Source organism: Amphibalanus amphitrite, unplaced genomic scaffold, assembly GCF_019059575.1.
Source record: "Amphibalanus amphitrite isolate SeventyFive unplaced genomic scaffold, NRLGWU_Aamphi_draft 001155F_arrow, whole genome shotgun sequence".
Classification (NCBI taxonomy): Eukaryota; Metazoa; Arthropoda; class Thecostraca; order Balanomorpha; family Balanidae; genus Amphibalanus; species Amphibalanus amphitrite.
The window spans coordinates 1-71,410 of NW_024882649.1; the positions used below are offsets into that span (position 1 = coordinate 1).

Here is a 71,410-nt window from a genome sequence, read left to right on the forward strand (position 1 = left end):
ATTGTCTCCGCTCAGTCACGCCATTAACTGCGCCACCAACGTCGAGAGGACTTCCCAGGGGAGACGCTTCAAGAGTTTTGAAATCACTATAACGTTCAAACTTCGTATACTTTAAAACGTAACGCCATAAAATCTGACTCCTGTTTTGTTCATGATAAATTCGCTTATCGGGCATGCAAGTGAAGCCTGCACTTGGTAGTCGGGAACAATCACAAAACACCCAACTGAGCCAGAGTTAGGCTAGCGTAAACATTACTAGCAGCATCTTAGCACCACATTTCGTAAACTGACAATGACCTTAGAGGTGCCAGTAAAAATAGCTTTTCACGCCATGGATATTCAACTGCGAACCTTCTTTACCACGACTTCCTCATTAGTCAGAGCTGTATTCCAGTTTCCCATCCCCTCCATTCGCTCACACTTTCTCCTGTTCCCACCACCTGATGTATGCTGCCTTCTTTCCAGAGCCGCAGGTGGAGATCGTGGGCGCTCCCGAACTGTACATCAATCGTGCAGTGACGCCACCCTCACCTGCATTATCCGTGGGGCCCACAAGGCCCCCGAGAACGTCCGGTGGACCCACGACAGCAAGGTATAATTGCATGTTCTAAATGCTGCTGCACTCAAAACAATTCTACTCTCCGTCGGCGGGTAAAACCCGTTTATTACGGGTACCCCTACTCGCAACCATATTTGACTATGCACCAGAGGGTAATTTTTACACTTCCCTCGCGGATCACCCTATCCTGTTCTGACGGATATACCCCAGCAAGCTGACCCCCCCCGTCGGGTTAACTCTTTACGTGTACCCGCAGAGAAGTGATTACTCTTCGCTCTGTTACCCACGCAGCCAATGTTTACTCTTCCCTGGGTGGTAGAATTTCAACCCGTTGCCGGCGTATAACCCGTTACTGGCGAATAACCTTACTCGCCATATATTTAAACCACCCCTGCCGAGGGTACTTTTACCCCCTTGTCGGATACTTTACCCCCGTGCGCAGTCTTTACTCGGTATACACGCGGTTCTTACCCGGTCAGTACGGATATATTTCCCCGAAATACAACACGAAATATAACACATAACAGAAGCATGCGCTTTCTATTTTTCTATTCACTGCACAGTCACAGTGCACAATCATTGACGCCTTCTCGTACCATTCGTTCCCTTACTTCAGGGATCCAGTTTTTTTTTCTAGTTTTAGCGCTGCAAAAACGTAACCCTCTTAAACACTTAAACAAAGTCCCCTGTCACATATACACCACCATCAAAGCAACGTCCGTGTCTAGGCTCCATGAAGGGCGAATAAGGGGCAGGCGATGTGGCAGTGGGCCCTGTCACATATACACCGCCATCAAAGCAACGTCCGTGGCTCCCATGAAGGGCGAATAATGGGCAGGCGATGTGGCAGTGGGGCGTGACAGGACCACGCCCTCGTCCAGTTCGACCGCAGTCAATGAAAAACCGGCGAATGAGTCGGAAACCAGGACCTCTCTCTCTCGCTCAGTGCTGCAGCTCGCCGGCTGGGAGAAGTTTAGTGAGCACGGCCTGGAGCGCCGTCGGAACATCCTTCTTAACGTCGGAATGTACTACGTATACCGCCAGGAAAGTGGCCGTGTTCTTGATGCCAAGGTAGTAGAGCGGCTGGCAGAACACGGAAAACGATACCGCCCACGTGAGGAGCTGGAGCTCCTCGCTCCCACTGAGGGCGGCGCAGTGCACCCCCTCCACGAAGAGGGCAGCACTACCACCCCGCCGCACGATCACGGGGTATGTATGATGTCCTTCCTCTTCTACAAAAACTGTTTCCAGTTCCTTCAGGGAGGCCACCAGACCTTCGGCGTCGTGGCCTATGCAGAGAACAGAACAATGCGCAATGTTATTCTCATCTATGCCAACACCTAGGCACAGATCACAGCATCAACTCTTACTCGTATGTTACATCGCTACTCAATCACGGGAACAGCTGTCATGTATTGTTTGCACTAAGTATAACTCACTAGATTTTGCACTGAACCAACCAAACACTATAGATGTCTCCTTTCCTGACCATGAAGTAACCGCAAAATCTGAGTCATTTCAATGTACCGAGTCTCACGAAGAGGGTATTTTTCGCCCCAGCACTTGTTTCGATACCGCAGTGAAAACTGATTGGATTGGAGGAAACTGAAGTCATTGGGGGAAGGGAAATGGAAAGCAATTCATTATTTAACCCGCGTCCCGTTGGGGGAGGGGCATTTTGCCCCCCGGTGTTTTTTTCGCAAATAGCAAGAAAGCGGCAGCGCGAAGCTCCGCCAAATTTTGGGTACCTTTCCGGACATCAATTTGACACCTTCATCAAAATTTCAGGTCATAGATCACCTTAGGTCAAGAGTTATTGAGGTCAAACTGAGGTCATGTCAAAAATAGTGTCATCTTTACACGCTCACCAAAGTCAGAGTTATTAATCAATCTTTAAGTTATTTGCATGATTTTGTAAAGAAAAGACGGGCCTACAAAACTGCCATCTCGGATTTTCAAAATTTTAGTTTTCTTAAAAAAAAATATTTCAAAAAATGATGTTTTTTTAAAATAATGAATATTTTTTATATTTCAAAATTTTCAAAAAAAAAAAAAACGGAACATATGTGTTAGAACCCTATCTAGTGCATGTACACTGAAAATTTCAGGCCGATATCACTTTTGGTTACGAACTTATAGCTCTTAGGTGTTGACCGCCTGGTTGATCAATAGTGCAGACCCATCCAAACTTCAAATTTGGCATTTAAATGACTTCTTAGAGTATCCATGGTACAAATAAGAGTGTTAAAGAGTGTTTTAGTGACTTACGCTTGGAAAAATAACCTAAAAACATGTATCGCACAACTATGCGTAGTCATGTTACACATTTGACCTTGCGTGACCTTGAACTCATTAGACCTTGACTTCTCCTACTGAGTTTTCGCTTCCAAGTCTCAGATACACTTTCTAGACCATTACAGGTGGATTCCTGTCTGAAAGTTGACCTAAAAACATGTGTCGCATGACCATGTTTTTCATGTTTGAAAGTTGACCTTGTGTGACCTGACCTTGACCTGACCTTTGATGTGCACCACCCCTTAGGCCCTTCAGTGAGGTCGTGTGTCTGTCTAAGGGCTTCCCTGATAAAAAGAAGCATCTGGAAAGCTTCATTTCAGCAGGCGTCATAGTAAAACATAGCAAAAATGCGATATTTCACGTTTCACCTCGGTTTGACCTGACCCGTGACCTCGATTTAAAATTTATATGCTTTTGAGAGTTCACCACCAGGTCTACCCAACGCCGTTTGTCGCTTGTCGCTACGTCGCGTGGTTCTCGAGATATCTTCGGGGGCCAAAATGCCCTCCCCCTCCCCCAACGGGGGAGGGTCGCCAGATCCCAACGGGGCGCGGGTTAACCTGGCAGTTACTAGGGTTGTTGTTGCGACGGGAGGGGGCGTTAAACGCCCACGGCCGATAACAGACTCCCGAAGCAATAGGTGCAAGGGGGGAGGCAGGCGGCAAAGGAAAGCTATCAACGAGACGAGTTTATAGCACAATAACAATTTTCTTGAAAGGTCTTAGGTCATGTCAAAGAGCATGATGCGAGATGAACACTGGCGTCTCCTTAGCCGTAGAAACCAGTCTATCGGCAGCACCAATGTAACCCAAACTAGCATAATACATTGACAAATGACAGGGAAAGGTGTGATAGGCACAATCAAATGCCAAGCTCAGGTCAAAACGGGTCATGTTAAGTGTGTAAAGGCCTGCGTCACATGCTATCCTACAATTTTGTAGAATTCGATGACGAATCGATGACATCTATTTAGGAAATTTTCCTCAAGATCAGACGAAAAAAAGTTAAAAAGCGTTAACGAGTTAAAAAGGTCAAACTTGAAAGAGTTAACTTTTGATTAAAAACAACTCCTTTGATGCAGCTTGGTGTCTTAATTTCCATCTTTTAACCCTTTGTGAAAGGGGAAGCTATGAATTAATGCGACCTGTCGAATTGGACGTGAGGCGAGGAAAAAAGATGCATGCAAATTACAAATCTATCGGGCAAATTGTTCCCCGACTGTTACTGTCCCTTACCGGGTACGTTGCGAAGAACTTTTTTGAGCTCCCGTAGTGCATCAGCCTGGACGGCCTTGCCGCCCCGAGCGTCCGACTTCAGTCGCGCATACTCTTCCCATATCTGCGGAACAGTGATGAACAATGGTGATAATTATTTTAATTACTAACAGAATATGATGTTGATTGGGGTGAGGAGCACTGACAGAAAGGTTACATAAACAAAACTACCGAAAACATTCCACGCGATTTGAGAATGGACGGATAACGAATATAAAACAGGACAGGACAGAACGAGACTGACGAACAGAGAGGAACTATATAACAATGACTAGGACAAGCTTCACAGACATAGCCAATACATTACTGGAAATTAAACACCAGGCCAACTAAACCCTATTACTGGTGGGCTTTCTGAACCTGGAGTTCGTTTACTGGTGTGTGTGTGTGGGGGGGGGGGGCGATTCGGCCCCCTTAAGGTCTCTGACTAACCGGCCGATTTCGATGGGACAAACGCCATTCAATTGCCCTCATCGTGAATTATTTGATGTGCTATAAAACAATTTAAAAGTCAAAAATTTGGGTTTACAGTGGCTTTCTCCCCTAATATTTCACGATTTTCACGTTGTCACTAAAAACTCTATGATGTTGTTTTTTATCCAATTAAGATAATGTTTTAGGAGCAGCTACTTGATGAATAGGGCTATGATATATACTCCGGTTTTTATAATATTCGAAAATCAGAAGCGGTCCCAGTATATCGAAATCGTCAAGACGGCCGAAAAGTGTCCAGGAGAAATTGGCCCTGGGGACGACAATGGGCTATACGAAAGGCAAAAAAATTGGCACACGGTGCTCAATAAAAAGTCATCAAATTTCAGGAAGCTGGCTCCAGACGTTTTCTGTCAGATTTGAAAAACTACCGGCGGGGGCCGATCCCCCCCCCCCCCCCCCCCCAGTAATAGGGTTAATGTGTATGTGCACGATTGTGCAGAAAATGGCATGCTAAAAAGGGCAAGCAGGTGCGAACAAAAACGTGACTTATGCCCATTTATGCTCAATCGTGAGGTTTCGTCGACAGAAATTCACAATGCTCTGCATTGTCTTGCAATTATTAGGTAAGATACAATATGTTCAAAGTGTCTTTCACACTTTGAACTCCCCGCTGGATAGGATGATGTTATCAAAATGCCATTTTCAGAAATTTTCAGGGCCAATCTCATTCAAACATTCAGGGGTAACGTCGAACTGGTGCAGAAGGAGGTTCTGTAAGTCACATGTCAATATCCGCTTATGAGCAATCGAGATGATTGAAGGGCCAGATTCACCCCCCCCCCCCCCGCTAGCCGAGCGTGGGCAGTCAGCCATTCGAATTACACATACCTCATTTTCGTTAAAAAGCAGTGGATACTTGGCTTTCACTCCTGCGATGCTTTTTCTTGCGCGTTTGACACCGGCCAGCATCCGACGCCGGTCTGGGAGAGTTATCTTCATCGCTTCCTGCACCTGCGGAGAATCACGCCTTGTCGATAACTTGCCTTACTACTGAATACATTTTAATTTCACTTGAACAAGGAAACACCGCTTTTTATTCTCTTGAGCGTTTTAAAAAGCAGTACTTAGCGCTATTTTACTTTCATCCATATATTGCATAGATATTTTACATTATTGGAGGCCGCAAGACAAGGCACTTGACATGGACACACAAACAGTTGCCAGCCATTATCGTTGTTGCGACGATCAATCACAGACAAAAACGCAGGCACAAAGACGTGACCACAATTATGTATATGTATCAATATCAGCTACAGAAATGACCTATCGAGCATTTAAATACTGAAAAGAAGATTCAAATACGTTTCACGAGTCCAAAGCACATATATGAAATTCGAGTGCAGTGGCCAGGGTCTGCTATTCGTACTTTATACATAATTATGCACAGTGAACAGCCCAGGTAACAATTTTACGTTGTTACAAGGTACTAAGAGGGTTGAAAAAGGGTTGTCACAACGTGCCAATTTTACGTTGTCACAACGTAAAAATGCAGACGCCAGAAAACGTCATTTGAACGTAAGCCGAGTATGCAATTGAATGCCGTCGCAACGTTTCGACAACATCGTATTTACGTCGAGTGAACACTTAAATGGCGTTTGTGCAACGCTTTTATAACTAGCGTATAACCTCTCGACGACCTCATTACGAGCGAGCGCGAAGCGCGAGCGAGTTCTTCGAGGAATACTGGAAAAATCTGAGTATGAGCGGCCCGACACGGCACGGCCCCATTACGCTTTTGACGAACTTATATCTCTGCAGCCGCAGGCCCGATTCACGCGCGGTCTTCCTTGGTGGGTAGCTTCATCCCTTCTGCCTTGAATGAGACTAACCCCGGACCATATACGAGTATGCGTGATGAATGTAGCACGTGGCACGTGCAGAATGAAGGATGTTATGAACATGTTTTGTGTTATATCTCCAAAATGGCTTGGCCGTTTGTGCTCAATTTTGATGTGTGGCTAGACATCACGTGCAATATGCATGGCCCATCTGTAAATTTCAGGATTCTTACCCCGTAATGCAGAAACGGTTGAATCTATCGAGTTCCAATTTGTAGGTATTTGTAGGTTGTTTAGAGCGGCAGCGAGGAGCATAATGTAAATTAAAAGTAGCATAAATATGATAATGACAGTCTCCTCGGAAACTATACATATTTGAGTTAATTTCGTTTTGCTATTTACATCAAACATCAAACATTTGGATATGCTGCAAAACGCTGATGGAAGATTCGGTCGTCACCACTACAGAAATTAACTCAGGTCTGAGCACCAAAAATGACAGAAATATTTGCGAAATGATTGTTGACGACGCTTCCAAGACTTTTTCCGCTTCTAATAAACGATGTATAGGAGTCGAATGACCTGGTGGGGGGGGGGGGGGGGGCATCCCCGATATTCCGAAGGTGGCGCCGATCACAGGATGACCAATGATGAATAATCAGGGACCAAACAACAAAGCAATTACAAAGCAATTCCTTGTTGGCTGTATGCCAGGAAATGGGGTTAAGGCTTTACACGTACCTGGCTTTCGTTGAGAGTGCCCTTCTTCATGTCGAGTACGCACTCGTGCACCTTCATCCCGTCCACACGGGAGATGTCTGGGAGGAAGTTGGGAAGCTTCTTCGGTGTCTTCTTGCGCTGCTGAACCTCGAGGTCGTCGCATGCTTTCCTCTTATTCTTGAACTTATTGATCAGTGACTCCTTCACAAGTTTCTGTAACATGCACACCATACCAATATTTTGTTAGTAAATATACCTACAAAAAGTTGCCAGCCATTAACGCTGTTGCGACGATCAATCACAGACAAAAAAAAAAAAAAAACGCAGGCACAAAGCCGTGACTACAATTATGTACATATATGTATCACTATCAATATCAGCTACAGAAATGACCTATCGGGAATTCAAATACTGAAAAGAATATTCAAATACGTTTCTCGAGTTCAAAGCACATATGCGAAATTCGACTGCAGTGGCCAGGGTCTGCCAGTGTCAGTCACGGTATGACAGCTGCTGTATGTGTTATGACAGGTCTGAAAGCGAGCTTACTCAGTACCTACATGCTTGGCCCGGCACCAAGCCAGACTTGGTGTCATATTCCATAGATATTTGAGTTTATTGCTGGGCTTACAGATCTACTGGGTTGATAGTGGTGGGGGGAGGGGGCAGGCCTGGCTTGATATTTTAAGGGGATCTCAACATCTTTTGTCAATTGACTTCGGCTTGTACTCGTTCATTATACAGCAAGCAAATGAACAGAACAAACAACGGAAATAAAAGAATCAGTAGATCATTACATGTCGGTGGCTAATATATTTGCTCAGTTCGCGCACTGGACAATGGAATCGGCGACAGGAGCGTGTAACATTGGAGATTGGTGGGGACGTTGACTATGGTGAACAGTGATAACACTGAGTTGACGATGAGAGAAAGACATTTTATCACATGATTTCCAGAACTCACCAGCCGGTCCGACAGCCGCAGTCCTTTCCCGAACCCAGGGAATTGTTCTGCGACGTCAGCTGCGATAGCGTCTACGTTGTTCAGGTACCTGTTACAGAAAATCATATCAGCGAATGCATTCCGACACAATGAATGGCACAGTGAATTCAGCGTCATGTCTCATAAAACGTACAGTTTAGAATAGAGATGCAAAATGAGAGTAAGTACAGGCACCGCGTTGTGAAAAATTTCAGGCACGGCGTGCCTGAAGCGATGTCTGGCCGCGGAAAGTGTTGGGCTCAAGCTGGTCTAAGCAAGTAAACAACTTCATGAAAGTCGCTTGCGATGAAGCAAATGTATCAGACTTCGTGCCTCTTTCACACTCTTCTGCATCGAAACAATTAGGCACATCCCCTTAACCTTCTACAATGGCTCACCATTAGTGGTCCTATGTTCCCCCCAAATTGAAATGTCTAGCTCATAAGGGATGCACGATTTCCACATGGTAGCATAATGTGCAATGTGCATGCACATTTTTAGGCTCATTGAAATACATTTAGGGGTCGCAGAAAACATGCAACATCCCTGGGATATTAAGTAAAAAGGCATTTACGATGGGTATATCACTGCTTGTAGCCCCACGTACAACTTTCGTAAATAACTTTTCTAGGCTTTTCCAATACAATAGCAGGTTCATGAAATGCCAAGGAGACTAGCTGCCAGGATGCTTCGTTGCTCTTTTGTTTGTTTGTTGGGAAGCAGCGGGACGGTTGCCCCATTCCGGCAGTCCATCCAATGACTGAGGTACGAGTTTACTGTTAAAAACTATGTTGGGCTTCACAGATTATCGTTTTCATACCTGCTGCGACACGTCTTCGTGTACTGTTCATACACAGCAGCCATTATGTCTCTTCGCTCTCCTTTGCTGTGGTCACCGCCGTTTTCCATAGTCTCGCGGACGGATGGTGGAAGCGCTTTCGTGTCCAGGACGAACACCTGCCGGCTAAGAAACAATTACGTCATATACCAATGGCAAGCCACAGCAAATGGTGGGTGAAGGCTGGCGGGTGAATAGGGGGGGGGGGGGGTATCACTTTATACAGGAAATCTGTCACCATGTTTATTGGATTGGATATTTATAGTGTTGCAACCCAAGAACACGAATTAATATTGCATTACAAACGATACAAATCAAAAGAGTAATGCACCTGTCTTCTTGTTTTCAAATTGTACTCTTAGTCTCTTAGAGCATGAGTATGAACAATATTGAAAGAAGTCGGCTTCCCAATTGTTGTTTCCATGTTACAGCACATACCAGATGATTAGCACATATATACCTCGCACTGGTCCCGGCGTCCTTGCTGGACTCGTTGTCACTGGTCCCGCCGTCGGTGAGAGCAAGCGGGTCCTGTGCCGTTTCGCCGACGGCAGAACTCACAGAGGAAGAGCATGGCACCAAAAGGTCACTGAAAGAAACGAATAGCAATGTTGAATCTTCAATTCATGGCTATGGAAGTATACCGACTTTGTAGCAGTGGCACACCGGGGACGGTATGGTGTTTGTAATGTAATGATACCATTAATTAAATAATATAGTCATTAATTAAACAATATAACAGACAACGAAAAAACTCTCAGAAGAGAATTTCAGCCTGTCGCCAAAATGTGTGTGATAATTAGAGATACACAAAGTCCCCATACCAAAGCCCCGCACCGGCTCCGCCCCCGCTCAGACCTTGGTGTGACCCGACCACGACCCGTAACGGTGACAGTCAGGCCTGTGCACCACCAAGGCCCTGCCACCCGGCGTCTAACAGTGTGACCACATGGGCAGGGAGCCCGACACAGCCCGGCAAACACTTCATGCGAGACCCACTCTGCCCCGCCGGGCCTAAGTCCATGCCCCGCGCCAGGCCTGCGGGCTTCAACTTTGCAACTCTAGTGATAATTAACATTTCCGGATGGTAATGAAAGACAAAGGTAAATCAAAAAGGAAAATGAATATGTTAGTAGGGTCGTACAAAGGACTTACTCGATCACTGCTGAATCCTTGGAACAGGAGGGAGTTCCCAAGGCGCCAGGAGAAGCTGTCATCGTCAGGACGGGGATGGTGTCGGCCGTGCTGAGACATCTTTGGATGAATGACACTGGTGGGCTGGAGACTTGGACGGGGACAAGGCGAATCCGTCCGCCACATGGTAGGTCGTCTACTGGGTTATCGATGCGAACATACAATTCGGACTCCTTGTGGTAAAGCTCTAAGCAATAACTGCCAGACAGAGAAAACGCCTCTTTTGCGGCCGCCAAAACATCACCCTTATTCTTCACAGTCACAAGTCGGTTGATGTCGTGTTGCTGCACCACGTAGGTCAGCATGGCGATCGTGGTCCTGTAAATATTCGAATTACACATTTAGCCACAAAGTCTGTCGCGGCCAGGGTTGGGCTGGAAGCCGTGCCGAAGCCAGGACGGTAATAGGAAGCCAAAACCGAAGCCGAAACCAATGGCTTCCAAAATTATAATTTGGAAGCAAAAACCGAGGCCAGTGACATTCAGACCTGAAACGTGGGAAGCCGAAACCACAGGCTAGACTTCGAAGCGTCTAGCTTCGGCACAGAAGGAGCACGTTACACACGCTCGTTTACAACACGCTCGTTCTCTAACTCATATTTTGGCAAAAACAGCGGATTTGAGCTATGACTTTGACTTTGCATCCCTGATTTACCGCATTTTGCGGTCGTATCCCGCGCAAGTGCACGTTGCAAAATGCAAGCATAATCACTGAAAGTGGATGCTCCCAATGTAAAGATATAAATGTTCATCACACTTACCTATCGTTCTACAGCATCCCGTAGCCGGGTATCAGCCTCCGAGGAACGGCATAGTGGTGGTCATTGATCCAGTACGTGCCGAGGGGCTGGGGATCAACGAGACTCGCACAGTCGAATACATCATATTGATCTGTTCCAGAAATGATAAAAGCTCCCAAGGATGTGTCATAAATGGCCACCTGGTGCTGCACCAGGAATTGTTTGTCCGACTCAACGCTGCTTGGATGTTTGCAAATGCAGATAATCACAGCGACACCAGTGTGCAGCAGCAGAGCTTCACCCGCGCAGTACTTCTCGCCGTTTATTAGCGCCTTTTTGAAAAGCTGTGCCCCTCTCGTCAATGCAGCAGCCGCTTCCGGAACCTCTCCCCTGAAAGGTTGCCCGCCGCTCATACGACCGCGTAGTTCCATTGCATCTGCGACACTCTTCAGCTGATAACGAGTTGCGATGCTCTTGCATATATTTTTACGATTGCGCGAGTTTGCCACAGACCGCTTCAAGGTTTGATGTTTGGCTTCGTATCTCATGCTCCATAGATACCTCAATGGGCCATGTCTCCTCGTTTGATCGGCATAGTGTAAGAGGAAATGATGCTTCGGCGTCAGTTTGAACTCCGGAAAGCATGCGAGAAGGTCTGTCAAAAACTTTTCCACCATCCCTTGCAGGATATCCAAGTCTTGCAGTGACACCGTGAAGACAGTGAGTAGGAGCATGATTTTGATTAACTGCACGAGCAGGGAGTACATCTTGCTCCCAGACACAGCCGATGAGAGAACACCTGCACTCAGGAGAATCAATGGCAAAAGCCTCAGAAGACACCAAGCCTCACTCGCCTGCTGCTTCACAGTTATACCCTTTCCATCACGGCGTAACGGGGCGGGATGATTTGTGTCCACCTGACTGTATGGGAATGACCTGATAGCTCTGTTCACATCGTTCAGAGACAAATCACCGCGAGAGCTCAAACCACCGCACACCAGAGCAATGGTGGACGGCACAACGCCCTCTAGAAGATCATGCATCACATCAGGGGGTATCGACGTCATCGGGTGAAAGCCCGTCAATGAGCTGAACGGACACGTGCTTCGGATGCCGTACGCTTTCGAGAGTGATTCACCGAAACCTTCTTCAAGCAAAAGCTTCACTTTGGAGTCATAATCTTCTTTGGAACGGAGGTCAAACTCTTCCAGCTTCGTCTTTGTTCGTATCTCATCTGCCGTTCCATGACAGTGTCGGCAAATCATTGCACCCCCACTGAAGCACTGTGAAAAGCCCGCCACACTGTGTACGCCCAGATTGTCACCGATCAACACTGCAACGTGTGCAGTAAAATGCGAGCCACCACGAATGTTTGCCACAAAACCGCTTGATTCAAGCTCTTTAAGTTCGGTGATGAGTGGGTCGAGCAGTGTTGCCCATGAATGTGTTGCCAGCAGTGCCTCTCGAAAGACTACCGAAAGGATGATTTTGTTGCGAAGTGCGCTGTTCTTAAGACTGTTCACTGAAAAATAAACAACGCCCACTTTCTGGTTCTTTGCTCTGCTGCCCAAGGGGTTGCCTACTTGAAAACTGTCATAGTAGACTGAAAGAAGCAAACGACCTTCGCTGTTATTATTGTTATGGACGTATCCATCCTGAAGGCCACCAAGTATCCCATCTGGTGATGCAGTTGCATCTTCGCAAGCATTCACTTGCTCGCAGAGTTGTTTAAGCTGAGGTGTAACTGGCAAGTATTGGAGCGTTTCATCTTTCCCATGTTCGTCTGTGCCCAATGTCACAGATACAGGATCAACCGTTTCAAACTCCTTGACAGCTGTGCGTTCTAGGTGGTCGCTACCCTGTAACTTGCTCAGCTCATTCAGAGTCTTGAGTTTATGATAATATTCTTCAAGATGGCAGCATGGTGCCTCCCCACATAAGCTCAGACACTCTTGGATGACTTCTTTCGAAAAGTCCTCAATGAACTCCAGCACAGCATGGCAGCTATTTTCGGTCACATTTTGGGCGCGGAGTTTGATTATGAGTCCTAACAGTTGTTTTCTCACATCGTGAGCACCAGGGTCGTCTTCAACCTTGTCACCAGAGTCAGAATCAATCTCGACACCAGTTTCTTGTTGATTTTGAGACGAAGATGTCTCTGGAGCATTTGAAGCACAACCAGCAGCTTCAACCGGAGAACACTTTCTAGACAAAACATGATCTTTCCAATACCGAACAGTGGTGAACTTCTTGCGACACATCGGGCAATCCACGTGAAAATAAGGGTCTGATCCATGTCGTCGCAAATGCAGGCAAAACTCTCTCAAGTCTGTGTCAGTGTGGTGACACAAAGAACATGATAGCTTCACATTCATCTGAAACCAATAAGTGCAAAAACATTCTGAGCCAATTGTAAATTCGCCTAACCAAGCATACAGAATTAGCAACACCAAGGAAAGGATCATTAAACGAAGGAAATGAATTTCGTTCGTTATGATCCTTTCGATCATAAGGGCACAACCCCAAATAATATTCAATAAAATATGAACTACGGGGTCTTCTGCCTACAGTCATGTGGGCAAACGCACCAGTGATGTCATTTATAGAATTTAGTGAAAATGGTACCAGTCACCACTCAAACCCAGGGCGGTGACCCCACGGCGAAACAGCTTCAGCGCCAGTACCATGAACAGCTGGAACGCTTTACCTGCCGAAGTTGTGTCCGCTGACTCGCTCGACATTCTAGGCGCGACTTGACCGCCATTGGAGGAACCTGATATTTAACATACCACAGACCTAGAGCCCTGATTGTTCATTGTCCTTGAGCATTCTGTCATTGTCAACATTTGGACAGTCCTTGAACTGTCCAAATATTCCTCAAATTTTGATGTATTACAAAGTGAATAGTTGTTGCTACAAACAACCAAAAATCTAGTGATATAAATTATTCCCCGCTTCATTTATAGCTTGGTTTGTGAAAAATTTATGTTTGAAGTTGTGAGCAGACTTGTGCCAAGATCCCAAAAAGATCCGAGATCCAGGATCCGCTGGATCCAAGATTTGGGATCTTGGTGGTTCCTGGATCCAGAATTTCAGATTTTGTCGAGGGATCCTGGGGATCTTGGATCCAGCATTTCAGATTTTGTTGAGGGATCCTGGGGATCTTGGATCCAGCACTTCAGATTTGTCAAGGGATCCTGGAGATTCTAGATCCTGCAGTCTGCACTTCAGATTTTGTCGAGGGATCCTGAATCCTGAATTTTCAATTTGTCGAGGGATCCTGGGGATCTTGGATCCTGCATTTTCAATTTGGCGAGGGATCCTGGGGATCTTGGATCCTGCATTTTCAATTTGTCGAGGGATCTTGTGGATCTTGGGTCCTGAATCAACCTTAATTTGTTTGGAGGGTTTGCATTATGACTCCTCAGTTGAAGGTTTAGGTGATATTTGGCATTGGATGCTATATTCTAAGTTGCAATTGGATGTTAGATTATGTGCATACACCCTCACATGTACCTTGATGGTACATGTTGTTACTTCAGTGTTAACTACTTACTGCCAAGCACTTAGTAGTGAGTATACTGAATGAAGTGTCAGCAGTACCATCCAAATATTGAGATAGTATTATTGAGAGTGAGTGACTGAGTTCTAACTCATGAGGTTGGTTGTGGGATTGATAACCAATAGCCTGGCACTGGCTACCTACTGAATATGTTATGACTGAATGATCATGAATGATTTAAGATCTATTTTGCTTTGCAAATAGCAATAAGAGAAGCCACAATGTAGGAAATATCATAAGCAAGGACTGTTCATCTTGTTGTTCTGATGATCATGGATGCTACATTTTACTAGGATCATTGTTCATTATGTCATTTGGCTATTATGCTCAATGAACCTAAAATTTACTCTGGTTTTTATCATTAGGCTTGGGCCTCAGATTCAACTTTTGATCTACCATATGAGCATATGACATTACACTTGAACAATTAACAATTAAGAACTCACTCAGATGACAAGTCCTCAGATCTAGAGTTCTCAAAGGCCATAGTTTACTCACAAGTCATAGCTGAACTAACCTCTGTGATTCTATGAAGTGTTGACTGACGAAAGACTGATGAAGAACTTTCATGCTAAGTATAATGTTTCAATTTTCCAACAAAATATTTTCTCGAAAAAATAGCATTCTGCCCAAAACCCCAAAAAAGTTAATGTATGCCTCTCACATGGCAGCCCTGTGACCATGAGAAGTCCTGTGATCATGGACGAAGGTATTTCTTTATCAAGGCAATGCATAATTTCGTCGATCGTTAAACTGTAGATTAATGTTAAACTGTAGATTAATTTTAATCGTCGATTGACATTAAAATAGGCTTGGTCAAGTTGTATTACTAGTTATCAGTGATAACTAGCACGGGGTGATAACTTATCACCCCGTGCTCTGTTTGAGACTGGCATAAACCATCGGCGATTGGCGAAATATACTGATTCCACGGGTCAATAAATTCCTCCGTTCATGATCTTATTACCAAATTTACTTACCAAATTTTAGTCACAGCAAGGCAATAGAATACCAGCAAGGCAATAGAGTCACAGGGCTGACATTAGGGGCGTACGCGGCGCATCAACAGGAAGGTACTGGAAAGTATAAAGTGCAGGGAAAATTGCCACCCGAAAGTAAACATAGGCAAGGTCACCACCAGGGTATATTGAGAGACGGTCACCACCGCCGTGCACCAACCTCCGATTGTAAAATGTCAAGGCCATCTATAGCATAGGCTATGTATTATCACAAAGTCGAGGTGGGTATTAATATGACGTCACAGGTACAAGGGGTCTAACGCAAGGTGTGGTAGTCCGAAGAGATGGGTCCAACAGGCATACCAATCAGTACACGGTACTCCAATGACGTCCTTGATTTTAGTCTTATAAGTTTATGGCAAAGTATTATAAAGCAAATATTTTCTTTGCGTCCATGCCATTTTCGAGGAGTGACTTTTGTTTACAGTGCCAACATCACAGCTGCTGATTGAAGGTTATATACATCAGCTGAATTTAGCATGCAGCGATTGAATTATTGGCTCCAGTTTTGCTTTCAGAGATTAAAATCATTTAGTATTCAACAACAATAGATCTAGAAGCTTTTTGTTGTGTAATGACTAGCAAACTTCATTGCAGGTTTTGTCTGGAAGCGTGCCAGGTGAGGGAAAAAGGAAGGAACACCCTATATATGAAAAGCAACATATTGTTTAGCCTCATTAGGACCAAGGAAGACCATCCATTCCAATCCCTCATAGGACAGGCAGAGGCAGGTGCTGCGAGTCTGGCATTTTGGTGATTGTCAAATCATGTTCCTTTCCTTAAAATAGCTTCTGATTTTGTTGAGGCATAATATTAACAATGTGAGTTTAACTTTATGCCCACAGGCTTTTGGAGCCTGCTGCACAACCTGATTATGCTAGATTTAACTTGAATCGTATCAGCATAGACAGATACTTAACAAAACATGCCACAAGTAAACAGATGGTAATAAGGAACTGCCATAATAATTTCTGACCTGTCATGTAATAACAATTGACAAGGCCCACCACATCCAAACAGTTATCAGTTCAATGATAAAAAGGGAGACCAGAATAAATAGTCATGCTTCTTTACATCAATGATTGACTTCATCACCTCTAAGGCTAGTTTTTGTGCAAAATCCAAGGAATTTTGGTTCCTTAAGTTTTGACATACCAACATAGACATATACTTACCAAAACATTCCACAAGGAAACAGATGAAATAAGAAATGAGCCTAAGTCACCATCAATTTTTTAGCTGTCATGTAATGACAATGGACAGGGTCCACCACAACCAGACAGTTATCAGTTTGGTAATAAAAAAGTGGAGCAGGACAGATTCATGCTAGTCATCATCATTCATCTATGATTGATTTTATCACCTTCAAGGCTTGATTTTGTGCAAAATGCAAGGTATTTTGGTTTTTCTGAAGTCTTGATGTTGCGTGGGATCCAGGGGATCTTGGATCTTAAGGTTCTGACTTTGCGTGGGATCCAGAGGATCTTGGATCCTAAATTTTGTTTCGCGCAAGATCCAGGTATTCTGATTTTGCATGGGATCCAGGGGATCTTGGATCTTAAAATTTCCCATTTTGCGTGGGATCCAGGATATCTTGGATCCTGAAATTCTGATTTTGCATGGGATCCAGGGGATCTTGGATCCTAAAATTCTAGTTTTTGTGTGGAATCCAGGGGATCTTGGATCCTTAAATTCTGACTTTGCATGGGATCCAGGCCCCAGGGGGATCTTGGATCCTAAAATTCTGATTTTGTGTGGGATCCAGTGACCAGTGGATCTTGGATCCTGATTTTTGGCCCAGGCACAAGTCTGGTTGTGAGTAACAAACATTTTCACAGAAAATCTGCTTATTTCAGTTGCATTCATTTCAATTTTAGGTGCGTGAGTTATAAGTTCCTACTGTGTCTGTGAGTGAATCTTTCAACTTCCATGCCGGGTTCAAAGACTACTGTGTCTTTGAGTGAATATTTGAACTTTCATGCCAGGTTCAAAGACAGACGAATGTTTATTGCAAATTAATGCAAAGGCGTAGGAACGTTGGAGCTCTATATACTCTGGGAACTTCACGCCTGATGGCTATGCGCCTTAACCCACAAAGAAGAAGATGGGAACTTCACGAATAGCTACCTAGTGGACAGTCATCTGCTAGCTTTGGCGTTGACTACTAAAAAAAATTGATCTTTTTATCCGAGGTAGTGTACACTGAGACAGTGAGAAGCGTTTGTCACTGTCCGCCAACTCACAGCCCAGCCCAGTCGAGTCGAGTCTATAAACTGAGCCCAGTCCAGTCGGGGTTCGTTGAATATCACTATATATGTTGCCCCAAGCATACCCGTTTGAAACATTATGCTATTTCAGTTTTACTTGATATTCACTTAGCCGCTATTATTATGCATCTTACTGAACAGGGCCACCGGCCAAGACCATTGGGCTACTTTCGTGAACACAAATCATTACTCCCTTACATAGGCATAGGAACAGGGAGGGCAGAGCAGCAATGGCCCCTAACATTTAGCCCAAAAATTTCCTAAAATTTACATTTCTTCAAAACCAAATGCAGTGATTGATTCCTCAGGTTGAGATGAGTCCAAAAATGCAGAGAAAGTTGGTGTGCGTGTTGGGTGGGTGGGTTGAACTTGGGTTCACCTTAAAATAAGACCCAAAGTTTCGCTGAAACTGTTCGCCCCCCCCCCCCCCCCAACTTTTGTGATGTTCCTACGCCTCTGCTTCTTTATTTTTCAAATTGTTGATAAAAGACGTGCAGAGCATGCTTTTCAAAAATGGCCTTATCCATCTAGGAAAAATATTAACTGTGATTTCTTTATGCTAAGATTGTGTACAAAAACTTACATTGAAATCAAGGAGAAGGTAAATCACAAAAAAACTTAATCATTCATTGTGAATAATTTATTGAAAGGCGAATATTTGGTTGGAGAGCAAAATTATTCAGCAGAAAATGGTCAAATTCCAACACTGAAGACTTTGGATTTGAATAGCATGTATCACTTGCACTTCCATGTCCCCCTCAACCAGGTGCAAAATATCTTAAATGGGTGACAAGTTGTGGTAACACTGAAATACCTTGCACAAAAAATGAATGGTTGCCAGCAAGTAGCACAAGCATAAAATGTAGGTAGGTACGTACCTACCAAACATGTGCAAGTAACTGCAAGTAACTAACATAAGCTCAGTATTAGATAGCTGATAAAATGCATCCCACCCACACAAATAAATATTTCATCATAATCATATTGGTCCCATCACAATGCATGATTACTCACCGTCTTCAGATAAAAGCCGAGCACTGTAGCGTCAGCAGACGCAGCGGACCCAACACTCCCAAGGCACCGCGCGCGGTAATATGGCGACCGTTGTGCCCGACCGTTGGCGTTACTCGGCCGCAAATCTTCCACGTCAGGGTACTGTACCCGGCATCCAAGAGTACCCTAACATCCGGGAACATCCGGGACTTTTAGTCCCGCGGATGTTCGGCGGCGGGTACAGATAACGGGCCAGGCGGATACTTCCTGCAAATATGTGAGTGTATCCCGTGTCGGCGGGTAATGGTGACGCCCAATGCGTGTACTGTTCACTCTCCGATCGCGAGTCATTTCTTAACCCGCTTGTCGCTGATTACAACAACGCATTCGAAGGGTCTTTCATTGCAAAAAGCGGGTAGTATGAATAATAGTCGAGTGTTTTACCTGATACTTTCCCAACCCGCAAGTATCAACCCGGTTACAAAGAGTGAACACGTGTGGCACCACTCCTATGGCACGGATTCACCCACCAACGGCGAGTCGACTTGTTTTCAGTGTGCAATAGCGCATCTCGCTAACATGTTAAGCGTCAGCTGCTTTCGTTGAAATTGCTGTGTTCAGGCTTTATGTTGAGGTTTATTCCTGGTATTGTATCAATACGATAGCACGTGAGTGCGTGTTGATTATATGTGTTTTTCGTCTGTCTATTCACTACAGTCTGTATGTCTGTCTCTATGCGTGAGTGGATGTCGTGCTTTGTTCGCTAGCAGCTCACCAGCGAACTTCATCCCTTTGCTCCCCCAGCTTGTTCAGTATGATCTGTCCAGAGCCGGAGTTCGCATCAGAACATACCGGGAAGGCAACAATACCATCAGCAAGTTTCTGATCGAGCGGGCCATGCCGTCCGATTCTGGAGAGTACTTCTGTGACCCGGATGGTCTCCAGCAGGTCAAGGTCACTGTTCACATACTCAATGGTAAGCATTGAGGGCATGATGCACGGACGAGATTGGGGCACGCGGTGTTGATTTGGATGTGTCACATCTAGTAGCGTGTTAACCACGGCTAAATGTATTGGTCGTGCTACTGAACCACAATGATCAATTCCTCTCCAGTCGTCACCCTGAGCCTGAGCTGAGCCAGCCTAATCTGGCGAATATCGCACTTGCTTGACATCCGTTTCATTTCGGTCCAACGTGCGACGGTTGCTGTGCATTTCCTCCGATGGTCAAAGCATAGCCAGAGCAAACAAATATGTTTGTATGTAAAGGGGTTGCGAAGCTATACATGCAGCCGCACTCAGCCAAGCGGTCGATAATCATGCAATGTTATTAAATCAAAATAGGTAATACGTTTATCCTCGCTAAGCGACAGAGTCTCATGGGTTAATTCAGCGTAATGCGAGGATAACTTCCCAGCAGCCTGTCGACGTGTCATAAAGTGAAACATCACCCGGATAGTATCCCTCGAGCTGATAGGGTATCGATGACCTATTAAGTTCATAGCACGCATGTCAATTTGCCGGTCTTATTAAATAATGTTAGACATCCATTTCATCACCTTCACCAACTACTTCTCAACGTGCTGTAGCTAGTCAACGTGTATTACATTATCAGGTTAATAAGGAGTCTTATCCTCTCATGATGAAAATGAGCATTCAATGACCTACATAACTTCAATAGGTGCTCGACGGCACGAGCTTGAGTTACCAGAGTACGAGACAGTATGCCTTTGTGCGTCAGGCCATCACACCGGCCTACTCAGTCTCATGGGATATAATCAACGCCTGGAATAAGTGTATTACATTATCAGGTTAATAAGGAGTAGCTTATCCTCTCACGATCAAAATGAGCATTCAATGACCTACATAACTTCAATAGGTGCTCGACGGCACGAGCTTGAGTTACCAGAGTACGAGACAGTATGCCTTTGTGCGTCAGGCCATCCCACCGGCCTACTCGATCTCATGGGATATAATCAACACCTGGAATACTCGTACGTGGTTCGCAGCGGGACAGTGACGCATTTCCACTAAGGTAGTCCCGGGGGCACAGGGTGCTGGGAGAGCATCGCTCTACCGTGAATAGACAGTCGCATAATTACGATATTCCCAGAGAATGGCAAGTGTTTGAGAAAAGCAGGATGTGACGATCGACGAAATCAGTGGATGAGAATGTCACGAATATGGACGAGAGGAGGGATAGACACTCTTCTTTTAACAGTCTGTTTTTGCTGCTCTGAAACCCTGCTGGTAGAGGAGCTTTCCCTAGAACCGGCTTTAGGCTAATATGATTGATTTTCCCATTTCCTCAAAGACGTAACCCTTACGAGATCGTCTCCTTTCAGAACTGCTTTCAGCGTTGATGGCTGAGCAAAACTTCTGAGACGACTATGTTCCTAGGAAGTCCTTCTAAATCACAATAATCAAGGTATTATTGCAACTCAGGTAGTCAGTATTATTTTGTTGCGCTAAATGGTACTGATTAATATGTCTGATTAGTGATTAGGTACATTTTTACATTCGATCTGTCTGTTCAACAATATTATAAATAACATTTGCCAGTTATCCATCTTAGCTCGAATTTTCTGTGATTTTGTAGTTGAATACAAACAATCACACATAGTATTACGCCAATATTACATAACGCATGGAGAGAGCAAACGAAGGGCAAGTGTAACTGATAGCCTACTGATGGATTATGGGCATAGGGCATGCATGTAACTCACAGACATTGCTCCTTTTGAGAGCATGCAACGTGTTTGCTTCCTTTGGCTGTCAGTAGCTGGGCCAGTCAAGGAAGCAGTCACGCGATTGAACTGTCAGCGACTGATCAGTCACGGTCAGCAGCCGACTGATCAGTCACGGACTGAGCCAGACACTGCCGGAGGTCTCATTCAAAGCAGTTCGCGGAACGGAGGCGATTGGGACGCTCCACTGTCGGGCTTTGAGAACGCGAGTTAATCTGCGGCCAGTTCGGCGTCGCGCTCCACCACACAGTTATCTTAGGGTTCCTCGGAACGGACGCCACCGCCAGACCGCAGACCCTGATTGACCCCAGACTCTGACAGACCTTAGACCCCGCCAGACCACAGACCCTCCCAGCAGACATTATATGATGCCGGACTAGAGACCGTTTCAGACCTCAGCGCAGTCCAGATTTCAGACTTTGCCAGACTACAGACCTTGACAGACCTCAGACACCACCAGACCACAGACCCTGACAGACCATATACGTTGCCAGGCCTTAGACGTCGTCAGATAGCACCAGACTAAAGACCGGCTTCAAAATTGGAACGAATTCGAATCAAGGGTCAGAATTAAAGCAAAATGCACCTTCGCACTGACTCAGAAATATTATAAACGCTACCTTGCCTCTCGTACCGGAACCACATTTAATCTTTCTAGAGAAATGGAGACTACACGAAACGTTACTCGACTCAGCCAATCAAAATTACTCCCGCAAGCCTGCCGCGGCCCACGGACTCCCGCTATCCGTACAGCAATGACCGATGGTCACTGCCCGCCGACCGACCGGCATATTGCATTACGGCTGAATGTATGCCTGATTTAGTAGGATTACCCGGCACTGATCTCCCTGATCTGTAATTATTGTGGGCCCCGAATATCTTGGGGCTATCAAACATAAGATATACTGAGAAAGATGAATATACAGACCTTTGAGTCTCGGTAACCAATCCAAGTAATGTATTCAACTAATTTTCGCATTGCTTTCTCTGCATTTGTATCCGAAAAAGGTATCAGTGAATCATTTTTCTTCAATTACTTGGCGGCCACCAATCGTTTGGTTGTCGCCAAGTGTCATTTCACCAAGTTCCCATCTCTGACGATCTCTGACCTCTGCTGTTGCCGCAGGCGATCACCCAGCGGCCATGCAGACCGGGGGTCAGCCGTGTCACCGCGTGACCTCGGCAGTGGCCCTCCTCTGCTGCTGGCTTCTGCTGCTGCTGACACCGACCAGTCCCTGCTAGCCGGCCAGCTAAGGTCAGCCCGTCGGATCGCCCCGCGGATATAAACCAGCGCTACTGACTGTCGCCTCCGAGAGCTCCCGATTGTGAGCCAGTGGGGCTCACAGAACCACGCGGTTCCGCGGGGAACGCCGCTGCCCCTCCGACATCGTGGTGGCTCTTCTGAATGCCCGGCGTCTGTGAAGTGAAAAGCTGACTCGACTGTGTCTGTGAACTGAAACGCGGACCAGTCTGTGAACTGAAACACTGACCCGGTGTCTCTTGACCGCGGGAGGGGATTTAATTGTGGTGATGAGCGGTTAATGAGGAACGATGAAGGGGTGAGTGCCCGCCCAAAGGGACCGGTCACAGAGTAATGAGGTGTGAGCCTTTGATGACGGATCTGGAGGCGGCCCGACAATGTTTCCCGTGGCCGACCACCTGTGATCTCCGAGGTCAAAGACAGTTCTGGTGCTGACGGCAGATCAGTGTGAAGTGTGAAGGAACAATGGTGAGGACTGAGGAGCCTCCCAGGTGGCTCTCCGGCGGCTCTGTCGGATGAAATGGAACAATGATCTCTCACCAGCTCTCGTGATGGGATAGCTGTTCATCGAGAAGAAGCAGTTTTGTCAAAGGAGCAGATCCATTTACAACACTCCGGAGACAGTTACGGCGAGCAGAGACAGTTGAGGCTTGTCGGAGACAGCTGCGGCGCGATGGACACATTTGTGTTGCTGACGACGGACTGCAGCTGTGTTGCCATGGTGACGAAATGTATTTATGTTTCCCGGCGACTTGTCGCCGTGGAGTTCTGTATGCTCGCCGTACAGAACTTCGGCACGATCCGAATTTACCCAAACACAGCGAACTTCGGTGGGTATGGGATCATTATGTTAAAAATAATTCATGACGTCATTGGCGGGCGCACGACAGCAAGATTGAAGAAGTGTGACTTTGCGAGTAAATGAACAAGGCAGGAGAGAGAAACCAATGTAGCCTCACTCCGTTTGAACAAATAATTCACGACTTGTGTTAGAGCTGAGGTCGGGGCTGTGCGAAAGTCGAGCGATGCGAACGTGAAAACGAGACAGTGTTTCGTCTCTAACGTTTTGCTTTGTCGCAGATGATTTAGACGAATGAATGCTGGTGCTTTAACAGTATGGTTTACACAAGATTCCCATGGTTTACATGTATCAATACTACGATTTCCGTGATCCAATTTGAATTTGTCATGACATGTTTGTCACACATTGGCTTATTCTTGCGAAGTAAGATGAAGTAAGATTCGTAAGGTGCGTTTTTCACCAAAAAGTAAGCATGCATTTGAAGCAACGTGATATCTGCTGAGGCTAACTGCAAGCACGTTTCCATCTTTGTTCCTTTCCATCGCTACAACACCATGAATGCATGGGTGATGGGTAAGCGCATTTCCTTTGAAATGTGGAAACAATTACGTACAGGAATCAAAAGTAGCTGTTTGGTACGCATTGCAGACATGTGTTCTAACTTCTGTCACCTAAAATGTGTGCGTCTGCAGCTACACCTAGGCGTGCTTGATATGTTACGGATGTATGTGTAATTGTGTATGAATGACATTAGTGCTTAGGTGTGAAATTATGTTCAATAAAATAAACCATATTTGTACTAACCATGATCACGGGCTGCTCCATACCGCGTTAATACTCCTTGCCTGAGTGAGTGGGAAAAGGTCGGTGTACGTTTGCTCCTAAGTGTACTTTTTAGAGCGTCGAAGGCTGAAAGAAACAGTCTTATTATCGCTATTCTGATTCAATCATTAGATTTTTATATTTTATCGATACTCATTGTCTTTCTTTTCTTTATAAAACAGTTATAAAAACACAGTTATTTATTACAATTAATTCTTTTTCCAATTTATCTATTCATCCCGAATCTAAGCACTGAAACAGAGAAACACTGAAACAGACAGACCCTGCGGGAGACACATGCATCGAGAACGTAAATTGCAAACAATGGTACTGTAATTATCATATTTCACAAGAACTCGCAGTAAATAACGGTATTTTCACAGTGACTAAGCATCAATTTAGGTCAAAGTGCATCGAGTCACTCAGCGCACAACTGAATCGGACTAGTAACATCTATCGTTAATGAGATACGAACCAAGCTTTTAGTTCGCGTCTAGGAGAAAATGTTTCCAATACCTAATCATTTACAGCACTAGCCGACCGTCATCGGGCCGAAATCGGGCGAGATAGTGCAGCTCATGGTCGGATGAAACAAACGACCCATTACCAGAATTGCCCAATCTGGTCGGTAATGATTGAAGCCGTTAGCGATGAACGTGTTTGGCTTAAGCTTTGGGCGTATTTATTTAAAGGCTTACGCTCCTCGACTGCGTGATCAGCCAAGATGTCTCCTTTAGTGCGATTCATTTCGGATTTGACGCACAATGCCGTTGACGTTCAAACAGAACAATGTTCTTGACAAAAACGCAAACAAGCCAAAAAAAATAAAATATAGACACACACACACACACACACACACACTTATGACTTGCGATTATCCCAGCGAACTGAACATGACCATTCTGTAAGTGCCACGTTCGCGGACAGTTAACTTAGTGCGACTGCGTCTAATCCGCAATATAGATGAATCGTGGTCAACTTTCAGTGCAACAATGCTGCTTTCAGTGCAACACGATGGTTGGACATTAGCTGTCAGGGTAAAAGGATTCCTATCCTACTGGTTATCAATTACCACTGGTTTTCAGTGGTCAATTATGCACCAGTTCGGAAATGGTGAAGCTGTTCATTTAAATAACCAAGCTCGTGCTTCCACTAAGGCCCAGTCCCTTCCCACTTCTAATTCAAGGCGGAAGAGACGGGTATTGAGGGCACGGCAGTGGGATTCTCGCTAATCAGTGCTCGCCGCTCGGCAGTGCGCGGCCAATGAAATCCGAGTCGTTTACGATCGACGGCGGCCGGCCGGACTCGACACGAAAATGAGCCGGCGACTGCCGCCTCTGGCCGCCACCGCCCGAGCGCAGTGCCCAGTAATTGTGAACGCCGCGTAGAGCGCATACGCAATGAGTCGCTCGTCCACCGTCACCGCCGCCACCGTCATTGCTGTCACCACCACCATTGCCGCTACTGTTGCCACCGCCACCACCGCCGCCACCTGCACTAACATCACCACCGCCATCGGACACCACATCACCACCGCCATCGGACACTACATCACCACCGCCACCACTTGTTTTCAAAATGTTAATTTTTGTTTAATAATGATGATGATAAACATGTTTTTTCTCAAAGATTGTTGCGATGTTGGCAAAAGTAAGTTCGCTTCAAGGCCTGCAGTATCTGTTGATGCGTAACAATTTTAACAAAAGCATAACAGCATGCCTTTCTTGGAGACCAGTACTAAGACCATGCATTTTAAATTCACGACTTCCATGCTGCACTGTCTTGGTGCGGCCGATATACTCCGGTATCGGTTTTGCATTTCTGTGGAAACACCGCAGGAACTCATAAGTAGTTCTTGCTAGTCATTCATTCCCCAAAACTTATGATCATTTCCCACTGTTTGAATTAAACCGAGTTGGTGTATTTTACGACCTTTTCAGGCCCATAGTGGAACATTTGCGTCCTTTTGACGACTGTTTGAATAATTATTGAACGTGGAATATTGCGGCTACTTGCAGTGAATGGGGTGGAACTGTGCCTATGTTTCATTGGTCCACCGAAACCGACTTCAGGAACAGATGATTAACAGGTGAACTGAAACTGGACTCAGTCAAACCCGAAACGATCAATAAAGCAACGACTTTTTAAAACGGCTTTTGGCTCATTGAAATTACTCGATAGCATTCGTAGTGATGAACACCTATATTTCTGCTAAACATCCATCGTTTTTTTCTGCTATAGTCTGCTAAATTTGCAAAAACAAAGCACATTTGGATCATTTTAGGGTGTGTGGCAGATGCAAAAAAGTACATCAAAATGATCAAAATACCGCACACCCAAAACTATGTGGCGTTTCTTTCCATGCAGATCCGAGTAGTTACTGGGGACAATAAATCGACTTTGAGTTCGGCCCGTCGCGTCGGTCGGGCACCCAGATACAACAGGCCATCACTCGTCCTTTGCTGATATATTGTTTTGGTGAGCCATCTGAGGCGATTGGAAACGGTCTTCACCGCAAACGCGATACTGGTGTTCGAATCACTGATCGGAAAAAAGATAAATTTGATGCGTTTCAATCAGCTTCATAATGAAGAACGGCGGACGTCATCGGATGTGCGTGTTTTGAGCCACGAAGAGGAATTGTATAAAATGTTGGGCTGGATATGAAATGAAATCTTCCCAAAATCATGCGTGATGCGACTACAATAAAGCAAACAAATCACATAAAAAGATGGCACAAGAAAACAAGAAAAAATACATTTACGTCACGGGTGAATACCCTGTTGATTGGCCGGAAAGCGACCTTCTGAGAACGTCTTCCTATGACGCATGTCGCGGCATTATGCCGATTGAGACAGCCATGGCCATTGGTCAATTCGAGGAGCTGGCATTTCGTCGCCATTGACGCGTAATTGAAACTGGCTCGACTGGGACGAACTGTGTGCGATTGTTTCCGACGTCGCCGTCAGCCGCGTCACAGTCGAATAGGGCCATGCTCGGCTCCAGCGGTGCTGGTCGGACCTGACAGCCACTTTGGACCTCGCTAAGCCGCCGTTCTGGACTGCTAGACACGCCGGATGGCCACACGGGCAGGCATATTGATCTGCGGTGCGGTTCTGGCCTCAGGGCGGACTGTATTGGGTCCGACGGAGGTAAAAACAAAACGTCACTGGCCCGGGCTTGACGTCTACGAGCGCAGCGGCCGTCCCTGGCGTTTGGCGAGAAATGGCAGCGCGATTGAGAATAAAATGGTTGAAAAATATTACGAACCGAATGGCAGCTTGCGGGCGAGTTCAGCGTTGCCAATGGTTCACATATTTCATTTTCATTTTAATTATAAATTCACATTAAGACCACGTAGCATCGCGAGCCACTACATTGAAAAAGTTCCACCGTTGATGTCAATTATTTCTTGTAGAGACATCCCATCGTCGGTCCTATCTCCCCTCCTGTCTGATGTTTCATTTATGCTGTTATTCGTGCTCCGAATATCACCGCCGGCCTTTTCCGTCCGTTTACCAGCCGCCTTATGCGACTCGCTGTTTTCCGGCGGCCGCCGAGCTGGGCGGTTGACATCGGCGGCAGCGCGTCCCTCCCTCCTGTGTCCGGCGGTGGGTCCGTCGCTGGCGGCAGATCGGCGACGGCCAATATCGGGCAGCGTCGGCAGCGCGCGACGCATGCTGAACAGACGGAGCTCGGTAGGGACAGGGTGGGACGGTCCGCCGACGGGTACAGGACAGGTGCCTATGTGTGTGCACAACAAACAGAGGGCGCGATGGACGGCCATTCAGGGCGAAGGAGATGGACGGTCCGTGCGGCGGGTATATTTAGATCACGATACAGGCGGACAGGCACGACCCGCTTGTAGAATAGCCCATAAAGCGCTATATTTACGTCAAATGAATGCAGCGTATGGTGAGGGGTGATATATAAGCAAAGCAGAAGAGGTGGCTTGTAAGGAGTTGGATAGACGTTATTTATAACATAACCAATGGGCATATGCGTGCACGGGTGTTTTTCTGCTGCATAGGAATAATGCAACAGTTCATCGACAGCATCATCAGTCGTTGAATGGTAAACATTTTTGGAGGCACCGTAGTATTTTACGAGTATGCATCAATAGATGCAAATGGTGTGACGCCTGCGGGCTAGTGCCGCTTCATTCGCTATTTCCAAACAATATGATCATACCATTCAACGGTTCAGGGAAATAATATGGGCATAAGTGAGATGTTCAAAGCGGCTGTTGACTTTGAGCACACGGAGGATTTTACATGGAGACCATAACATCGAAACTGTCAACAACATGCGCATGGAGTTCCACGAACCAATTGTGATGCATGACGCAGAGCTCTGTGCTTCGAACGTGGGCGTAACCAGGCTCCAACACTGATTATTGGAAAGTTATACACTTGTCCGGAGGCTGAACTGGAGCTCAATCGAAAAATTGGACTTTCGATAAAATACTGGTGAACATGTGTAAGGCTGAAAGCAATCGATGCATATAGCGCAAAAAAAAAATAAACATAATGCATTTCAAAACAAATGCTCTTATGTTGCTTATTTATATTTACGAGGCACGATGTGTTACACAAATTAAACGGTATTTACCCTAGCGGATAGTGTCACATCCTTGATCAGTAGGTATTGAATATTTCATTTCCAAACAAACCCCTGACATTTTTTGTTAACCCGCGCCCCGTTGGGCTCTGCCGAGCAGCGCGCCCGGTTGGGGGGGGGGGGCCATTTTGGCCCCCCCTAAGATCTCGAGAACCACGCAACATAGCGACAAGCGGTAAACGGCGTTGGATAGCCCCAACGGGGAACTACCTTGTGACCCAATTTTATTGACCTAGGTCAAACCGATGACGTCACAGGTCAGGTCAAAGGTCCAATTTTCACCGTTTACAGGCACTTCAAGAAATGCGTTGTAAAATCGAGTAAAATGCATTTCATTGAAAATCATCGATGGGGAAATGTTCTTCAAACACATATTTTGCTATTTGAGGTCACTGATACCAGGTCAGGTCACAGAGGTCAGGTCACGGGGGGGTCACAATATGAAAGTGTCGTGTGATACATGTTTTATGGTCCATTTTACATGACAAATGCGATTATATGGGTCAGGCAGCCTTTGGGGCCGGCTTAGATCACGTTTTGGTCAAGGTCAGGTCAAGGTCAGGTCAAGGTCAGGTCAAATTAGGTCAAATTTCAAAGTTAATATTTTTGCATAAAATGGGTATCGAATCGATGCAGCTCGTCACGGGGAGTTCAATGGTGGTCTTTGTTTTGCTGTACGAGGTCTAGAATTGCTAAAAATTGAGTTCAAAAATTTGACGTCATCATTTTTGAACAGTTTTTTTCGCTATAACTTGGCCAAAAAACGAGATATCGATCTGAAATTTGGTATGTATATAGAAGAGCGCTGAGACTATCACATATATTCCGGTTTTTTCGAAATTCGGAAAATTTTTGGATTTTTTCAAAGTTTTTCTAAAAAAATCAATTTTTTGATTTTTTTTTGTCAAAAACCAAAAATTTTGAAAATCCGAGATAGCAGTTTTGTAGCGCCGCTTTTTGTCTACTAGACCATATAAAGAACGTTGAAATTGCTTGATAACTGTAGATTTGGTGAGCGTTTCAAGATTGCATGTTTTTTGCTCATTTTTGCTCGAACATGACCTCAGTTTGACCTCAATAACTCCTGACCTAAGGTGACCTAAGACTTGAAATTTGGTGTGAAGGTGTCAAATTGATGCCCGGGAAGGTACTGAAAATTTGGCGGCGCTGCGCGCCGCCGTTTTTTTGCTATTCAGGAAAAACCACAGGGGGGGGGGCCAAAATGGCCCCCCCCCAACGGGGCGAGGGTTAATGGGCGCAAACAATGACCACGTATTTCACATCACATACCTACACTGCCAGAGAAAATAACACCCTGCCATGTTTACAAAACATCATGCCATTTATTTTCACATACGTATATGTAATATCAGTCGAATGCATCATATCATACCAGTCTACCGGTCAAGGCATACCAGTCTCGTGTGCATTGTAATTGCAACTGCCTGGCTAGCCTCTGTTGCATCATAGCATACCTGTCTCGCACGCATCTGGACATCAAGCTAGCAAGTGTCTGATAGATTGATGCATTGCAGTAATTATCAAGCATCACGCGATGTCTTTCACACAAACGGCGTGATAAACTATGATACATCCCGCTATGTCATTTGCTGAAGCATTACACCTATCATGTCAGCCTATGAAGCATATGCCTCAGTCTCTGGCACACAGACATATCCACAGACCACATCTGATACCGCTACCTCAATATGCTACATCAATACGTTTGCAACGGAATGTGCTTTTGATTGCAAATTGCTGGCCGCTTAGCGGCCGCGGCATCCCACTGCGTCATCGATAACGCCGCTATGATACACGACACTCGATCCAGCCGTGGGGTCACACACACTAGCCGGCGGGCAAGCACTGAGATCAGTCGACTAGCGGGGAATGCAGGCAGCTCTTTGGTTTGCTGACGTCAAATACGTCAAGTTGTGACGCATATTGTGACGTCATTCACGCAAGGCAACGTCACACACGCATCACTGGACACTGGTTATCATGTTTCTCCTCTCGTTGCATCAAATGCATCAGTTTTATCGGCGCGGGCACTTCACTGAGGCGCGGTAGCCTACGGCAATGTCAGGCAACACAAGTTTATAGAGTCTCCAACGGATGTTTCTGCTCTGCCAGCCATCTTGTAGCGAAGATGATAAGTGCTGCGCTGTGAACAGCGCCCCCTCCCACCGTGATCGAAGCTGAGCTGGTGGTGCGCGCAGCCGGATTATTGTCTGTGGGAGTAACGACACGGCATTGTTAGGAAATAGACGGTTACGTCAGCGTGATTTCTCTCGGCGGTTTAGATACCTATTTGATTCGATTTTAGCAGACGCTACAATTTTATTTAGCTTTTGTAAAACAAAAGCCTTTGTATTCAAATAAGCAAACGACTGGTTGAAAACGCGTCTGAAAAGGTAGCCGCCATTTCCAAGCGTCCGCCTCAGACCAGACCAAGCCAGCTTTCCACCCTACTCCCCCCCTAACCGCCCCCCTAACCATCCCCGTCGCGATGGGCGTGTGCAGCCGGTCTGGCGCGGACGATCCCAGCCTGGCCGTCCCGCTGATGGTCCCATGAGCGGCGGCACTGAGCGACTCCAGATGGCAGCCCGTTGGACGAATGGAGCCGCTATCGTGCCGCGGCCAGCGCTGTTGACCGACAGAATGGCCGCCATACCCCGGCGGACAATTTGGGAACTTTGCTCGCTGATGACGCCCCGTGCACGGTCCGCCGCGGCGGCAGAAATGACGCGGGACTGGCGTGCTTTCGGTTTAGCGTAGCCTAGACATGTGTACTAAAATTATATTCAAGTGGCCTTTGGTAATAGGACTATTTTGGAGTCTCAAGTTCATATTTCATTGAGGTCTGTTCTCCTCGTCCACTCATAAGGCGGACAGAGTTTGGGGTAATAGTCTGACAGAAAGACGCTTGTCAGACTTATGCAAGTCATAAAAGCGACTGATAATATGCTATTTCATTCACAATAGTTGAATAAAATAGGTAGCCCAAAGTCAAACCATATATGCGGCGTCGTGAGCGATTTGGTTTCATGCCTCTCCCCACTACACTGCACTGAAAATTTACGCAATATACTCATTTTTCCGAACGTAGGTGTGTCAATTGCATATTTTGGTAAACCGAAGCCAAACCGATATTATGCTCAAATCATAGAACACCGAAAATTGAAGCAGCTTCAGGACTCAGATAACAATAAGCAACACCCAATGACTGAAAATTGAAATCACACAAATAAAAGCCATCGGAGGCCTCAGTGCTCCGGGCTGACGAATGCAACAAGCTTTAAATATGCATTACAGTCCTACACCAAATATCATTAAGCATCTGTATGGTATAAGATAATATGTTAAAATAAACTCCAATTGACTTTGACGAGTGTCATATTTGGAAGATACCAGACCATGTATGTTTAATATCGAAGGCCTTATCGATGGGGTGAATGAGCGCCGAAACGCAAAAAGCAAGGCACAACGCATTCCTGATGAACCAAAAAACTTGCCTTGATTTGTTACGGTGATGGGATATTCAATCAGAATGCCGTCAGGATCGGATGCCTATATTTATGTATGTACTTACAAATGCTATCACTCAGAGACCACATACAGAATGGAATGCATTTCAGTGGAATGTTACAATGAGAGAGTAAACTAATCGACTGCCAAATACGTATTTATACGATATTATGCTCCTTATGTGCATGAGACTAGCCATGTGGATGTGTCTGACTGTCTGGTATACCTACCTGTGTGACCAAATCAGGATTATTTCGTCACGTCTTACACATCAAATAAATATTGACTTCAGGAAGGTGTTATGCGAAGAAATTGAGAAAGGGGAGAGAGGTCATATTGCGCCACCTTAAGGATATCGGCCTATTGCGGCTAAAGTTGACCAGCTGTCATGTTTGATGATATCTCAAATTGTACCTCAGTTATTTTGGCATCAAATAACAACTCCCAATTTGTATCACACCCATAAAAATTAACAAGAGAAAAGCTTTCCGGCACATCTGCAAAGGGCGCATTTACGGACTCCCCCATCAAAAAGCGCCCATGCCTCTCATGTGAAAGCGCCCTATTAAAAACAACGGTTTGCCACCTAACTAAGTAGCCTATTTGAACGTGTCAGCCCATTAACCATTTATGCTGTGAAGGCTAAGGTAATGGTAAGGTGAGCGCTCTAATACTCAAAGTGTTCAATGAAATGTGTCCCAACCACCAGATGCTGTTTCTCTGGGTTGAAGAATAGGGCGCAAATAAGGTGGGCGCAATTAAGAATGGAACACATTTTTCATGAGCTTCGAATATGGCGACGACAGCGAAGCCACGGTGGTGATAAACTTTCAAAACTAACATTAAACAAGCAATTAACAATGATTATTAGTTGAATCACTATCTCTAAGATAAACCATGACACTAGCAAAGGTCGAAATAGACTGTTTCGCGTAAGAAAATAGAGGAAATCACAAAAAATGGTCTGCGAGAAAGCTGAGACACCTCACCTGCCCCCGTGGACCGGAATAAGAGCGAGTTATTGGTGGTGAAGTAAATGCACACATTCGAGTATTCGTTCGAATCGAATTTTGGGCAGGAGGAAGGTGTGGCGCAACATGGCGCAATATGACCTCTCCCCCAATATGTTTAGTTTAGACGCTGAAACAGAGCTGCACGATCAAACACTTGAGCAGTTTGCTTTCAAAAATATGAAACCTTCCAGCACGACGTTCTCCTGATCCTCACACGTTACATTGCCTTTCTTTGCGCCAGATAAAGTAGCTATATTGATGACAACTTCTGAGAAATGGCTCAATTTTCGTCAGCACTAGCCGAACAGTGTATCAGAGAGTTGTGTGGTGTCTGGCATGTGACAGCGCAATCCTCACGGTCCACTCCGAGCGTAATCCCGTGTATGTATGTGGCGGCGCGGGCGTCCACATATCCATGGGACAGTGGACAGCATCATTGGGCAAGAAAGTAATCATTGCGATGCATTCCGTGACCGCGTCTTAGTGCGATCTCATCAGAGCGCCCTAGCACTAGGAAACGAAGCAATACAATCAGCATACGTATCACCATAGAAACGATTATTTCCAGAATGTTAATCATTCATTCAGGAGTGCCGACTCCTTACTTGGTGAATTAAGTCCTCACTTCAGCCAGAGAATGCACATTGCACGTCATGTGTTTGATAAGTAAAAATGATAAGGTCAATTCACAAAAAAAACTTGCTCACTCATCAAACCAATTCACTAGACTATCAGACCAACTCACATGAAACCAGTCCACGAACTGACTAACAGTTTTAACGACAGGCTCACTGGGCTCAGTTCCCACTCACCGACCTCACAGACCGGCTCAACAGACTCACGGACAGCTAGCTCACATGCTCACAGATCGACTCACCAGTCAAGCAATCATCTCATCAGAGTCACAGACCAGCCTACATGCTCACAGATCGACTCACCTGTCGAGGGAGCAACTAATCACACTCACGAGTCTACTCCAAGATTCAACTCACAAACTCACGGACTCACGGAGCAACTCACGGGCTCACGAGCAGACTCACCGGCCAGTACGTGTACGGTGATTTTGGCGTGCTCGAGACCATCCGGATCGCAGTAGTAGGTGCCCGAGTCGGCCGGTTGGACGTGGCTGATGAGCACAGAGCTCACAGTGCGGCGGAGTTCATAGAAGGTGCGTACTCGAACTCCCGACCGTGACCGGTCGAACTCCACCAGCTGGGGGTGTAACAGAGAGGGCTAGTCAAAATACAGCCAGCTGGGGCGTAAAGGGAAGGCGGGTCAAAATACACCATGAGCGGGGTGTGGAGAGAGGTGACTGGCCAAATTATACTACTTGGGGGTGTAGGAGGAGAGACAGCAAACTCCATCAGCTGGGGGTGAGAGAGAGAGAGAGAGAGAGAGAGAGAGAGAGAGAGAGAGAGAGAGAGAGAGAGAGAGAGAGGAGAGAGAGAGAGAGAGAGAGAGAGAGAGAGAGAGAGAGAGAGAGAGAGAGAGAGAGAGAGAGAGAGAGAGAGAGAGAGAGAGAGAGAGAGAGAGAGAGAGAGAGAGAGAGAGAGAGAGAGAGAGAGAGAGAGAGAGAGAGAGAGAGAGAGACTGATCTGGTCAAGTTCCAATGGCTGCAAGAGCTCAGAAAAGACGAGCACGACAAGCTTTTGGATTTTTCGTTTCCATAAAATCCAGACATATCTTTTACTCTGCTCTGCAATCAATTTTATGCATGATAAATGCATTCGAAAGTGTTTCCGTTGGTTGTTGATGAAAACACGTGCGCTCTAGCCAAAGTTTGTCGGGCGTTGCGCTCTCCACCCACACGGTTGCTGCCGTAACCCGGAGAGTTTATTAGACAAACGGAGCTCTAAATCCGACCATTCCAGTGTTTATGCTGTTGACGAAATGGCCGAGTGTGCTGATAGGACAGGTCCCAGCTCTAATAAACAAAGATTAGAGAATGGTTGTGTCTATAGTGGCATAGTTATGATCCGTAAAATTAAATACCGTCAAAACAGACCTTGAGCTGCTAAGGATCATATTCTCGCTTTATTTGAGCCAATGCGGTCGCTATAAAACGACGCTGCCAATGATCAGCGAAGAAGCGTGAAATTAACAGCAGACAGGTTTTGATGGATAGGTTCTCTGAGATTTCTTGCCTTTATCATAGCTTGTTACATGATAGGTGGCACTTTCAAAGGGCACTAAAGGCGCCAGGGTACGAATAAAAACAAACTGCAGCCTACGCCGCTAAAGAGTATTTTACCTTGCGTGTTTGCCACTCGACAGTGGCCTGAGTTTCTTTTGATGGCGACGCGTTAAAGTTATTTGAAAATAAAAATTCAGCCAAGATCTTGGTGAGGTATTTTCAATTTTATGTTTGTCAGTTCAGTTCTGATTCAGTTGTAAATTCATAGTTCTCCAATAAAACTTATGATTTTTTTAGATGAAATTGCATAAACAGGGCTTAAGTATTTGAACACTGAAAAATGATGAAAAGAGCTCATTACTCAGCAGACATTTACCTTGTTTTCGTGCGTCCATCTCACGTTTTCCGGCATTTTGTGCGCCCGACGAATAACACAGGTCAGGTTGACTGAGCTCCCCTGGTGTATGAATCGCTCTGGACCGCCGATAATTTCCACCTGAGGGTCTGAAAACAGAGAAATTATGGCAGGTCAGGACTCAGTCATTAGGCGAAACTTTGCAAACCGTAAACCGATAAAAACAGGTCATCAATAATGATATACTGCAACGTAAGCTCTCTTCTACTGAATGACAAAACGGTCATAAAAATGTAATTAACCTGTAACACACTCCGAATTTCCCCAGTCCCTGCCAGGGCTAGTCAGCTTACTGTATCCAGAACAACAGCGAGGAAGCAGGCTCACCGACAACATGAAGGTAAAGGTAGTGTGAGACGGGCGGCGACGTGCTGATCTGGCAGAAGTACCAGCCGGCGTCCGAGGCCCGCACGGACAGTATGCGCAGGCCCCAATCCTCGCTGTACTCCTGGTGCAGCGGCTGAAACCGGCGGTCACTCGCAAACAGCATCAGACCGCCGGTCAGCACCTCGAACCCTCGGCCCCACGATACCTGCGGACGGAGGGGACCGGAGGTGATGGTGAGCGGAACATTTCTCTCAAAGCGGACGGAAATGATTGAATACTTCCGCGAATTTCATGGTATCGTCTGAAGGACCACAAAGATAGGTAGGGTTGTTATAAGCAACAACTTATAAGCTGCTCATATTCGACTTACAATAGATAGACCCTGATTGATCTTGGATACAGTTGTTAAAAAAAAAAAATCAAAGTTTCCTCGGCTAGTGTCTGTGCTTTTGATCGTTTTTAAGTTTAACTTCAATAATAACAGTGCTATAAACACTGATACACGTTTTCTGTTCCGATGCACTCTTATATAACCATGAATAGCAGCGGCTTTAATATATGAAAATGGTCGGGTATATAGGTAGGGATAGAAAATAGAAGGCTGGGTGAGGCTGAATAGAAAATAACATCAAATCATCAAATGGCATCTCATATTTACAATTACATATGCGCATTGTGCAGGGTTCAGCATACATTTTAGCGATAAAACGAGTGCTGCCTGGAAACAAATGTAATTGGGTCGTGTGCTGCATTGAAAAGTTCGTTGAACAATATTTTATAAAATATTGCAAGCATTATGATCCCTCACATGTCTGTTCACAGCAAGAATAATGGAAATCATCTCTCATCTGTCTTCTCACAACAAAAATATTTGAACTAACCAGGAATGTAGAGAATGTAGAGACAGGCTTGCACTAAAATAGAGAGCTGGATCAAATAACTTACATTGATGCTATAAAATCATCTTAAGTCAAACACCAGGTATTTCAGGTATTTCAGAGCTAACCCGAGGGCAAATGCATGTCCATCAAGAAAGCCAATCTCAGAAATACATTTATCCTGCGGTTGTCCTCTGGCGCAGTGCACACGCATGCATACCACGGTACCTATTTATCACGCATGCATATTTACACCTAACCGTCTGACTCCAGTCAGACGGGGTCAGATGCAGCTCTCCGGAGTTGGACCGTGCGAACTAGGCGACTAGGATAGAGTGCGCGCCTGTGGGTGACCGAGAAGGGTGACCTGCTGTCCTTCTGTCAGGTTTACAGTGTGCTGTTCCCGGCTCAAGCCGTGTGGCGGCCCCTGATATTGAGCCCGTGGTAGACGCTGAGGCAAGCCCTGCGGCTAGCCTAGGAGTGGCCCCTGATAACGGACCTGCAGCAGGCACTGTGGTGGACCCTGACCCCTGGGAAGATCAGGGTGAGTGCGGTGTCGGGCGGGCAGCATTCACTTACTACCTGGCGCGCAGTCAGTCGTCGGACGCGGCAGTTGAGGATGGCAGAGCCGTTCACTCGGGCAGTGACGTTGCCAGAGTGCTCTTTGACGAACTCGGGCGCGGCCAGGGCTGATGGCGATATTGAGGCACCTGTGAAAAAGAAAAAGCAGGTCAGCGCGTTTGTATGAGAAGTATCGAATCACTTGTGTTTGATTGAAGTTTTGCATTGCAATAAGGCGATTTAAAAAAGCGAGGTAAATGAATAACTCCCCAGTGACATTTTGCGACGGAAATTTCACAGGATTCGTGCTAATCTGCTGAGACAGATATAACGTAAAAAGGAATGGAACATTCGCCGCATACTCGTATTTTCTCCTGCGAGTCGCACGGTAGTTCCGCACACTGGCTGTAGCGACAAGAGCAACACAAATGAGCGCAGTATCAACAAAAGGTGCTCGAAAACCAGTCGCCGTGGCGTCCACCGTCTCGAAATGGCAGCACCATTGAAGACTTTATCACGACGTTTTACAGAAAAGCCTTCCCAGAAGTTTTGGCCGACTACTGGTGAGAAGCGAAAAGGATACACCAGCAGCCAGCACATTGCAAAATAATATCCAACAGTGATAAAAGTCTGGGATAGGAGCGCATCTGCAAACACCGTGAACTTTAGAACTGAGTAAAAATGGGGCGAGATGAATTCAACCGACGCCAGACGAGTGTTGCAGTGTCATCTACATGCTTCCCCTCATCTGTCCTATCTGAGCATCTGACGTGTTTTGGGATAATCTCCATGCGCAGAGGCTATATCATGAAATTAAAATGGGATTGCACATTGATTGCCCGCTTTGAGCTCATCATTGGCATTGCATACCACCTATTATGCGGGATCTTCAGGCATGGCGCAGGCTTACAGTGTTCTGGAATTTTGCTACCTACCTCTGCACTTAACATGGGTCTTACCCATGTTACATAACACATAGGATAGGAACTGTATAGGTCCTTGATTATTTGGGCGGTAAAGAATCTCGGAAAGCACATGCAAGATAGTTGCTATTATTTTTGGACACCACTGTCATTAGGTGTTTGGTAATTGCATGAAATGGAATGAATTTCATTTACCTGCAACCCGCAAGTCGCAACCTACTCAGGATAATTGTGCCATGGCTCACTAAAATGTTGCATGCCTGACTTCCTTGGCTTCTTGGACTTCAGAGACTAGACACTCAAGTTCAGGCACTACAGAGAATGCTTCTGCAGAGAGCTGAAAAGTTATCAGTTGTTCTTCAGCTCGCGATAAGAATGAATTAATAGATAACCTTTTGCTCTTAACTGCAGCAAAGAAAAAAAATCAATCAAAAAGCTCTGTGATTTTTTTACTTTCCATAGGTTTATGTTTATGGCAAATGTTTATTAGGTTTATGTTTATGGCAAATGTTTATTATTCATTCTTATTTGTTATTGCAGACACTATCGTATTAATGCTAAAACACTTAAACTGTCAACTAAATTGTATTCCTATGCTTCCGTCACTGAAGCCATTTCAACCTGTTTTAGGGCCTTGATCTCAACAGGCACCATTTCAGCATTGCTAGGTGCACTTGGCACGTGCCTGTATTTACACTGTGCGCTGTGAAGAAGAGATTTATTCATTTTCATGCAGTCTTCATGTGCCGACGGTGACGACTGGATAACGGTCCGTTTTGGATGTTTTCCAGATGGCAGTTGAGCGCGCGAGAGAGACGACCTTTGCTCTGCTCAGGTCATGAACCCTCCTTCAAACAGGCGAAACAAACAGACCGACAGACCGACAGACAGATCGACAGACCGACAGAAGAGGGAGCCGAGGCGTCACCCGCGTCGGTGGGGTTGCGGCGGCTGGCGGACGAAGGGTATTAGTAAAAATTATAGCCGTATTAGGAAGGTGACTGAACTGACCACCCGACATTTAATTGATAGCATTGTTGCTTTGATGGCTGTACAATTTCTGCCAATTCACTGACGGTCGACTCATAACGATTTGTAATTGTATTGTTGTTTATAGTTTCCATTGTCACAGAAGTTGATGATAGTTTTTTTTTCCGGAAGCTACTGCAGGAGATCAATTCACCTTTGATCGAACTGTGTGCTACACTGCACTGTTTTGGGCGACATTGCACCGCTCCAGACGGACCCACTCCCAGTGTTGATCTCGCCTGTCGCCTGTTGTTGGGCGACGGCCCAATTTCACGGGCGCTGGACGGCCCGGGAAACGACCAACTCGCAATAGTGCAGATTGCAGTTCTGTAAATAGCATGCACAGAGGCCAGTTGCTCTGCTACTTTAATATTGATTAAATTGCAGGCATCGTTTTGTCTCTGTTTGTTTTCCGCACTGTCTCAAAGAATAAAACTATACTTACAAAGAATATCGTTAAAAATGTTCACTCACCTTGATTTTTATTGTTTTTTTTTTATATTTATGAATCTAAGTGAGTCCCTTCTGCCCGGACGCCTGTTCGGTAGATTAGGGGACGTTCACTACCCAATGGTAGGTATATACTTGTTCCAGGCTTGGTGTAAGATGGCAACTCCGGCCTCGTTGATCTAGAGCTACCCTTTATATATGTCAGCTGACTTGGGAAAGGAGCGAAGTACAAGAACAAAAATTGCATAATTCTCCCAGCCTCGAGCCTCCTGTCCTGAGATATAGTATATGCGCGTCATCAGAATCTTCACACATTAATGGCATTTTGAATTTCAAAGAGGATCCTGAACTAGATATAAATAGTCCGGTGGCATTCAGTAGCGGAGGGCAAGATTATGCGTACATTTCAATTTTAGCATGCTAAATAAAGTCATCGTCGTTAAAGAGTTGTAAGTTATAACTATAATAGCAAAGATTTTCAACAGATGTTCCACTGTTTTGCAGTCAAACAAGAAATGCAAACATGACGTGCACATATAACCCGGCAGTTGCTGGGGTATTTCGCCACCCACCGTTTGCTGGGGGGGGGGGGGGGCGTTAAACGTCCCCAGCCGATAACTCGAGAACCAATAGGCGCAGCGAAACGCACGAGGCGGCAAACGAAAGAACGCGACGAGACGCTTCAGATGAGTACTTTAAAGTTGAATTTTGAGGTCACAGGTCAGGTCAAGGTCAGGTCAAACACCTGAAATCGGGCTTTCAGTAGCATGGACTTCAGGACTTCGCAATGGGCGCCTCTCGTCATAAACTCTATCAAAACAAGGCACATATCCCCGAAAATAAAAACTGATATTCGCAGCCTGTGACACATGTTTTATGGGTAATTTGGGGCGTAGAGAACGATGGTGACATTCATTTTATCATATGTGTACGTGTTTGGCTAAAAAAGTTCAATTTAAGAAATGCATGTATCATGGTCGTGAAGTAGTCACGAGAAATTGCCAAGATTCAGTTCAAGATTTTGGAAAATGCGGAACGATAATCAATAATCGAAGACAGCCATCTGATTGTTCATGGTATTGGCAGTCTAATGGCGTTTGCGGCATGTCTGTATGTCTATTCTGTGATTTTATATGATTTTTTGAACATATGCCGTTTTTGGTCGACAAACTCAGAAATCATGACGTCACTAAAACCTCGATACCTCAAAAATTTTCCGACCGATTTTTTTGAAACTTTGTCACAATAAACTTCAATCAATTCCCTACAGGTACCCAAAATTTGGCGCGCCTGCGGCGCGCCGTTTTTATGCTATGGCCCGGCTAAAAAAGTGGGGGCGTTTAACGCCCCCCCCCCAGCAACTCGCGGGTTAACATGCAGCTGAATTATAAACTCCGAACTGTGATGAAGACTCGTAAAACGTTAGTAGAAATAAGTATTTCTGCTTAAATCATTCAGTTTTAGAGAGCTCAACACAAATATGTTGGAGTAGTTATAACTAAGGCTTTCTGGTATTAAGCAGGCTTCTCAGTTCGTTCGTATATGTAAGTGTAAACCAAACAGCTGAGCATGGGAACAAAAAGCCGCTACGGAGTCGTGCACTTGCTTTCCGGCGCAATGTGAAGCCGCCTACCTCGACGCGTTTAAAAGCGGCACAGATGAAACGAACGTCAACTATTGCCTTAGCAATGGCAATGAATGAAACTAACAATATATGTGAGAGCTCTTGTTGGCAAAGCAAAATGTCATCAGTTTCCGTTGAAAATTAAGCGTCACTAAAGCAAAAGCAAAATGAATATAGCATGTCATTTTGAAACCTAGCGGCTAGCCACTCAGACGTCTCCCCTCGTGCAATTCTACATCCTTGCTAGTACCTTTAGGAAGCTCAGTAGCTTTTTTCGCGAGCGATTCAACTCACATTAGCGAGCTTTCAGTATTGTACTTTTTCTAACGACAATTTATGAATTACAACGCCTAACAACATCAAACATGATACCACAGATCATCGTCCCACTGTCATCTCCATTGCCATTAACGTCAACATCGTTATCATCATTATCATCAGCATGCTCCATGACAACGTTAGGATCACTGACCTGCGAGCGATATGGCGAGCGTCAATAGCAAGACGAAGCCGGATACCCCTAGTGACGTCATCACGCAGCTCCTCAGTGACGTCAACAGGGGACAGCAGCGGTGGCCGCTTCCACAAACAGGACAGTCGTCCCACGTCTTACTATTCCAGCTATCGGCGGCGGGCGGCGTAGGGTTGACACCAGGCTGCTGCTCGGCTGTCACTGTGCCTCTCATATGACAGTCGCCTCTGTGAAATGATGCAGAAACGATGGGTTAGCAATGGTAAATAAGTCACAGTCAAAACAGTCATAGAGTCACAGATGCATTTAGTCTTTGTCTTTTAGTTGATCAAGGTCCCGTGGACGGTGTGATGAATAACTCAACATAAAAAGTCGTTTGAGTGGAGTCACGGATACTATTAGTATAACGGGTTCCTAATGCAACAATAGACCCAGCCCAGCCAATCACCAAATTCCCGCCACTATCTCCCTTTGAAGCTGTCACTTAGCCTCTCATATAACAGTCGCCTCGGTGAAATGATGCAGAAACGATGGGTTAGCAATGGTAAAAAAGTCACACAGTCAAAACAGTCTAGAGTGACAGATGCGTCTCGTTTTTTTCCTTTTAGATGGTCAAGGTCCCGTCCACGGTGTGAAGAATAGCAATATTAAGTTATTCGAGTGGAGTCACGGATACTACAACAGGTTCCTAATGCAACAATAGACCGAGCACAGCCAATCACCAAATTACCGCCACTATCTCCCTTGCTCACTTGGTTGCTTGACTCTCCACTGATTCTTAGCTGAGTGCTGAGAGTCAGTAGTCAGTACTGACTCGATGCCAGACTCGGGGTCAGTCACACACCAGTCCCACAGCCGGTTATTTAGTGGCGCGGCTCCGAAGACCTCGTTCACAGTCCAGAGGCCGAGGGCACTGGGCAGTGTGCACTCTGACAGAAGTGTCACACGCGACAACTGTTTGAGCGCGGGAAGACGCATGCGAGCACTAACCGTCCCAGCGCGCAGTCAAAGCCGCGTGATGAGTGGACGCGACACGATTGGCTCCAACTGTCTGAGCCACTTACCCTGGCGAGGGAAGATCGAAGTACAGTGGGGAGCCGGCTAACAAACAGGGCCCGTAGCTCAGTTGGTAGAGCATCGGACTCCGGGTAGTGAGAGCCCGGGTTCGAGACGCTCCGGCGCTCGATATTTGAGACTCCTGACGGGGATGGTCTGCGGTTAGTGGGAGCAGCCGCAGCCAGTTGAAATCAGTTCAGTGCAGGATAGGCCGTGTCCGGCTTTGAAGAGCACGTTAAATTTGGCATCTGAATTCTCCCGTTGCCCGGAATTGCGCGATCGGACGGTAGGGGTCGGGGTATACGCAACAAGCTCTGCTTAGCGTGGGCTCCGGATCTGTCAGTCCGTCCATTCAAACATTCGAGGTAAATTTATAAAAAGTAAAATATGAATATGTTCTTATCGAGGCTTCTTTTCACTTACCATGTGCATTGTGTAGGTATTTACTCACCTACTCCTAAAGCAGACCGATTTCACACGTAAATCGCATCGATCCTGGCTATTTTTCACTCTAGAAAAGTCTAAATGAATTTATGTGCACGGCAAAAAAAAAACAATGTGCCACTCTTTTGGCCTCTTTTTTCTAATGGCGCCTTGACACTTTCTCATCTTTCTGTTCTCTTCGTGCCGCGGTAACATACCATACATATACGAATGCGGTTAATGTCAATGGCTGACTATAAAAGCCCGTTTCCTGCGTGTGAGCGCTGAGCGTTTGGGCACGCTGATATGAGATGCAGACGTTCAAAAAGACCGGCGCTGGGGCCGGTCTGGGGTAGGTTGGAGTGGAGCCGCCTCGCTGACATCCCCAGGCACTGAATGAGACACCCTCTCATCCCCACGGGACTCCCTAGCAGATGGGCCTCGCAGTCAGACTGAAAGACGCGCCCATTTCTGTCTCTGGGGGCGTTTTTGATGCTGTTTACCGGAGCGCCCGAGCTGAGACATATGGGCGGGAGGAACGGCGAGTAATGAGCCCCGTTAGCCGGCGGTGATGAATCAAAAGCCACTCTCACGGCTGTTTACAAGTTCACACTCGTGCACGGATCGGGTTCGGTTTAGCACCGGAGGTACAGGGGTTGTTGGTTCGTCCGCGGCGGCCCAGTTGTGGCCATTAGCGTCAACTGTGGGCGAGATAGCACTCTGCCTTTGCGCTCTGCCCCCCCCCCCCCCAGCCCCCCTGCCTCAGCGACTGACAGAGACTGTGTCAGTCTGTCACCTACCGTATGTCAGTCTGTCACCTATGTGACAGCTGTGAATGTGACATCTGAGACACATACCGACATCGCCTATCTGACACTGTCCCAAAGCCTGACACTGTCGCACGCTTGAGACGGCGGTTATGAGCAGGACCACCATAGCTGCTCCAGACCCACGATTCGCCATACTCCAGTCGTCATCATTCGCACGTCCGGGGAGGGGACTAAAGGTGGTTCATCACACCGTAAGAGCAGCTGACGCCGTCACTTTGGACGAGCACCAGACACACCACCCAGACAGGGAGAGAAGTCGGTCCTGGAGCGTCTCCAGAAAACTGACTGACGCCCCACTCTGACACTCTGCTGTTGAAATGGGACGTCTGCAAATATGAGCGCGGAGGAGTTATATTTTTCAGTGGATGCATTGTAAGAGCTAAGTTTCAGTAGAGCCATGAACTATCATTTTCTTTATGGACGAGCTGTTTCTTCTCAGGAATAATTTCACCTATCCATCAGCTCTTAGCCTGTCTGGCTGAGATTCTCTGTCGCTATACCTCAACTAGCTTATGCAACTCATGATGCAACCACGTGACCCGTTATCTCCACCGGTTCTACTGTATATACAGCGGTCACGTGACAGGACACAGCAGCTGCGACTGACGGGCGGCATATACCGCGGCAACGATCACAGACAGACGGCTGCGACGGCAGTATAGCTGCTGCTGCTCCGGCGGAGGCATCGGAGGCGGCAGCGTGGGCGGGCGCATATGGCCGTCATAACTCAGCTCGAACAGACCACAAATAGTGGCTCGGTGTCGACCTGTCGGTCTGCCCAGACCACACGGGACGATTGAGGCACGGGTGAGGCGCACAAATCCCACCGGCAGCCGCTCTGATGGAAGGAGAGCCCTGTAATGGCGAGTTACCACCGCCGCCCTCCTGATGCGGCTGTCGGACCGACGCGGCTTCAGAGCTGCGGCGAGCAATATGTCAGGGAACGACCGCACGCCGCGGGTGAGAAATGAAACATGGTTACCTACCAGGAACAGCGTACTATGGGATTGGCAATTGAAGCCTGCGGAGCCGCTAACTTCTGGTTAGCTCCCCACCTTGTCAATCTGAGGTCCCTGGAAAGGGCTCAGATGCCAGCGTCGGGGCCAGCACTGCACCGCTCCGGTCTGATCCGAGTTGACATTTCAGCGCTACCGAGTGGGCCAGTAGGCGACGGGGACAGCTCTGGCGGTGTCTCAGTGATCTCAGGGGACCGCTAACGGTGTGCGAGCAGTGGCAGAATCGGCTGCAAAGTGACACTGTGGCAGACCGTCTGAGGTTGACCGAGCCGCTGCGATGTCTATCCCTAGGGGTTTGATTTCTCTTTTCCCGCCCTCTGTCTTTATTTATAGGTGAGCTACTCTATCGCATCTATGTAGTCTGTCTCTCCGCCAATATTCGCAAAGACTACGTCCCTCTTCCCACTGGCCGGACTAGGGTCAGGGGGTCCAGACAGAGCCAGTTCAATTGAGTACTGCTGAGCGTGCACTGCGCAGTGTGTGTCCTGTCTGAGCACAGTCTGACCTCAAAGAGCCAGGATCTAAGGTGAAGCCGCCACAGCTTCGGAAGTACAGAGACGTGCACCGAAAGAGAATCCGCGCACTTCATGGAAAATTCAATTGCACATCTCAGCACTCCAGAGAAGCAAAGACTCCCTTTGAAGCTGAAAATGTCAGACTCTGCGTACCTTATAAGATACAGAGGCAAGTGATCAGACTGCCAAACGTACAAAAATACGTGCCTATTTTATTTAAATGTGAATGAATTAACATAAACGGAAGAATTCCTTGCCTTTTTAGAACTTGCTGAACTACTTTTTGTTTCTTTTTGCTTTTGTATGTTGAAAAATGTCCTTCAACTAAAATGTCTGTTATTGGCATGTGGATAATTGAATCCGACGCATGGAAACACGATTGTGTTCGTGTTTCGATGCAAATCGGCATCCCTTCAGACAGAAAACACCCTAAATCATGAAAATAACAATAGAACATCAAATTTCCCGCCGCCCTAATCATATTGGTGGTTTATAACATACTGTATTACTATTCATAGTAAACATATCTTATTTAATTAAGAAGTCCTCCAAGAAGCCTGTCTAGCTGTCTCGCGACTTCTCTATAGGGCTTACTCGTATCTGCATGCATTACACAATGAAAGGGAATTAAGACAAGTCAAATATATAGGAGTCAAGCATATCTATAATTTAGTGGCCCATAAAATAGTGATTTATCATGGATGACTGGTCCCTAATTGATGGCGCTGCCTTTATAGGGTAAACAGGTTATGAACATCGATCGGGGGGGGGGGGGGCGGCACGCGTCGGTCCGCCGCTCTGAACCTCGCCAAACAAAGTTCAGCGAACCGTAACCGTCCGCCTGCACCGCCCCCCCCCCCCCCCCACGAGGGAGGAGGGGGAGGGGAGACATGTGCCCGCGCCGCCACGGCCGCCGCCAATTCGCCGCGCCTTTATTTACCCATCCAATTCGCCGCAAACGGACCATTCCGTGAAACGAGCAGCCTGACCTGGCGGCCGGCGGCCGATCACTCGTATCGTAACGCCGCGATGATTTTGATGCACGTGCTCGAGACGTCGCCTGCCCCCCCCCCCCTCGGGAAGATGTCAGTTTGGTATTCGGACCGGTCACCGTCCCGCCAGCGTCGCCGATCGGAGCCGCCAGTCGCCGACGAGGGGCCAATCTCCCGCGCCATTTCCGGCGCGACGAAGACAAACGATGGCACATGGTGGAACCGTTCGCAGGATCAGCCTCGGCTCACGAACAGGATCACGGCTTTCCGTGGTTTTCAGCGATGATATTGATGTATTTATCAAGGGACGTTTGCGAAAGGTAAGCAAATGTCCTCTCGAGAATGATATTCGTCCTTTTCGACCCTTAGAAGACATGTGTCTGCTATCATGTGTGAGTATATATAAGCTATAAATTTACAGTTGTGCGGTAGTTCTTGCGTTTTTAATAAAAACATGTTTGCGAAAACTAGTTGGCCACGTTACTGACTTAATCATTATCAATGAATACAATATGTAATTGTACGTGTCATTCATTCACCTTTCAACCAAATCTGAATTATCCCATAATGGAGCAACTGCCAGTATGTGCGGCATCCACTATGGGATGGGTTGCAACATGAACACATCAAATAAATGTCACTAGTTAAAATCATCTGCAAGGAAATTACGAGCTTCATTAACCCGCGCCCGGCTGGGGGTCCTGGATTTCCACGCCCTGCTGGGGGGGGGGGGTGTTTGAACACCCCCCCCCTTCTAACTCGGCTCCTGGGCCACGTAGCGATACGCGGAAGGCGGCGTTCGAAAGAGCGTCAAAAATAATGAGGAAATCACTTCGGTCAATTTTTTGGTCAGGTCAAAGGTCAGGTCACCAGAGGTCATTGAAGGCAAATTTTCGCCGATTTCCAGGTCGAATGTCGAAAATTTCCAAGAAGCCAACGCATAACTCGGGAACCAATAGAGTTACAGCGCCGCGGAAAAGCGCATTCGATAGCCCTATTAACGCCCTTTCTGAGTAATTTTCTCAGATTTGACCTAACGTCAACGGTTTTGCCTGCAGGGGGCAAAAACTGCAAAAATAGCCGATTTTTTCGGAAACAGTTTTTCTGCAATAACTTTTGACCCAAGCAATGTACGAGCTTACTTTTACCGGCATCGTGTTCCTCTCGTCAAGACGCATCGAACGAACTATAATTTGACCTTGAAAGGTCAACTTGAAAATTTGACCTCAGGTCAAGGTCATGACCTGACCGGAAAGGGTCATGTTGCATATCAGTCGATCCGTATCGTCGAGCTGAACACATCTAAGGCGTTTTCATCGCTCTAGCATGCCTCTATCAAAAGTTATTTGCGAAAAACTGTTAGATACCATTCGTGACCTAAGATGACCTCAGGGCATAAACAGGGGTCACAGACACCATTTTCATGTTCAGTGTGTCTAAACCACTTGTAATTCAGTGTTTGGGAGTTTTTATAATGTCTTTCGTCCAAAACAGGCGCATTTCAATTTTCTCCCATTGACTTATAATGGTGAGGTCGCAAAATTGACCTGACCTTAGGTCATCGATATCAAAATTCTGAGATATACATTTTGTACATGCTAATGCTCTTAGCAATCGCTGAAAGTTTCAAAGCGATCGGTCACTCGGTGTAGCTATGACAGACATTGAAACTTTTTATGAGGTGAGGTCACTTCGAGTGACCTGGTGACCTGACCTTGAATGACCTTGGTCTGAAATTTTCACAACATGTGTAGAATTGATGTATGATAAGGTGTACCAAAAACGGCGGCGCTCCGCGCCGCCGTTTTTGAGATATTCGCGAAAAACCACAGGGGGGGGGGGTGTTCAAACACCCCCCCAGCAGGGCGCGGGTTAAATAGTTAGATGATGAGCTGATTAGTTTCCGTTTCTATTAGCTGCCTTGGTTGCTGTAGTGAACACGGCTGGGCCCAGCGCTCTCTCTACGCGTATACCCTCTCAGAGTTGGTGGGAACTTTGCTGATTGCTTGCTGCCGAGCCGGCTCCAAACACGATGATGCGTGCACGTCTGTGTTCGGGTAACTATTGGAGTGCTTATTTCACGAAGCAGAGCAAAAAGTGATGGCAACAAATGGACTTACAGGCTCCGCAAGAGGTCATTTGGCCTCTAAGCTGAGCTTATTTCGTTGGTTGACTGTTATAGGTACTTATGCTAACGCAATTACTGCAACAAAAGATAATGTGTCTTCGATGTTCACTGAGCCAGGCTCAGTGAGTCTTTCATCGCTATATACAAACGGAATGAGAGCGTGCTTTGGTACAATGCAAATGGCGGGCTGTATCAATTGGCACCTCTGGGCTGGCTGGTCTTATTTAGCTTCATCGACCAGCATAACCATGCAATAAATTTGTGTCCATCGCATTAAACATTAGGTTTGCTGAAATGGCCGGCATCTGTCATACCTTTCGAATGTAATGATTTAATGACGCCTAAATGCAACCATATGGGCACATTTATTTGCATTATGGGTCTATTGTAATCACTTAAGTTTCAAACGTTCGGCACAGTCGGGAGCCTGTTAAAATAAGCCGTCATTTGAAATGAATTAATCACATAAATCAATGCGCCGGAAAATTATTTTCTTTATATTTGATATTAGTGGCATATTTTGCGCTAGGTTATGCTATAAAGATATTTGATTTGGAAGATCTATCAATATAAATGACAGCCTGAATTTCTTCACAGGTAATGTATGTAGATAAAGTGAACAACAACTAAAGTTACTTTTATCCCAGTCCCAGCTGTTGTTGTTGTTGTGTTCCCCTCGGCCCCGTCACCGGGGCGTAGTCGTTCGGCTCTGGAAGGACCGAACCCAGTCCTTCTAGAGCCGAAGGACCCAGTATCCCAGTCCCAGCTTGTCCAGCTTGTCGGCTGAATCTCAATACTGAGCCGTTCATTTCTGGCGCGCTCATGCACCGTTACATCATACATTGGTCAGGTCATCCAACATCCAAAAGAGCTGCCTAAACGGAAATGATCAGCCTTTTTGACGGTGCAGCGCGTATTCATTTGCCGGAGACACATTTTATATGCCATTCTACAGTTTTCCTATCCCCAAGCGGACGGAAATGTTTCAACGTTCCGGCGATAGGAGAGCCACGTTAATTAGCATACCCTCACGATTGGACGATTTCTAGACAAGTGTCCGCCGACTCCTGTGTGATCTGATATGCGATAGACCTCCACAGTGGCATTGACACGTGGCATTGACTGTTTGCCACGTGGCTTCTCGTGGCAGGTCACGTGGTCGGCGCCGCCTTACGGGGACGAAGAATGTGGAGTGGCCCACCGATACGCCGCTAGATTTTGTCAAACAGGCCGACCTTGCTAGGACGGCCGCGGGTCTAATAAGGTAGTCCTTGTCATTAATAGCGGTGTGATATCTCTCGGAACACGCTGTCATTTTTTTAGCCGAATGTCCTGGACCCGTATTTTGTCAAATTTTGTCAAACACTCCGACCTTGCCGGGTTATAAAGTAGTCCGTGTTGTCATTAATAGTGGTGGACAAGTACCGGACCCGGCTGTCATTTTTTGGGTGGATAAGACGTGACATTTGCCAGGTGTTGGTCTGTCATATTGGTGATTTAATGTCCCATGGATATTGATGGTGAACACGGGATGGGGAAGTTGGATCGGTTTATTATTGTATCGGGGTGTTGCGTCGGTGAGCCGGTGAGGCTGGCCTCATCAAAATTGCATTGCACGCTGCGAAACTGAGCGAGAACAGCGTCAGTTGTTCCTAGTTTCATCGGCCTTGAGCAAAAAAGTGAGGGTCAACGCCATCTATTATTTTGACTGGAAGTGTATATTGCATATGTGAGGATGGAAGACATGGACTGATAAAAAACATGGCTTATTGGCTAGTGACCAGAGGACATTTGTAACCCCTATCTTTGAGGTAATATGCTACAAATGTTATGGACAAGGCGTCAAGTACCAGGTAAATGTAGTCATGAACACGTTGATGAGGTTGACGGAAAATGTGCGCTACTTGGTGTAATTGAGGACATTTCCCTATCACTTAATTACGCATTTACAACTCAGCACATTATCAGGTGACACGACGACCTGCACGCGATGTCAGAGCGATTGTAAGGCCACTCGTCGCTCCATGGCTCAAAGGAAAATCCGTCCTGTCATGGCCTCGCCCTCAGCTCACAGCCAAAAGGGATCTGTGTCAACGCCAATGTCGCATGCCGGTGCGACTGAGTACGTTGACAGACTAAACTAAAAGGCGGCAGTGTTCGGACATGGATAGAGCTGCAATTGAACCATAGCCATCCGCACACTATGATATAGTTAGGTACAGCTAACTGGCAACAATCTCTGTTACCCTTCAGGAACATGTCGCTCGAGCAAAAACCTGATTTATATATGACCAGCCACGACTAGAGGGAAGTTTAGCTTCTTGATAAAGGCGTTTTTTTTTTGTCAATCTTTGCGCCATAGAATTATGGGTATTGGGCAAAACAGCGAAGGATGTTGAATCTAGTAAATCAAAAGTCAGACAATAAATACTGCCAATAATGCTGGGGTTGAGCCATGCATCTTGCATAATCAAAGGAACTTAAGGTCTAGGCAATGGTTAAATAATTGAGTTACTTTGTTTATAACATTGATTTTAGATTAACCTGCATTGTAAAAGCAATCAAGTGCATAATTATAAAGCAAAACTTCTCGCCATCCGAACATTCCGAAACTTTCAATCGCAATTTTTTAATAATGTAAATGTAAAAAAGACATGAGGACGAACAGATATAAAATTGAGTTCTAAAAGCTCTTTCACATTTTTAAGTTCTAGGGATGAGAATATATATTTGTAACAGGCCTTTGGTGTAAAATGGCCCTGTTTCTGATGAGCAGATATTTATGAGACGCCATAATTGAACCAAATTATTCAATAGATTTGGCTTATACACCAAACCTGCATTAGTGAACATTGCGTCATTGTTTTGTCTGTGTATAAAAAACAATTAGCGTCTTTGATTTGCTGACATCACACGTAAATACAGAAGTCTTCATATTAAAATATAATTAGGATCGGGTTCTGCATCAGATTCGACCTCAGATCCATCATAGAAAAGGTCACAGTACCTGAGTATTTAGTTGTAGCGATGACGGCTTCACATAAACAGACCAAAGTGATGGACCAGAGTGGTGACCAAAGTGATGAAGTCGGCTGTACACGGCCACTGTTTATTCAGCGGGGCCTCCACCGGCGCAAGTGTGCAGCCCTTCTGTGTCAGGGTCTAATGTCGGATCGAAAATTACCGGTGCCCACATTTGCCGCCAAATTGCGCACTTTTCGTCATTACTGCGCGACTGAATGGATTGGTTATCATGGACCAGTGCCCACTTAGCATCGAAATAGCCTCTCAATGACCATTGCAATAGCAGGGTGCAGGGAGCTATTGTAGAATGGCTATTTCAAATGTGAATTGTGATGTGCATTGGGTTTAGTCGTAGGCGGTTAGGAAAATGGGCTGGTGCAGCTTCATGAAAAGCCATTTAAGAGCATAACCTTTACGAACATACCTATCCGATCAACGGCAACGAAAACTCTAATATGCTCTAAAATTAAGTTTTATAATATAAAAAAGTAAATTGGGCAGCAGTGAACCCAGATATGAGCATTATGGACGGCTTTCTTCAAGGGATTTGACTATCCAAGCCCCCATAACCTTGGGTACATACATGCCACTTTCCATTTTAGGATGTAAATACCGTCATGACTCATGAGTTATGCGTCAAACCCACCCCGCTTTTAATTCCTATCATATACCACGATATGTCACTATTTAGTGGTCCGTATCCCCGCGCCGCGGTCTGCATCTTCTCTCCGTCGGTAGCGTAGTCTCTCAAACCCACCGTTTCTGCCGCTCCTCCGCTCCTTGTTCCGTAATTCTCAGCGATGTCCTCCCGGGACTCCACCACAGTCACCTCTGCGCGGTCTCTCAGCAGCACGGTCGGCCCACCTGGCTCGCCTGAGCGTCACGGCAACACTGAGGCCCTCCTCGGCACGCCGCCGGCCGCGAGGCGTGCACCCGGACCGTCCGTCGCCCTGGCGTACCCCGCCGCCCGCCCCGCGACCCGGCGGGGTGCCACTGCATACGCCGGGAGGGTGTTGCATGGGGGGGGAGGGGTCCACACAGCTGTGGCGCCGCAGCGAGGCAGACTGGTGAAGCTCAAACTAGGCAGGTAAGGGGATGAGACGGCTGCACTAGAAACCATCCAACAGTCGTCATTCATGGGATCAGGCGATTGTCCGTCACCAACCGTCACCAATCGTCACCAGCTCGCTCGTCTATCACCACACCAGCCGTCATCGGCCTGTAGCTTCCCTTCATCAGACGTCAGCCAGCAGCGCACTGTCCTGTCACCAGCCACCTCGGCTCAGAAACCGCGGCAATCAGCAGTCATCAGTGGCTTAGTCTTGTCAGTTGTCACCAACCGTCAGCAACCACTAGTCCATTAGGTCCCCATCACCAGTCGTCACCAGCCGTCACCAGTCACCAATGCCACGCATGCCGCTGCAATCGGAGGAATCTTGCGCCGGCTGGGCGTGACATGAATCCGCTGAGTGCTTTCTGGGATACTGAGGAGCGCTGGATGACAGAGTGTCGCAGGCAGAGCCGCCGGAATTGGAAACCATTTACCCGACAGAGCTGCAGGATGAAGCGGTGAGCTCATTGGCCATCCAATAAATGTCCTTTTGTTGCAGCCTTCCGATGATTTCAGTTGTAAAGATGACATCGACTACCTTGTGAGTTTTTGCTAATCCCGGTTTGCGAAGACGCATTATTAACCCGCGCCCCACTGGGGTCTGTGTATAACACGCCCTACTGGGGGGGGCTATTCATAGCCCCCCCTCCTAACTCCGAAACTACTGGGCCGATCGTCAAAATTCAAACGGCGTCTGATAGCCCCGGAAAAACTGTCGAGCGAAACCTAATTTCATTGACCTCGAGGTCACCGATGACGTCACAGGTCAGGTCAAAGTAAAAATTATTAGCACTTTGGCTTGTTCACATTTTGGGCTCTGGCCGCCGTCTTACAAGTCAGATCAGGCTCATTTTTGGTTTCCACACTCGTGAACAGATGCTCTAGATACCTTGAGGGTACCAAACTTGTACTTTGATTTTCAGGTCAGGGTCAGGTCATCACAGGTCACGAAAATATTATATCATGCGTCGGTCACGTGACACATGTTTTATGGTCCATTTAGGCCATAGATTTCGAATTTGATGTCGTCTTTGTCATTCGAGGTCATTTTGAGTCGAATTTAGCTTAGGTCAGGTCACTTTCAGGTCAAAAAAGGTCAAATTTTGAAGTTGAAATTTTTCAACAAAAAAGGTGTCTATTGGATGCAGTTTGAGCTCAGGAACACGATGGTGCCATTTATGTTGGTGTACGATGCAAAATACGTACTGAAAAATTGATTTGAAAAATTAATAATTGTGAATTTTTTGCAATAATGCGTATAACTTGGCCATTTTTGAAGATATTTAGCTAAAACTTGCTAGAGTTAGTCATAATCATGCGTTCTGTCACATATATTCCGGTTTTTTCGAAAAGTCAAAAACTTTTTGAAAAGAATATGAAAATATAAATTTTGAATATTATTATATAAAATTTTCGAAATTTTCAAAATTTTGAAAATCCGAGATAGCAGTTTGATAGCGCGGTCAATTTTGAGTTCTTTCATGCAAAGAAATTGGATCTAGCTTAAAAACTGAGCTCTTGGGAGCGATTGCCGTGGTTCAATGTTTTGCGTCGAAATCGGACGAACATGACGTCACTCTGACGTCATTTCCGGCCGACCTATGGTAGCTACGAAGTTCAAATTTTGACACAAGGTGTCAAATTGATGCAGCCGAAGGTACTGAAAGTTTGGCGTCGATCCGTCAAGCGGTTTGGAAGTTATTGCAGAAAAACGGGAGGGGGGGCTATAAATAGCCCCCCCCCAGTGGGGCGCGGGTTAAGCTACCTTCTTATGGTTGTAGAAGTTTTTGTGGTCAAGTGCAGCCGTAACCGAAGGTTTGTTGTCAATAGTTAAAACACTATTCTTTAGAATTGTGTTTTTCTATTGAAAAACAAATCTGAGTTCCCTGACAATTTGGCAAAAGCTGCCTGAGATCAGTACAACTTGATGCTCTTGAAAACGGCTGCTCCAAAAATTCTGATTTTTTCAGGATTTCTAGTGGGCCAGGTGATCTACGTTCTGGTATGGGTCTCCCCTCCGCGGACCATCTGGTGCACGTGCCACGTGACTTTGAAAATTCCCGTGTTAAGCCAATGGGCAAAATGAAAAAATGCGTTCCACGGCAGATTGCTCGAAAACGATCCAAACGACCCCCCATTTTCTTACATGCAGATCAACCACCATTCGGTGCACTACCCATGGGTATGTCGCAAAGTGGCCGGAAAAGTCCAGAACCACGTGCCACGTGCCGTTGAAAATGACCCTGCACACCGGAAATTGGGACTTTTGGTCATTTCGGCGCACCCATGATGCATACTATGGCGTGGGTGACCAAACAATGGGTGTCATCCGGTCGGCAACTGTTTAAGGTGTCGTCCAGTGGGCCAAAGTGGTAGTTTCAAACTTTTGGGATCCACCATTCTGGGGATTCTTTTTGACAATATACTTACGTTTCTTGGCGCAATGTTCATTCCACCCAGCCGGTCGTCAATGCGTTAGATGACCCAAATGACGATTGACCTGAAGGAAGTTGGGGGCGAGGAACACGCACGTGCCATCCGTTTTTTAATCGGGCGCTTTCATCTAGGAGATTTTTGCAGATACGTCAATGCGTTAGATGACCCAAATGACGATTGACCTGAAGGAAGTTGGGGGCGAGGAACACACACGTGCCATCCGTTTTTTAATCGGGCGCTTTCATCTAGGAGATTTTTGCAGATATCTTTTTGATTTGTGAAAATGACCAGCCTAGCGGTATGCCAGCCGCTGATAAATTATTATCTTGCTGCGGCCGGGCGCTTATTTGCGGTGTTTGCGTTTGGCGGCTGGCGGGCGACTTTTAGTCGTTTTCGGTTAGCAGTTAGCGTCAGTGCGGTGCGGGCGGTTTTATTTTTTCGGCGTTTCGGCGTTTTTTTTCTGTGTGGTTTGCGGCGGTCGGGTGATTTTTTTGCCGTTTGCGTTGGCTTTTCGGGCGTGCGTTTTACACGTTTTGCGGTGTTTACGTTTTGCGGCGGGCGGGCGTTTTGTGTTTTTTGCGGTGTTTGTCTTTGGCGCCGGGCGGGCGGGCGGGCGATGCGGGCGGTTTTCTTTTTTTTGCGTCGTTTGCGGTGTTAAATTTGTTTGCGGTTGGCGGCCGCTTTTTCGTTTTTTTTTGCGGTGCTTTTTTTTTGGCGGCGGGCGGGCGATTTTCAGGCGTTTTCGGTTGGCGGTTAGCGGGCGTGCGATGCGGGCGGTTTTATTGTTTTGCGGCGTTTTTGCGTTTTTTTTTATTTGCGGTTTGCGGCGGGCGTTTGTTTATTTTTTGCGACCTTTGCGTTGGCGTTTCGGGCGTGCGTTTTGCGGTGTTTGCGTTTTGCGGCGGGCGGGCGTTTTTCACAATTCAAAGTTCAAACCTTCGGGCCACAGCGCTCCTCGAAAAGCGCTGCCCTCGTATGATGTAATAGTCAATCTACGTCGATAACGATTCGATGTAAATCCAGAAGCATCAACTCTCATAAGAACCAAACACATTACTTGATTTTTATGTTAATGCATCTCCATACCGGTCACGGAGCGGAAAAGTTATGTTTTCATCTGATGTCGTCGTTGTCAGCGGTAGAGTAAGAAATGTCGCAGTGACAGCTATGGCGCATTAATCCTCGTGGCCTAAGTCATAAACCAGTTTGACGGATAGTCGCCCTTGACGGTCGGCGCCTCGGTTGCGCCTACAACTTTGCCGTAGCTCCATAGTTCCATGCGTAACTATTCGCAACTGAGCGGCCGGTTAATGCCAACAGTCAACATTTTTTAAGAGATAAGCAATAACCGTGACCATTATAATCAATCACTGATTATAAAATATAGGTCCACATGAATTTGCAATCGGTTCATTCAGCCGGCCATCAGCGCGCGAGTCAACACTCCCCAAATCTGACATCGACTAGGGCTTTCCCATGGAATGTAAAATGTGGTTATATCACACTGAAATCCATTCTTTACCTCCTCCTCGCCACACACACACAGCCCCTTACTAAGGACAGGTGGGCGTTCGATACCCCTATCAGCATACGGCACAGCTGCGTAGTGCACGTAACACTGTCGACGGCGAGACATCGCACAAAACAGGCGACCCCGGCCGTGTACCAAATACCAAACAAGTGTCCTGTTCGAGGTCTCCGCGTCACGTTACATCGTCACGTCACACCGTCACAGTCACGTCAAAAAGTCACGTGACCATCCCCCCACCAACCCCACTGACGCGACGGGTCGACGGCGTGACGTCACAATAGAGAGGCCGGCCGGTCGACTCGACGGCCAATTTAGGCTCGTTGGCCGGGAACTGGCCTTAATTGGATGTGGGAATTGTCGCGTGTGCGTGAACCACCGCCAGAGTTCGTGATATAAATGCCAACGGGAGTATGGGTTTGGAGAAAACTACGACACAATTTCGAGGCAACCGACATACAAGACACGAATGGATGATTTTCAAAATACACGATGCCCGATGCACGTATCAAGTGATCTGACTGTTTCAATCTGAGTTGCTAGAATAACGACTTATTAGGAGTAAACCTCCGTCAAGAGACGTTTGTTTGATGCTTATAAGCCATTCATTATACTCGTATGGTCATAACCCATCGACCAAATACACACTGGACGACTCCTCACCCAAATCAGAATCTCAACGAGTCTAACATCCGAAAAAAGCTAGGCATTAAACCCTTACCACACGATTTCATGTCCCCACCCAGCGGCAACAGTCGAGCAACATTACAACATAACACCCGCATTACAGGACAGTAAACATTTCATTGGCGCTCACAGCCCGTGATATAAATTCCGAGACATCTCCTAGGCGGCTGGGCGCGGTACTCTATTGCATCTCGGGCCGCACCGCCCGTGATTTGTGGCCTGCAAGCAGTCATGCCATGGGACAAAATGAATTCAGGAAGGACCTATTGCAAAATGATCCATCACAGCCGTGATCAATTTGGACATGTCGAAATAACTCTTGAGTGAAACGTACCAAAGCAATAATTTAGGTTTGGGCCATTTGCTTTCGTCGAAAGGATCCGCTCTCATGTTAGCCAAATAGGATGTGGCGTCGTACTTCCTAGTTTACGATGATAAAATGCAAAAAAGGCACAACATATGCTTTAACAAGATAACACTTGCAATTGTATGCAAATATAATTATCGGCATGGTTGCATTTAAAATTTGAATGACGAGCTTATCCTCAAATTAAAGCTTCATTGTTTTCTAAAGACATTGTTTATCATTAATAACAAACATATTGCAAGGTAGCGCATCCAAATAAGTATAAACCGCATTAATAACCGCAAGTTTGGGCAGATACTTATACCGTCACTGTTCTTTCCGCAATTCAGAAAGGCTCATGTGGTCAGTGAAATCGGCTGTACCCGAGAATTGATGAACTCACTCGCCGCAAGTCCGGCTGTGCGGTTACGTCTGACCATAAAATATAGCTGCTTGGTGTGGGTGCTTCCTGATCGGTTAGTCACAGGTAATACACTTTTACTTATAAAATAACCGGTACTACTTGTGGAGGTGATACAAGTTCTGCGACCATCATTCGTTCATTCATAGCAGACTTATTGTATGGAAATATGAAGGACATTCTAAGCATTAGGGCACTGTGGTGACCGTAGAACAAGCGTCATTTCTACATGAAATATAAAATATAAATGCTTTAACGTTTAACTACCTGACTCTGCACGATATGCATGAGCAAATGAGCCAGGCGACCGAGTTTGCCGATACGCATGTCAGCCATCTGAATGCATGCAAGTACCAGGTGGTGCCTTTTATTGTGACGAATGGTGAATGGCTGTCGTGCCGTCGTTAACAACTCGACAATGTAAATTGGCAGCCCACGTGACATGCACAATGCACATGCACATTCTCCTCATCGTAACGATTCCATTTCTCGGAAGTCTTTTTTGAAGTGGCTCAGGTAATGCAATCAGTCAATGATCCGCCGCAATAAAACACGCTTGTACGAGTACCTTGAATTTACTCCGTTCTGCATGGCGCAGCGGCCTCCATTGCGACCTCGACCCAAGCGCAGGGGGCGAGTGGCCCAGGACACGGGTCATTCACGCCGAGTACGGGTCCTCCAGTGCACCTAGTCACGGTATGGTCGCCGAGAATCAGTGCAATCACCACGACCGTATACTGCGCAACTGACGCACCGGCAAGCAACCAGAACTCGTAAAAATGGATCGTACAAAACGGCACGGCGCTGGCTGTGTCTCCGCTCGTACGATATGATTCGGAAAAGAGTGGAACGAAAAGTTCGACAAGGGGGAGGTGTCGCAACCGAACAAGGAACAGACCCGCGGTCCTAGCGTTTTCTCTGCTGGGTACTTCAGGATGCACTTACATACGATGCATATGGGAGAGCTCTATAGACGTTTTCATGACGTGTAGGGCGAATGCACCAAACGTGAGCAAATCTGACCATATAGTTTTTTGCAAATATCTTCAATCATTGATTCCTTTCAACGATTTAGCAGGATCCATGAATGGCTTTTGAGAACCATCATGGATCAGTCTTGTCAGAGATGGTCGGCAATTCCAGACCACCACAGCGTAGCCTGTTGGAGACAATGCAAAGCTGTCGATCGGATGGGTGGATTGTGGAACTGCCGCGGATAAAAACATCAGCCCATCACAAACGCCGTCCAGGCGGAGTGACAGAATCTGAATTGCCTTGCCCTGTTTGGTTCGAACTAAATTAGTTGTCACATCGCAGTTGACAGCACCAGTGAATGCTCATCCAGAATACTGTGCCGTGACGAATAAAAGAAGAATTGTAGGTAATAATGTAAACAAAATAATGTAATTGAGCTAATGCAAATGTGTTTCATCTTCATATTTGCCTTGATCTGTGCGAATGAAAAATAATTCTTATAACTATACTTTTAAGCTTTTATATTCTTTGTCAGGATAATGGGAAACATCGATTTGTTGGCTCATAAGTTCCATTGCCATTATAGTCGCCTCGCATATTTGGCTTACGCTGAAATGTCAGAGAGCAGCATTTGCCGTGTACACACTGCGCATGTTTTTTACAAGCAAATTCTTGGATGAATGCACAGTAACTACACTGCACCGTGTAAGCTAATGAAGAATATTGTGGACGTTTGCACTTGGAAGCGTTTTTTTTTTGTAAACGTAGCACTGACAAACGCAATACCTTCATAAAATGATGAAACGGATGACGGATGTCATCAGAAAATCGTGCATCTCTTTGAAGCATGCAGAATCCTTTGCACAAAGGCACATGATGACGTGCTTAACAGCATATTCAATATGTATCCTTTCATCTCACGACACAAGTGCTAGTTGAGTTTTTCCGAATTATAGAAGAACTTCGGTCGCAAAAACACGTACATCTTACACGAAAGCATTGAAACGAACATGACAAAACACACGAATCAGCTCATTAATATTCGATACTATTCAAGCAAAACTTATTGCGTAGTTAAACCTGTTCTGAAGACAGAAAAAGGGGATGTCATGTCTCCAATGGACCCAAATCACGTCTTTCTCAGACAATTTGCCTAGTCCAAGGGTCAGTATCACGACATTAACGTCAAACAACACACTTTGACAGCCCAATCTCGGTGCGAGACGCTGTTCGGTTAGGCCCCAGGAGCCAATATCCCGCCTCCGCACTAACCTCAGCAAGTCTCCGCCGGCTCCGTAGGCTCCGTGGGTGCCCGTTGACCCGTGGACACCTGGTCTGCAGAAGGCGGGTGTAACGCAGAGGCCGGACGTGGCCCGCCTGTAGCCGCCGGCACACTGAGCCTCCTGAGCCGCCCTGACCTCTGGCTGAGCCAGCTCACACGCTGCGCTCCGCTCGCGAGCTGAGCCAATTTACACCTGTCTGGAGCGGGCGCGCTGGGGCGTATGGTGTCCGTCACTCGACGGCCGGTGCGCGACTCCTGTCGGCGGCGACGGCGGCCACCCACTCTTCGTCGGTCTCGACGGACACGTCAGCGCGCCCTCGCCCCTCACACACACACACTGCTCCCCTCCTCCCCCTCCCCCGGCCGCGCCCCTGCCCCTCCGTCTCCCCCCCCCCCTCCCACCGCCGTCGGGGCGCCGCCGCCGCCGTCGCCGTTGCCGGGAATTGAGACTGGGCAGTAAGCAGACGGTGCCACGGTCCAGCGTCGGTCGCGCGGGTCCACTGCACCTGCCGCCTCTGATGCCACCGCGTACCGGCCGGCGATTTCTGGAAACGGACACACAGCACGAAGGCCAGTAATGTGTGTTTATGTGTGTGTGGGATGCTGGCGTGTCTCTGTGTGTCGCATGGAGAGAGCTGCCGCGGCCGGGGACCGAGATGCTCGCGGGGCATTGCAGAAGAAACCGTGTCGGATTTCGGGAGGAATGCTGATGAAAGTACGCGGAACTGAGGCGGTATCTCAGCGGCCTGTGTTTGTGGGATGATTGGGATCAGACTCCGCCGCTGTAAACGCAGTTCCGCTGGTGAGCCTCCGTGACATTATACACACAGGAGCGAAGTTGTCGTGCGGCATGGCTCTTTGTAGTCTCTGACTTGGCGTACCTCTTCCCGTATGTCCGAGTCCCGCTGCCTCTGTCTCCATTCTGACACGTCTGTTTCCATTTTGGCATCTCCGTCCATAGGCGGCGGAACGGGGAGGGCACGGGGCACCGTGCCCCCCTTTGATTTTGGCATTTTAACCTTAGCCCTATGGGCGTTGCATGGAAAGAATGGGACCAAAAGTCGGCAGTGCCCCCCCCCCCTGAATTGAATGTGTTCCGCCGCCACTGTCTCCGTCTTTGTCCTGATATGTTTGTCTTCCTTCTGATATGTCTGTCTGTGTCCGCTTCTTTACCCTGACCTGTCTCCTTTTGAGACGCCTGTCTCCTTTAGTTAGAGGCGCCTGTCTCCGTCCCGACCACTCCGTCTCCGATCTGACATATTTGTCTTCGTTCCAGCGCGTTCCTTGCCCGGCGAGGACCGTTGCTAGACCTATCTTATGTATATCCTTCAATGGTGGTGCTTCAGCGCTGCTATGATCTGCACTTAATTACATCAGGTAATCTACGACAGAATGTCTAATGAATGCTCATCACATCCGGGTATGTCGGCACTAGGGATTACCCAGCGATTCAAACAATAAAAAAGTAGAACATTGAATATGCAAATAACTACTACGGCACAAATAAGCGCTATAAAGTTTTAGAAGTGCTCCATGCTTTCATTGATAGCAAAAACGCACAATAAGATTATGATCACGATATACCGTAAAACAGCATTGGAATGCTTTACCAGGCCTCCGCCTCTTCCATATCTTTTTATTTCTGAGTGCCTCTCTCCTCTCTCTCTCTCTCTCTCTCTCTCTCTCTCTCTCTCTCTCTCTCTCTCTCTCTCTCTCTCTCTCTCTCTCCCTCCCCAGACAGCGATCGGCTCTCGGCGTGAGAAGTTTACTGGGTCAGGTTCGGCGGGGCTGTTTATATGCGGTCTGCCCAGGTCGAAACACAGGGCGGCCGGCCGCGGCTCAGACCCTGCACCGACTCCGTCCGCGCTCCTCCAGTAAACACGCCCCGGCCACATTTCCGGGCCGCTTCCTGCCCCTCACGGGAGCTGTGGTAGGCTCCGCGGCTGTCTCTCCGGCAGAGAACACCCTCCACCCGACAAACAGAGGTCCCATCGGTGGCGATCATATGGCAGAGTTCGACCGAATTCCAAACCACGGATATTTTTTATTCTTTTTTTTTCGTCTGATTCCTAGACATTTGTCTACCTCCGTAACCCACCCTCTAGGGACTTTAAAGCTATTCTTGACCACAGTCTCCAATGTGACTCACCGTTTAGCTTGGAAAACTGAACGATATTGGATAGTGAGCAGCAACATATTAGAATTTTGGAACCTACCATTCTTGCCTTCCGTCTCCAGTCTCTATCAACAGACCGTTTTCCCATTATTCCTCTCTTCTCTTGTTCGCCCCGTCCGTCTCAATGCGTCTCCGTGTTTTTACGTTTCCCTTCGTATGCCTCGATCCTTCCGTCTAAATTCGTACTGTGCAGTAATGTACTCATTCATTTCAAGCTATCTCCTGCATCCCTGTCCAGTATCCATCTCTCGCCCGTCTCCGTCCATCCCAGCCGTCGCACGTCTCCGTCCATCCCAACCGTCTCCGTAAGTCTCCTGTGAATCTCGGACCGCCTGCACTGTGTCGGCTGCCTGCCGGAGCTACTTAGCTGGTATTTATCCAATAGCTCAGCCAATCGTCCACCATTTGGCACGGGGCGCGGCCGGCACGCCCGGACTGCGGCTGTCAGCCGCGGCGAACTGGCCACATAAAACGACCCGACGCGCACCGCCCATCTGCCGAGTCCCCCGCCCCCCCCCCCCCCCCAGGGGCGGATCCAGAAAATCTCCAAGGGAGGGGCCATTAGAAACCAGGAGGCCCCCCCCCCCATAATCCCACCTGTTGGAGGCCCCATCTTCCCACTTGTTGGGCCCCCCCCCCAAAAAAAAACTGCGTCTATTGAGCTTATCTAGCTGTTCAGGCAACATCTCAACATCTGTGCAGGCTTGGAGGCCCTCTGTGCAGGTTAGGAGGCCCTGTAAAAGTGGTCATCTCTGTGAGTATAAGAGACCTCCAAGTTATGAAAAGCTTTACCAATCTTCTAACAAAGAAGTCTTCTCAGCTAGTCTTCTAAGAAATAACTAAGTGGGTAGGTTAAAAAAAAACTCATCGGATTTCGGCCACTTTATTTTCAGGAGGCCCCCTTTTCAGCTTTTTAACTTTTTAACTTTTTATTTCATTTTTGAAAAAAAAATCGGCCAAGGGGGGGGGGCCATGGCCCCCATGGCCCCCCCCCCCTTGTATCCGCGCCTGCCCCCCCCCCCCCCCCCTGAGAAGCACGGCCCGTCGACGGCGGCGGGTCGGCGGTGAGCCGACGGTAGAGATGGAGAGTGCCGGAGTGGACACCAGCGAAGGGCTGCCACAGAATATCTCCCGTGTGGTGTTATGCCGGCCGGCGGGAGGCCCAGGACCGGATGGTGTCAGCTCTCCGACGCGTCCGCCCGCTGTCGGTCGTCGCCGCCCCCCGAGGACCGGCGTCCGTTACCGGGCGAGCGGCAAATGTGGCTACATGGAGAGGACGTCCGGCGCGGCGGGACCGAGACGACTCCTGAGGCGTCGGCGACGCATGAGACCGTCGTCCCGCCCCGCCCCGCCCCGCCGGATGGTACCGCCGGCGGTGAGCTGGCACCGCGCTCTGATCGATGCCGCCCGCCGTCCCCCCGACCCGCCTCTCCATTACGGACCGCCCGGCTTTGTTGCACGCTCCCCTTTGGTTAGCCAAACGACCCACCCTGCCCCTTGAGCCTCGACCCTTCCTTCCTGCCCCATCGGACCCTCTGGCTGCCCCTCAGACACGCACACGCGCGTGCATCCAATATGTTGATCGCCAGCGAGGACTCCTGCCGAGTCACGGCCTGGGCACCCAACTCCGCCCCCTCTACCCAGCTGCCAGTCTGCCGGCCAATTCAGCACTCATCACTCCACAGAGCTGTCCTTCCAAAACGGCAGCACACAGACGGCCAGTCTATGCGAGAGTCGATATGCAATTTGCGTATGCAAATGGCGTTCCAACGATGACAGCTTGCTGCTGATGTGTGTCAACGATAGCCGCCAAACAAATGGGACCTCTAATAGCGGCTATCAGTGGGGAGTACATAAGCGGGATAGCGAATGTGTGCGGAGAGAGGGAGAGAGAGAGAGAGAGAAAGAGAGAAAGAGAGAGAGAGAGAGAGAGGGGGAGAGAGAGGGGGCGGCTCACTGGTCCAGAGCGCTGTGGCAATTCAGACGGTGATGCATATTTAACCTTCCAGGCGGTGGGGGGGCATTTTTTTGCCCCCCCTTTACTTTTTTCGATATATCTCGAGAACCGCTGCGCCGATCGTCACCAAACTTTCAGTACCCTCCCGTGAGTAGCTAGCGCACATGGTGACCAAAAATTTTTCCAAAGGCTATGATAGGTTGGCCGCTAATGACGTAAGAGTGACGTCATTTTTGCCATTTTCGACCCAAAAAAAGGTTTCGCGGGAAGAGCTGTCAGGCCTACAGCTTTAGAGATACAGAAAAATGTTATCGACATAAAAGGTGTGGAATCAAAAGGGCTACAAAATCGATATTTCGGTTTTTCGAAGTTTTTGGATTTTGACCCCAAAAATAAAAAAATAGATTTTTTGAATATAATAGCCAAAAAATCCAAAAAGTTTTTTGAATTTCGAAAAAAACCGGAATATATGTGATAGTCCCTACCACCTTCTATCTACATACCAAATTTGAGATCGATACCTCGTTTTTTTGCCAAGTTATAGCGAAAAACTGTTCAAAATTGATGACGTCAAATTTTCAAACTCAATTTTTAGCAATTCTAGACCTCGTAGCGCAAAACAAAGACCACCATTAGACTCCTCGTGACGAGCTGCATCGAATCGATACCCATTTTATGCAAAAATATCAACTTTGAAATTTGACCTTTTTTGACCTGACCTTGACCTGACCTCCACCAGAAAGTGACCTAAACCGTTCCTGATGGTCTTATAACCAACACCATTGAGTTGGAAATGAAAAACTGGCCATAAAACATGCATCACATAACCTTAGTAAAGTTGGGCTCATGTGGTGACCCTTGGTGACCTTTGGTGACCTGACCTGTGACCTGACCTGGTATGACCAGTGACCTCTAATAGCAACATATGTACTAGACAACTGACGCCTTATCGCTGATTTTCGACAAAATGCGTTTTACTCGGTGTTATAGCGCTTTCCCTAGAAGCCCTGTGAACGGTGAAACATTTTATCTTTGACCTGACCTGTGACGTCATCGGTGACCCCGAGGTCAATGAAATTTGGTTTCCTTCGACGAATTTGACAGGGCTATCGAACGCCGTTTGAATTTTCCGGATCCGTCCAGTAGTTTCGGAGATACGGGGGGGGGGGCAAAAAAGTGCCCCCCCCCCCACCGCGTGGAAGGTGGCTGGTAGGCCCACCGCCTGCCGGGTTAAGTATTTAGTGCCTGGCGCGGAAGCTGGGAGGGTTGCGGTGCCTGAGTGCCCACGCACTCCACTGAATGATGTATACCTATCGCTGGCCTGTTTGCTGCACCGAGCTGACATATACTGGGGAAACCTGGCTTGCATATATTTGATGATTGACAGCATTGTCGTGAACAACAAACATCGTGTAGTTATTTTTGTTATTTTTCAATCCGTCGTTGTTGCAGAGTTGCACATGCATACACAAAGGCTGCTGATCTCAAAGCATGACAGATTCGCTTGTCCCCGTTGCATCCAGGCCCTGTTCCTATTTTTCTGTGGTATTTCGTCGACGGGTGCATGCCTGACTCGGGTCTCTTTCCTCGGGCGGCGCGGTCCGGCCGGCCGTTCTGACGACTGCCGTGTCGCCGGTGCCAGTGACGCGTGCAGCGACCTCACCCTAACACGACTCCGTCCAGCGGCGGCGACCGACGGACAGCGGCGACCGACGGACAGCAGCGACACTGACGGTGCTGACGACACGCCGCGCGCCGGCTGATGACACCCGAAACGTGTCAGACGTCCCTCGAGCGGACACGGCGACACGCGACGGCCGGTGGCGCTCCGCGTGACCCGCGGGCCGGCCTTTGATGGTCGCCAGGTGTGAGACCCGCCTGGCGCCTTGATGGGATTTCATTCATATTCAGCCGGGGCGCCGAGCGCTGCGAGTCATGCGATCGACGACACTGTCGGACGCTGATGGGCCATTAGGGATGCCCTTCAGATGACATGTCGTATTTACGAGCGCGAATGCATGAATTTCGGCGAGCTGGAGCGCTCTCTGGGCTGTAATCAGCGAATGATCGAAGGGCGGTGACCAGCTGCGCTAGCGACGGCTGTCCGCGATGACAGCTGTGCTTCTCCACTGAGCGTGGCACCGCGCCGCTGCAGACTCTTGTGACGCCGCCTGACCTTGTCCCCTTCCGGTCGAGTGGAGACTGGAGAGACTCCAGAGCCAGGTGCCTGATGCACCAATCAGCGATCAAAGCAAGAGCTGTCAACTGTCATTCACTCCCCAGTCGTCCGAGAGAACTCACCTGGCAAAACAAACTCCCAGCAGCGCCGGACGAACGACCGTCGTGGGGATATACCGCAGGTCCTCGATACGTTATGACGAACTGTCTCCAGCAAATGACTGGTGACACTGGCGTTACAAGCGTCCGCGAGGCGAGATGGCATTGTTTCGCCTGATGTTAGGCGGGGTGGCATTGTTACGCCTGATGGTAGGCGGAATGATATTGTTACGCCTGACGGTAAGCGGAATGACATTGTTACGCCTGACGAGAGCTGGAATGGGTTTGTTACAGGAAGCCGTTTGACATTTTATTACTGTATAAGGGGTGATATTAGTTACGGAGATGAAATGACACTGGCCCAGAGAGTGGAAGGAGCTTGTTGGAGGAGGCGGCTCGACGCTGGTGTACGGTAGGTCTACAAAATAAGTCCTCTCCGTATGCGGGTCACCAGCGGGCAGTTAGCGCCTGAGCGCTACTCGGGCGCCACCTGCCCGGATACGGAGAGGACTTATCCCTATTCCTGGCGGGGGGGGCCTCAGGAGCCCCCCCCTGAGGTTTTTTGGTTATTTATCCCAAACGCGTTGAGCTAGGAAGCTCAAATTTTCTGACTTTTCCTATAAGGCTTCTACGCAACATGTCTGAAAATTTTGAGTTGATCTGACCTCAGGTCAGGTCACCAGAGGCGGTTTGGTGACCCTACCTCAGAAAAGTTTGCAATCACGCCAGAGCTAGAGTTTTTGACCGATCAATTTCTTCTCTTCAGGCTTTAGTTAGGGTACCAGTATGTGCAAGTTGTATATCTCGGAATTTTGATATCGGTGACCTAAGGTCAGGTCAATTTCGCGACCTCCCCATTATAAGTCAATGGGGGAAAAATCAACTCCCTGTTTTTACCACTAAAACGGGTCGGAATGGCCCCATATACCATACATGACTTCATATACGATCAACCTTCACTACCTTGAGGTCTGTTTTGCTGTTGGGCAGCTGTGAGGTCATGTGAGGTCATCAAAGGTCACCAAAGGGTTTTGGCCAATAACTCCGTACAGGAACAAGATACAGACGCGTGGATGGTCTCATTGTGTTCAGCTCGTCAAGACGCATCGAATGATATACATGATGACCTCGAGGTCACGTGACCTGAGGTCAACCTTTGACCTTGACCTTTCGAGGTCAACATATATATCATTCGATGCGGATTGACGAGAGGATCACGATGCTGTCCTTAGTTTGTTCCTATCTTGACTAATTCCAAAGTTATTCGAGAAAAACTCTCTCCATATCTAGCGCCGCCATTTTGACTTTTTCGACCCCTGTGACGTCATCTTTGACCTGACCTGAAAATGACCTTTGTAAAAATTGTAGATCTTGTCCATGCGTATCCGATGCCGTTTACCGCTTGTCGCTATCTTGCTTCGTTCTCGAGATCTCAGGGGGGGGCCGAATCGGCCCCCCCCCCGCCAGTTTCTTGTCCCGGCGGAGCCCGCCAGGAATAGGGTTATTTTGTAGACCTACTGTACGGGAGGCGAGAATGACATTGGCACAGTGTACGGGATGACATCCCGTCTATCGTAACTTGTGGCTATACAGCAGGCGGAGAATGTTTGGCACGAAAAGCGAGGAATGACAGAGAGCCGCAGAGCCATGATTGCCAACGCTAGCAGACGATTGACGATTTGTTAACAACAAAGCACTATCTCACCATCATAGCTAGTCATCTGCAGGAAATGGATGCCTGATGAAAGTTACAAAAAATATTGCATAGGCTGGCGTTATATAATACGACACGCCAGACGGTAACAACCTATCAGATATCTTTGCCGAGGACCACTAATAGCTTGATTCCCCATCGAAAGATCAAAAGACATTTCCATTTAGGTGGTAACAGGTAGCCGACCGTACTGTGGGTGGATAAATGGTAACACCGTCAAAAGTTTTGCTTTGTTCTAAGAAAAATGAAATTCATATGAGGTAGCGGCCTGGGACTTTAAGTACTTGTATATTTTTTTTCATAAGCTGAAGGCAGGTCAGCTAACAAACTTTGAGTTACATGAGCCGAGCACAATATGTGTGAAAGCTTTTGGCATTTTAGTGGCGTCACGGTAGGAAATATAGGTTCTGAGCAGCTACTGACCGTTACACTTGCCCTACACAAAATTCCACCTTCATCTTTGCTGTGATTGAGATATTGGTGAAATTAAACGTGTGAGAAAATATTGCACTGGAAGCCATTCGTCAGTTATTATGGCAAATTGTAGCAAGCAAACTGATTTTCAACTTTCACAGCCTTTGCGACGATGAACAGCACCAGAATAAGAGGAAGCAAAGCTAACTCTCAACAATTCGACACCTTCAACTGTATAGGTATGTAGACCGCTGCGTTACACACACTCACCTCGATTGCCTCCTCCTCCCCCCCCCCAAAAAAAAACATGTCGCCGCCCACAGTGGCGCAGCACTATTTCTCCTCCAACCTAATGCACGCTAGTCAAACAAACAAACAAACGTGCTCCCTGTTGACAATCGGGCGCGCTCCACCACCGTTCGCCTGAGCACCACCTGACCACCGGCGCTATCCCCCGATCTCCGATCTCCCCGCGGACACCGCCGACCCCGACCGCAGTCCCGGGGAAGATGGACGGTCTGTCGGCTCTGTCCGCGTCTGATCTCTATCGGCCGGCTACCTGCCAGTAATTAAACCCTCTCCTGCCGGTGGGCTCGCGGCAGTCACCCCTCCACCGCCACACAGAACGAGCGGTAGCATTGATGCGCTGATGGCCGCGCTTCGCTCCACCGCACCGGGAGATGGCTGATCTATGTAAGTGAGCCGCCGGTGACGTTGGACGATGTACGACTTCCGTACGAGTAAGGTGTTAGAGAGCTGCAAGTGACTAACGATGAGCACCTATAAGTGAAGTGGCTCCCTAGGTTTGGTGCTGCGAAGCCGCACATGCCTGTGGTTGAGCAGTTCTCGATAAGGCTGAATCACCGAGGGAGAATTGACGCTCAGCTCGTAGACGGAAATGGCAGGGTTTCAGGAGTGATTAGCCGTGAGACAGCTGGAGAGCCGGAGCTTTGGATGATGCCCACCTCAGTGCCTAAACTGACAGCGTTGACAGGCAAAGCCACGGGTAGATCGGAGTTTATCCTCAGCGGCAGACATACGCTATGGTGAATGATTCCTGATTAGAGCAGCTGAGACTCGTCTCAACAGAGATGTTAGATAATAAAAATACATGGGAGCGAAGAATATTAGTACCTGAATTGCGATGAGTGCTGGCAAATTACAAAACGGTACTGCGTGCTGAGAGAGACGTTCGAAAGGTTTCCAATTGTTGTTAACCCGCGCACCGACGGGGGTCTGCGCCAACTAAGAACGACGGGGGGGGGGCGGATGAACGCCCCCCCCCCCTGAGATCTCGAGAACGAAGCAAGATAGCGACAAGCGGTAAGCGGCATGGGATACGCACGGACAAGGTCTACAATTTTTACTAAGGTCATTTTCGGGTAGGTCAAAGATGACGTCACAGGGGTCTAAAAAGTCAAAATGTCGGCGCTAGATATGGAGTTTTTTCTCGAATAACTTTCGCACTAGTCAAGATAGGAGCAAACTAAGGGCATCATCGTGATTCTCTCGTCAATCCGCATCGAATGATACATATGTTGACCTCGAAAGGTCAAGGTCAAAGGTTGACCTCAGGTCACGAGACCATGAGGTCATCATGTATGTCATTCGATGCGCCTGCCTTGACGAGCTGAACACAATGAGACCATCCGCGTGGCTGTATCTTGTTCCTGTACGGAGTTATTGGCAAAAAATCTTTGGTGACTTTTGATGACGTCACATGACCTTACAGCTGCTTAACAGCAAAACAGACCTCAAGGTAGTAAAGGTTGATCGTATATG

General features: G+C 47.2%; 4 protein-coding genes across 5 annotated transcripts; 1 reads left to right on the top strand and 3 right to left on the bottom strand.

Annotated features, from left to right (window-relative positions):
• Nucleotides 1–1,289: 1,289 nt before the first annotated feature.
• On the bottom strand, nucleotides 1,290–19,263 carry LOC122370654. The gene is made up of 8 exons (XM_043346442.1): nucleotides 19,245–19,263; nucleotides 9,401–9,529; nucleotides 8,923–9,066; nucleotides 8,085–8,172; nucleotides 7,143–7,334; nucleotides 5,452–5,574; nucleotides 4,090–4,192; nucleotides 1,290–1,848 (listed from the first exon to the last, which is right to left on the bottom strand). The coding sequence occupies exons 3-8, from the start codon at nucleotides 9,009–9,011 to the stop codon at nucleotides 1,502–1,504; spliced, it is 942 nt and encodes a 313-aa protein (XP_043202377.1). The 5' UTR covers nucleotides 9,012–9,066; nucleotides 9,401–9,529; nucleotides 19,245–19,263; the 3' UTR covers nucleotides 1,290–1,501.
• On the bottom strand, nucleotides 10,096–15,040 carry LOC122370653. The gene is made up of 2 exons (XM_043346441.1): nucleotides 10,895–15,040; nucleotides 10,096–10,452 (listed from the first exon to the last, which is right to left on the bottom strand). The coding sequence occupies exon 1, from the start codon at nucleotides 13,381–13,383 to the stop codon at nucleotides 10,903–10,905; it is 2,481 nt and encodes an 826-aa protein (XP_043202376.1). The 5' UTR covers nucleotides 13,384–15,040; the 3' UTR covers nucleotides 10,096–10,452; nucleotides 10,895–10,902.
• Nucleotides 15,861–24,333, top strand: LOC122370655. Its single transcript, XM_043346443.1, has 3 exons — nucleotides 15,861–16,073; nucleotides 19,519–19,690; nucleotides 22,588–24,333. Exons 1-3 carry the CDS (start codon nucleotides 16,029–16,031, stop codon nucleotides 22,701–22,703), a joined length of 333 nt encoding a protein of 110 aa, XP_043202378.1. The 5' UTR covers nucleotides 15,861–16,028; the 3' UTR covers nucleotides 22,704–24,333.
• Nucleotides 24,334–30,285: 5,952 nt separating this feature from the next.
• Nucleotides 30,286–53,790, bottom strand: LOC122370658. Of its 2 annotated transcripts, none has more exons than XM_043346448.1 (7): nucleotides 53,062–53,790; nucleotides 42,321–42,547; nucleotides 37,844–37,971; nucleotides 36,384–36,588; nucleotides 36,018–36,145; nucleotides 34,548–34,719; nucleotides 30,286–31,197 (listed from the first exon to the last, which is right to left on the bottom strand). In XM_043346448.1, the coding sequence occupies exons 2-7, from the start codon at nucleotides 42,532–42,534 to the stop codon at nucleotides 31,064–31,066; spliced, it is 981 nt and encodes a 326-aa protein (XP_043202383.1). In that variant the 5' UTR covers nucleotides 42,535–42,547; nucleotides 53,062–53,790; the 3' UTR covers nucleotides 30,286–31,063. The 2 variants fall into 2 exon arrangements, with proteins under 2 accessions (XP_043202383.1, XP_043202381.1); XM_043346446.1 differs by having other exon boundaries at nucleotides 37,841–37,971; nucleotides 53,062–53,197.
• Between the last annotated feature and the right edge of the window lie 17,620 nt (nucleotides 53,791–71,410).

What these genes read in the sequence shown, in the direction of transcription:
- LOC122370655 (XM_043346443.1), top strand. Translation starts at nt 16,029, where the DNA reads ATGACTAGCAAACTTCATTGCAGGTTTTGTCTGGAAGCGTGCCAG. An exon ending in TTTGTCTGGAAGCGTGCCAG is followed by an intron (nt 16,074 to 19,518) that starts GTGAGGGAAAAA and finishes TTGCTCCCCCAG; the next exon opens with CTTGTTCAGTATGATCTGTC. An exon ending in CACTGTTCACATACTCAATG is followed by an intron (nt 19,691 to 22,587) that starts GTAAGCATTGAG and finishes CTGTTGCCGCAG; the next exon opens with GCGATCACCCAGCGGCCATG.
- LOC122370658 (XM_043346446.1), bottom strand. Translation starts at nt 42,534, where the DNA reads ATGAGAGGCACAGTGACAGCCGAGCAGCAGCCTGGTGTCAACCCTACG. An exon ending in CCTTTACCTTCATGTTGTCG is followed by an intron (nt 36,146 to 36,383) that starts GTGAGCCTGCTT and finishes CTCTGTTTTCAG; the next exon opens with ACCCTCAGGTGGAAATTATC. An exon ending in CACCGTACACGTACTGGCCG is followed by an intron (nt 31,198 to 34,547) that starts GTGAGTCTGCTC and finishes TTACTCCCACAG; the next exon opens with ACAATAATCCGGCTGCGCGC.
- LOC122370654 (XM_043346442.1), bottom strand. Translation starts at nt 9,011, where the DNA reads ATGGAAAACGGCGGTGACCACAGCAAAGGAGAGCGAAGAGACATAATG. An exon ending in ACGAAGACGTGTCGCAGCAG is followed by an intron (nt 8,173 to 8,922) that starts GTATGAAAACGA and finishes TTTCTGTAACAG; the next exon opens with GTACCTGAACAACGTAGACG. An exon ending in TGCTTTTTAACGAAAATGAG is followed by an intron (nt 4,193 to 5,451) that starts GTATGTGTAATT and finishes ACTGTTCCGCAG; the next exon opens with ATATGGGAAGAGTATGCGCG.
- LOC122370653 (XM_043346441.1), bottom strand. Translation starts at nt 13,383, where the DNA reads ATGATCGAAAGGATCATAACGAACGAAATTCATTTCCTTCGTTTAATG.